Source organism: Myxine glutinosa, chromosome 3, assembly GCF_964187855.1.
Source record: "Myxine glutinosa chromosome 3, kmMyxGlut1.1, whole genome shotgun sequence".
In the NCBI taxonomy this organism is placed as follows: Eukaryota; Metazoa; Chordata; class Myxini; order Myxiniformes; family Myxinidae; genus Myxine; species Myxine glutinosa.
This window is the reverse complement of record NC_136263.1, coordinates 205,681,446-205,753,534: the sequence shown is the minus strand read 5'-3', so window position 1 is coordinate 205,753,534 and position 72,089 is coordinate 205,681,446.

Genomic DNA, 72,089 nt, shown 5'->3' with positions numbered 1-72,089 from the left:
GCAGCCATTCTATTTTCCACCCCCGTTAACCCATTCTTTACCTCTTTTATCCCGTTGTCTAACCCCTCAAATTTATTGTCTAACTTCCCAAATTTTTTTTCTAATCCCTCACCTGTACCCCTCGCTTCGTCCCTCATGACCCCCAATTGCTCACCCTGAGCATCCATTCGGTTCCCCATTTCGCCCCCCAATCGCTCACTATCAGCCCTCGATTCGTCCCTCATTGCCCCCATTTTGCCCTCCAATCGCTCACTCTGAGCCCTCATTCTGTTTTCCATTCGTTCCATACTGTCGTTTTCTTTCTGCATTTCCACCATGAATTGGGCCATGAAGGCTTGCATTTGGGCCACCGTTGGTAGTACAAAGGGTGCGGCCACAGCCGCCCCAACCTCGTGCGCGAGAGCGCCATTTTGTGCGCCTGATACCCCCTCAACCACACCTTCTTTACTCTCCTCCACCATTTTCCCCACTTCTTCCCTGGGGTCCTGGGTCGATTCTACCCCGTCTATCTCTCCCACCGACATCCCGTCGCCTTGACCAGCCATGGCACGATTTCAAAATTCGGGTTTTGCTTTAAAACAACACAAATTTCCAGCAGCTTGTAATTTTGAGTGCGTTAAGCGCGCTTCAGGTCCGATCCCACACTTCTGACACCAATTGTTACGGTCCGCGGATAAGGATGTTGTTTGCCGAGCGAAGGCACCGCGACCGAACAGTTGTTCCCCGACTAAACCCGATTCACCCAAACGTTGGCCGTATCGCGCCACCGCTATTCAATCGGGAAAAGACTAAGACGACGAATGCAAAGAGGAAGAAGAAGACGTACAGAAGAGTAACGGGGTTTATTATTATTTACACACATAAGCAAAAAGAGCAGTCATGGGTATTTACAGCGGACATGAAAACGCAGGTGACACAGTGAAAATTACTAGCTTATACAGACTTAGTTTACTACCCAGGACAGCACGATCAAAACAAACTCACGTACGCAAATGGATGGAAGGGTAGGAATCGTTTGGAGGGATGAGCAGGTGGGATCACAGGGCACAGCGAGCAGGTCCACTCCGGGCGGGAGGCAAGGAGCCGGCAGCTCCTTGTATTCGGCTTTACAGCGCACGCCGGCAGGGTCACTCGCTGCCCCGTCAGGGCTTCACGCGGCTGGTTGAAACGGGGCTGGTTGAAGCGGCTCTTTGTCAAAGGCTTTTCGTATCTCTCACGCAACTCCGGTGCAACTCTGAACTCTCTCCCGGTGGACTGCCAACCCTCTTACGCACCTGGACTCATCTGCCGTATCTCTCGTGTAGCTTGTCCCAGCGATCGTCGCACCCTTCTCGTCCAAACCTTCAGTGCGGGTCTGACATGCCCTCCTCGGTTTCGGTACCGCCCTCCCCCCCGTGCTCTGTTTCGTGACCTTGTATGGTAATCCCACGGGCTTGTCTCCTTATTTGGGCATGGCGCCGACGGCACGCCCCTCGTGGCGAGCCACGGGCTTGTTTCCTTATTTGGGCATGGGGCTGAACAGCCCCGCCCTTCGTGGCACGCCCTGGGCTTGCCTCTCCCTGGCGACCCCGCCCCTCCTGTTCAAACAGAGCATGGAGCACATATTCACTATAGCAGCGAAATGAGAGGGCGAGCACCCCACGCTTGTGAACTGCTTTACCCGCAGATGGAGAGTTTGGCTGGGAAATGGAAGTATTGAAGGGGAGCTATTCTTAATTGATTCGGTGCAATGGAGTGTCATTCTAATGGAAGACAAGGCCTTACCCTAAAACACATAATAAGATATAAGCTACTGAACAAGGGTTTTATCGGGTCCTTCAATGTGGTGTTTCATGGAATTAACTACCGGGATGCCCTTTTTACCTTTACACAACTCTGGAGGCAGGAGGGGCCATATTCAACAATGTTCATCACCATTTCCAATATAATACAACACAATCAAAAAAATGCAATCCTCATATCCGCAACAATATATAGAGATAGGTCACGTGGTATGGGAACCATCTTGGAAAAAAACCTTAAACTTTGCCATTCTCTATCTCTGAATCTGCTCAATGGAAATCTTTAATCATGGCTCATTCTAAAGAACTGCATAGGGACCAAAAATATGTTTATTTAATATATTAAAAGTGCTGACGCTATGAGGTTAGAATTCGACGAATAACCCTTGATGCCACAAATATTATATTTTTTGTGCATGACCTAAATGAAAAAAAATTCAGAATCCAAAATATTTAGACATCATAGGTCACATGGTTCGGCGGCCATATTGTTTTTTGGAAAAAAAGCAACACTAAAAACCCTTTTTCTTTGAAACGGCTGAACAGGTCACATGGTACGGTCCTTCCGTCTGTCCATGATAGGTTTTCGTTACCGCAATAACTTGAGAACGGCTAAATGGATCTTAGTCAAACTTCGCACAGGTATGTATAATAAGGTAAAGATGAACCGATTCGATTTTGGGGTCACGAGGTGAAGGGGCAAAGGTCAGAGGTCATGTTAGGTAAAAAATACTATTGCTGCGATAACTTGTGAACCACTGATGGGATCTTGACCAAATTTGGTACACTTATGTAGAATACTGGAAAGAATAACTGATTCGATTTGGGGGTCAAGAGGTCAAAGGTCAAAGTCTGTATTAGGTCTATAACTTGAGGATAGCTGAAGTTATCTCATTCAAAGTTATTACAGGCATGTATAATTATATAAACATTAAGTGATTAGATTTTAGGGTCAAAGTTCAAATCTATAATAGGTCTACAACTTCAGAATGGCTGAAGTGATCAAATTCAAACTTGGTACAGGTATGTTTAAAGATGTAAAGATTAAGTGATTTGATTTTGGGGTCAAAGGTCAAATCTGCAATATGTCTATAACTTGAGAATGGCGAAAGAGAACTAATTCAAACTTGGTACAGAAATGTATAATGACGTAAAAATTAACCGATTAGATTTTGGGGGTCCCAAGATCAAAGGCCAAAGGTCAGAGGTCATGTCAGGGAAAAATGTGAGAACTTGGCACAGCTGAATGGATTTAAATCAAACTTGATACAAGTATTATAATGATGTAATAATGTGGGCGGAGGCATATCAGTGGACGTCGTGATGTTGAAGAGTGCCGTTGTAGTTAACATAGCCTTTGAGTCCATCACCAAGTCAGTAGAACATGGCATCACCTACAAACTGTGCTAACTGTGGAGGAATATGGAAACAAAGTAGAGGTTTCAGTTGTATCTCCTATCACCGACAAGGCCCAAGCAGCTTCATATCTGCTGAGTGATACAATATGCTCTTGTAGGAGCAAACAACACCACTTACTTACATCATGCTGCTGTGTCAAGAAAGGCATTGCTTGCACAATATGGAAACAGTTCACACACAGTTTATATCATAGAAATGGATGAAGCAGAACATTTTAAGATGTTTCTGAAATATTACCAATATGACTGTATTCAAAATCACTGGGCACATGCCCAGTATTCTTTTTGATATAATAGAATATTTTGAGGAGTTATGCATTAATTAAATGACATATGTGGAGAAAATGACATGCCCAGACTGGGAATCAAACTCAGGTCCTCTGGTAAACCATTCCAGTGCTCTGCCATCTGAGCTATCTGGGCGACCCTGACTGAGCATGCAACTTTCCCACACATATGATTGCCACTCTTTCCGTCAATGCTTCTGGGAGACTCACTGCCAACCATAGGAGCACCAACGGCCTGAACAGGAGATGGTTGAATTCAGTAAGCTGATATGTAAATCATATTCAAATTTCAAGTCAATCGGATGAAAATTGAGGATTTTAGAAATTCCAAAAAATTGGTTGACCTTTGGCCTATGTTGACCTTTTTGGCCAAAGCTGATCTCAAAAATAGTTAGTGGTTGAATTCAGTGTGCTGATATGTAAATGCTATTCAAATTTCAAGTCAATCAGATTAAAATTGAGAATTTTAGAAATTTGAAAAAAAAGTCGTTGACCTTTGGCCTATGTTGACCTTTTTATCTTTTGACCTCAAAAATATATAAGATTTTGTCAGACCACGAACTCTACCATTTGGTGGAATTTCATGAAGATCGGTTTAAACAGGTGACCTGTAGGCAAGCATAAGTGAGAGGACAGACAAACACAAACACAAACAAACAAACAGAAAAACACACAAACCGGAGCGATCGACAAACTTGCAAAAAAAAAAATTCTTTTTTGCCAAGTAACAAACACACACACCGGTTGCAAATGATGAAGGATTTCTCACCTATACAATTTATTACTGAAGGACAATAAGTAAGTATAACTTGAAATAAACAAAAAACAAGGGTCAAACAAGTACAACTTTCTAAAGTTAGCTGAGTAGCTGGGCTTGTATCTGCTGAGTGGAGGACCTGCTGTCCCCCTGTCATGTGACCAGATCCTCAGCTCTGATTTGTGGAAATTTGTAAGAGACATACATACATACACCGAACAGACAGACAACCAATGTTCCATACAGCATTGCCCTGCAGGCTACGCTGTAAAAATATGGATGCCGAACCACGTGACTGATGACGTTATCAATTTTTTCCTCGACCATTTTATTACTTGATCACGCTCAATAAATTGTCATACTTATCGATCAAGTCTTCTCCTTGTCGATTTATGACGTCATAAGGAAGGCACCAATGACATCATCATTAACATATGTTATTCCCCATGGGGAGTACTTTACAATGAGCCATCTTTAAATTTCTTTCCATGGAGCGGTTTCATACATGTAGTAGTGTAACGTTTTTCAGGTTTTTCCAAGATGGCGCTCGTATCACGTATCCTATGATGTCATAATTATCATTAAGAATTATACATGAGGAGCCGCTACTATGGTGAAAATTTAGTGTTAATCGGACCAAAGATTGCAGAGAAAACGAATTTTAAAGGGAATTAAACCCACAAAATGCCAGTGGAGGGGACATAACACATACATACATACATACATACATACATACATACACACACACCGGATGGACAGACAAATGCTGCTCCAGACGGCACTGCTCTACGGGCGATGCTGTAAAAAGTGAATAAAGTCAGAAAACTTGTTTTACTTCTCTAAATCTTTGGTTCGGCAGTTTTAGTATAATTTTCCAACTAATTATCGTATGACTTTTTTCACATTTCCACTTCAGTTCTTCTGTCTCCACTCTCCAAACCTCCCAGATATATACTCAAGGACACATATTATGCTCCATTAACTTCCAAAACTCACCGTACAGACCGATGCTCACAATGTCTCAAAGGAACCAGGAGGATGGTTGCCCCATCTTTGCTTGTGAAATTTCCCTGCAGATAATCCCTCACACATGTCTTTAATGATGTTCAAAAATGTTATAAACCACGTGAACACAAATGGTGCAAATTGTAACTTGTGTCTCCAATTGCATAAATCTAACAGAATAAAAGAATTAAGAAATACCCTAATCATTGGAATGATGATTAGCAAAGAAAGAATTTGATATAATGTTCGAGAATAGACAAACAAATGAAGGCATCATGAAAAAGAGGTGAATTATATTAAACTAGAAAAGGTGGCAACGCAGGGTCGCCTTGCTGACGGAAATATTAAGAGAGGAGGGGGGGGGGTGGGAGAAAGGAGGGGAGAGGGGAAGGGAGAAGGTGTGGAGGAGAGCGAGAATAGGTAAGAGGTAGAATAGGACAGGGAGAGAGAGAGAGAGACAGAGAGAAGAGAGAGACAGAGAGAAGAGAGAGAGAGAGAGAGAGAGAGACTTGACTTTTATGTGCTTTTATTATAAAAGTATTAAACACACACGGAAAAATACCGCAAATTTTTTTACAAGAAAAGAAAGTTGTACAAGCAAAAAGGATGTATATACATGTATATGTGGACATTGAGCGTCAGTAAAATTTACAAAAACAAACTGAATATCTCATCTGTAAAAAAAATCGTCGTTCACACTGTCGAAACTTATCCGAGCCGACACTATTCCTTTAAAGCAAAAGAGCACATTTTCATCTCTGCCACTCAATTTGATCTTCCTCGTTTTATAAATTGCAAGTTTAGCAATTCCGCACAGAAAATTCAAGAAAGGGACCGCTGTCTTGCTCTTGGTGCTCCTTTCAATGCCATACACAAAAATTGCAACAGAAAAAACAAACTTAAATTTATAAAAGAACTGTTGGAGGAAACAAAAAAGGGGTACCAATCTCCTACATTTCACGAAAGCATGGCTCACATTTTCAGCCTCTTCACAAAAAGGACAAACATTCTGTACAGAAGGATCAAACTTATTAAGTAAGTATTTGGTGACCAGGTCCTGATGAACTAGTCTCCAATTTAAGTCTCTGGTTCGACCTAAAGTTGGAGACCTATACATCTCTTTCCACACTGGAGATAGGAACGAACTCGCCAGAATAATGTCCTCCCACCGATTTTTTAAAGGTTTTGTGAAACCCGGTATAAGCACCTCTTGGCATATCCCATAAATAACTTTTTTCCCCATCACATGGAACACACCGCAACCATCTGACTTTGAGAAGACACACTGTTGTTTTTTTTTAGGTGATTTGGAGCTCGGGGAAATAGAGACGAGAGTCCACCACTTCATCTGCCTCAGTCCACCCGATATTTAATTCCCCGAAAGTTTTAATCACAACTCTCAAAACGTTGTCCACCATTCTAGATGACCGAACCCCCACTTTTGATGTGAGAGAGCCGGTGGATAACCATCCATTTAGGGAAGGCTTCATCAGGTCTCACACTCTGTTTATTCCGTTACAGGTGAAGCAATGCATAAATGACCTGAGGTTGAAATTTCAGGGAATAAAGGATTCAGAACCAATGGCTCATGCATATATTTTTTGGCATCGTAGGACACCTCTAATCGTTGTATTCCAAGGACTTTCCAGGCCTTCAGAAGGGGTACAGAAGGGGTACAGAAGGGGAAGAAACTCGGGGAGCAGAGTCGTGTTGACATGCTGCATGTCCATGAGGAAGAGCTCTCGGTCATACTTCAACCCATCTGCTTCCTGCAGCCAAGCATTTGTGAGAGGCCGCCACGGGACACACTCACCATACAATAAACGCTTTATCGTCAACATGCTGAAAGCCATTATCCGACTCGGAACATGTATCAAGCTTTGGCCACCTGCATTTCGGGGTCTGCAAACCATGTCTGGTCCAAGCCAATGGTGGCCTCCCCAGAAAAACTGAGTTAGAACCCTCTGAATGCCTGTGACCAAGTATCTCGGAGGTTGGAGGGGGATAACTTATGCCAAATAAATGGAACCACCAGGTTATTTATTATTGTCACCCTTGCCTTAAGCGATAGAAGGTGGTGCAACCGTTTCCATCTAGCCAGTTTCTGCTTAATTCTTTCCAAGAAACCCTCCCAATTTTTTTGTTCATATGCTTGGACTCCTAGAAATAACCCTAAATATTTAAACCCCTCTTTGTTCCACTGCATTCCTCCTGGTAACACAGGCAGAGCTGAGGAAGGTGGACTGGGGCCCACCCATAAGGCAACACTTTTGTTCCAATTTACTTTTTCCGTGGAAGTGAGCTCAAACTGAGACAGACATCGAGAGACCTCGCCCACATCATTTTGGCTGGAAACAGCAACACAAATGTCATCCGCATAAGCTGAAGTAATCATTTTGTAGTTTTTTGTTAAGGAGACTCCTTCCACTGAGTTTCGGAGCAAAGCTAGTGAAGGTTCGACCGAGAGACTGTAGAGCATACCTGAAAGCGGGCAGCCCTGACGAATGCCTCGCTGAAAGGGAAAAGGGCGACATAAGCTGTTGTTTACCTTCAACAGACAGGATGCATTTTCATACAACAACTTAACATAGGAAACAAAATTTTGTCCAAAACCAGCTCTCCTTAGTACAGCAAACAAAAAAGAACGGTCAGCACTGTCAAAAGCTTTTTCTTGATCTGAAAGAACCAAACCAAAACCATGAGATGTAGTACGACCGAGACTGATCAAATCTCTCACCAAAAAAATGTTATCATAAATAGAACGCTCAGGAACACAATAAGACTGATCAATATCAATCAAAATGGGGATGACTTCCTTTAAACGTATCGCGAGCGCCTTCGACAATATTTTATAATCCGTATTTAGGAGTGACACAGGCCGCCAATTTGTGACGTCTTGCAAGTTCCCTTTTTTTGGAAGGTTGATACAAAACTGACCTCTGGCAACTTAATGGCAATTCACCTTGTTCAAGGCTATCATGAAAGATGTCAAGTAGAGTAGGGCCTAGAATGTCCCAAAAGGCCTTGTAAAATTCAACTGGGAGGCCGTCAAGTCCAGGGGCTTTCCCATCTTGGATTCCTTTAAGAGCAGCAGTAAGTTCTCCGAGAGAGATGCCAGGATCCAGTTGTTGTTGCTGGTCTTCAGACAGAGATGGGAACAGTTCAAACATCCCGTTTCTGTTTTCCTGGTTCACCGTTCTCAAGGCAAACAGCTTTGAATAAAAGTTTCGTAATTCATTCTTGATGTCACTTTGAGAAGACAGAAGCGCACCGGCAGAAGAGCATAAAGCGTGAATTTGTTGAGGGAGCTTGGCTGTCTTTTCCAAGTTGAAAAAGTCTTTGTTTGGTTTGTCAAGTTGGATATTGTCCATTCGCAGTCGGACGAAAGCACCAGATGCATGCTCTCTCACCATTTCAGCCAGTAGTGTTCTTTTCTCTGACAACTGCTGGACATTTTCGTTGGACATTCCAGATTTCTGCTCACAATAAAGTATATCGTTTTTTAAGGCAGTTATCACACCGAGTGTGTTACAGGTATTATAACGACAGTATTGCTGGCAAAAACACTTAATTTTGGATTTTGTGCAATCCCACCATTGCCTTAAATTTAGGTAGGAAAACTTTTGCATTTCACATTCCTTCCATACCATTCTGAATGCTTCTTTGAAATGCTCACTTTGTAAAAGTTTGACATTGAAAGTCCAATATGCACTTCTACACACGTGATGAGGTAAGCCACGTACAACAACAACCATGTGATGATCAGAAAAACCAGATGGCCTTATATAAGAATTCTTGACAAGATTTACCTTATCATGGTTAACATAAATTCTATCCAAACGATCCATTTTCAAAATATTTATTGTGGCACAAACCCACGTGTACTGCCGGATGTTAAGGTTCTGTACCCGCCACACATACACAAGTTGAAATTTTTTAATGAGCTGTGCCAAAGGCCTTGCACTCGGTGGATGAGGCTCAGGAGTGTTTCTATAAAGTTGTGGGTTGAGGGTACAGTTGTAGTCTCCCCCCAGACAAACCAACATGGACAGGTCAATAGTGCTTTAAAAACCCACTAACTTGTGAAGAAAAGCACTTCTGGCAGAGTTATCACTAGGGCAGTATACATTAGTCGTGCAAATCTTTTGGTTACCGCTGACAAACTCCACAGATAGTAAATGGCCCTTGCAAATTTCCCTACATCTGATCTCCAACGGCTGGAGTCTAGGATGTAAGACTACTGCCACACCAGCCTTGGCATCAACGAAAGCACTGGAGAAAAAGTGACAACCTTTAAAGATTTTACGCCACTCAACCTCAGAAGACTGATTTGCATGCGTCTCTTGTAACATCAGCACATCAATTTTTTCATTCTGAAACATTTGAAACACCTGGAGGTGACGCACACAACTGCGTTGATGTTTAAGGATGCTACTTTCATCTCCATTCTGTTAACTATTCATACAGTTCCTTACCCGCTCGATTAACACATTTTCTTAGCCTCTGGAATTGAGGATCTGACATGTTAACCTGATAAGGTTCACGAATCATGTTCTTTGCAGTCAAAATAAAATCATGCAGATTCGGAAAGTAGTCTTTGATTTTTACATGTCTTTTCCTGAACATTTCTTCAAGGAACTTAATAACATTTTCTTGAGAAACCATGGTGATGGTGTTGTCATCACCCGCCTCACTCTCTTGAGCACTTAAAGCACTAAAGAGTGGAGTAGAAGAGGTTTCATCAGAATCAAGTGCTTCATCTTGATCTGCACCTTTTCCTACTATTTATTGAACACTTAGTTTTGGAAACAGCAATTCTACAGGGTCAAGGACCTCCGCACTCTTTGCAGACCCTTCCAAATTTACCATATCCCCTGTGGCTATAAGTATGTCCCCCAGCTCATCATCCCTTTCATTTTTATCTGTCAGGGAAGGGTTAACGTTATCCTCACAGTCACAAGGCCTTTCCCCTTTATCTATTTTTTCCTCACTAGCAGATCCAGCTGCTAACTCGTCTGAGTGAGTTTGGTTATCAGGACAAGGACTTACCACATCCTGAGAGGATCGACTATTTTCCGGGTCATACTGAATCTCGGCAAGTTGTGCAAGCGATTAGCGAATCTTCCTCACGTACATACATTCCGGTACCATCTCCATTACCGCCAAGGAGTTTCCGGTGTAGGCCTCACCCTGGAGGTCCTGCGAGCCTGACACGATCTGAATCTTATTTTGTTTTTCTTAGGAATCACAGGATTCATCACTTGAATGCTTCTGACCTTTTTTCCTGGTGTCCACTACGGATACTTCCATGTTATCGTCCGCACGGCCGTGTACCATGGACGAAATGGGAGAGGGTTCAACCACTTTAATTCCCACCTTAGGTTGGGGGGGGTGGGGTTAGTCACCTCATGTTCTAAATCTATCACTTCCCCCCCGGTCGGAGTGGTCGGGTCTGGCGCTTCGCTCACCGCAGTTGGTGCGGTGGGTGGATTAACCACTCGATCCACCTCCTGGCTCCTCCCCTTCAGTGTGCGGTGAAGAGGAGTCGCTCCTCACCAATCCTCCGCTTTCCTGCGGTGTAACCGCATTGGGACAGGCACTCCTCACCAATCCTCTGCGTTCCTGCGGTGTAACCGCATTGGGGCAGGCACTCTTCACATGCCCGTAAGCCCCACACTCGAAACACGTCATAGCCTCCGAGGAGGCATACATTTTGTATTCAAAGCTGTTGATTTTCACACTCAACACGACATTGAGCGTTTTTACATGTGCAGGCAGTATCATGTACACCACTCTCTTGAAGGACATGACATGTTTGAATCGATCGCAAACATTTCGCATCGGCACCATCGAAATCCTCGATACGACCTTACCGAACTTGTTTAATTGTTCCCGTAAATCCTCATTTCTAATAAATGGCGGGATATTACTGATGTTAATCTTTACCGTCGGGGCTTGTAAAGCGAACACAGAGAGGAACGTGGTCGGTTCAATGAACAAGCCTTGTTCGACTACACTCGCTACCATGTGCTCCTCGGACAAAAATACGACGAATTTCTTATTCATACGAGAGGCAGCACGAATACTGTGTGCACCAACGATGTTTCCAATGGCGGAAAGCACATCGTTAATTCCCACCTCGTTGGGAGGAACACAAGCTAGCCCGTGTTTACGAGTTAGCGATTCGTACGTATCAATGCGGAAACGTTCGCCCGCCATTCTAACTCGACAAAGATGCGTTCGTAACCGAGAACTGAGAAAACCCAATGTTTGTCGAACACCAACAAACAGATCAGCTATAGCCTAAAGCCATTAAACACAACCACAAAGTGAAGAAAAGACCTCCCCCGGGCGGCCATGCCAGACCGCCGGCTTAGGACCCTCTCAACACCGAACTGTGCTCTCTGTCTCTGTCTGTCTGTCTGTCTGTCTGTCTGTCTGTCTGTCTCTCTCTCTCTCTCTCTCTCTCTCTCTCTCTCTCTCTCTCTCTCTCTCTCTCTCTCTCTCTCTCTCTCTCTCTCTCTCTCTCTCTCTCTCCCTCTCTCTCTCTCTCTCTCTCTCGCTCTCTCTCGCTCTCTCTCTCGCGCCCCCTGCTGGTCGTTGGTGAGTCGTGCGTGGGTGTGGCAATCATGGCTGCAGTGTGTGAGGAGCTGTGAGTACTGTGTTGTGTTGTTGCCTTTCCCATCCCCCTTTTCACTCCCTCTGTGTCTTTGTACGTGTTTGTGAAGTTTTCCCCGTGTTTTCCTTCTTCGTTGAGACAAGAGAGAGAAAGAGAGCGCGCACGGTGAGTTTGGTGCGAGTCCTAAAGAACCTTGTGTTCTTCGGGCCTGTGCTCTGCTTGTCGTGTTTTCATTATCGTCGTTTATCGGCTCCCTTATTCTATTTCTTTTCATTTTACCTTCGCCTGCAGGCTTTGCTTGCGAGAGGTTCTATTTTGTTTTGCTTTTTCAAATCTTTTCTTAGTTTTGGTTCATTTATCGCTATGGCAAACAGTCGTTTGCAGAAAAGCATTTACGAGTCACTTACTCGTAAAAATGGGGTAATAGTTAGTCCACCCGACGGGGTTCGGGTCGATGACGTCGTGATGGGCTTGGGTGAACTCGTTGGTTTTGAAAATGTGTTAGCAGCTTCAAAGATGAACCAACGAGTTGTTGTTTTTCTTTCCGAGGAGCGCTATGTCGCTCAGGCGGTTGAAACTGGTTTGTCCTTACCGCCAGATATTTTCGTTAACGTTAGTATGTTGGACTCACCCGCGGTGAAAATCACTTTATCTAATTTACCGCCTTTTGTTAAAAACGAACAGATTTTGTCCGTTTTAACACAGTTTGGCACCGTGGTGTCAAAAATCTCCATGATTCCCTTCCGTTTGCGTTCGGATTCTACAGTCCGCCATATCATGTCCTTCCGGCGGCACTGTTACATGGTGTTAAAAAACAATGCTCAATCGCTCAATGCCTCAGCTACGTTGGTCGTTGAAAATCGAAATTATCGAATGTACATCGCAACAGAGACAATGACGTGTTTCACGTGTGGTGCCTTCGGACATTTAAAAGGTGCTTGTCCGAAGTGTGTATCCGGCGGCACATCTAGACAGTCAGGAACAAATGCCGATCCTAGTGGCACATCTAGACGAACAGAACCAAATGTCGATCTTCGCAATGACAATGGCGCGTCTGGGACGGCAGATCAGCCTTCACATTCGAGCGCGGAAATCGATAATTCACCGGCTGATGACGCGGGTTTTACTACCGTGTCCTCCAGGAGGAGTTATAAAAGAGGAAGCGGTAATGAGGACATACAGGCGAGCGTTTCGAAAAAGATAGCGCCGTCGAATGAACGTAATGTTTCTCTTTTAGAAACAGAAGCTCCTGCAGCTGGTCTTCTGCTGCAGAATAGGTTCAGTGTGTTTGCTGAAATGGAAGAAGACGTTTCTGTTCATTCCTCTCATGAACAAGGACCAAGCGCAATGCCCCAAGATGTTGTGGTAACCACCCCGGTTACTGAAACTAAAGTCAAGAACCACAAACCTGCTCTCGTCCCGCGCCCTGCTGACGATGAAGTGTCTGAGGTAATGGAGGAAGAAGAAGCAGCAGCTCCAGAAGGAGAGTGCAAAGCCTCTGATATAAAAGCGTTAATCCCTGTTACGGTTTTTAAAACTCCCGCTGTGGAAACAGCTGCACCTTTAGTAGAAGACGATATTCCCGTTATGAGAGCATCGGTTTCGGTGTGTGGGGGAAAAAATGAAGACTTTCCAGATTACGACTCAGATGGGGCCTCGTCGCTTGCCTCTAGTGCTAGTAGCGAGGTCTGGAATGACCCAGCAATAGCCAAGGAACTGGAGGGTGATGATGATTTATCACCCACGGAAATTCTAAAGTTTCTTCAGGACACCTTTCGAAAGAAAAAGGTTAAAATTGTAACCTTCTTCCCGAACCTGTCTGGCTTTATAAACTCCTCAAGACGTCTCCTCCTTAAGGCTGAACAACTTGGTGTGACTGAGTCACAAGTTTTTCGCCTTAGAAAGTGTGTATTGAAAGCTCGGAAAGAGCTACAAGCACACCCTAACTTCCCTTTACATGATAAACCTTCCCTGCCTACACCATGACCTTCTCTGTTGTAACTTTAAATATAAATGGGGGACGTTCACCCCTGCGTAAAGCTCAGGTAAAGTTGCTTGTCGAGCAAAAACATTTCGATGTTGTTCTTTTGCAAGAAACAAGATGTAGCTCTTCGTGCATGAGCGAATGGACTCGCATCATGAAAGGACAGTGGTTCTTTAGTAGCTTGACCTGTCCTAGTGCTGGAGTGGCTATTTATTTAAATCCTTCTTTCTGTCCTGAAAATGTCACTTTTAAGGAGATTACTAAAGGGCATTTAGTTTCAGTTAATTTCTTTTATAATGGTTATAAACACACTTTCATAAATGTATATTCACCCAGTACGAGCACAGAAAGATTAGCTTTTTTCACACAGTTAGAAATGTCCCTCACACACCTTGATTTTGATGGCCTTGTTTGTCTGTGTGGGGACTTTAATTGCACACTGTATCCCACCCTTGATCGTAATGGAGAAGAGCCCCACCCATCAAGTACAACACCCTTAAAGAGAGCATTGTCCAAATTCTCCCTTATGGATGTATGGAGACTCCAGAACCCATCTGCACGGCAATACACGTGGTGCCGATGTGCAAATGGCCGGCTATCTCTTGCAAGGCTAGACAGATTTTACATCAATAATGACTCTTTAAACGTCATAGACCATGTCGACGCCACCCCAAGTGGTTTTTCGGACCATCACATGGTTGTTCTTCATATACTCTCCCCGGCTCGAAATCGTGGCACTGCCCATTGGACCTTCAATGTGAGTCTTCTGCAAGATGACGCTTTTCCGGTCGCCTTCCGAGCCTTTTGGGAAGCTTTACTACTACGGAAGCCTTCCTACTCCTGCCTCATACAATGGTGGGACAATGCGAAAACCCATATTAGGACCTTTTGCCAGCAATATAGCTCCTTTTGTACAAAGAACGAATCTGCGCTGCAATCTCTAATTGCCAAAGAAATATTGTCTCTCCAGTCAAGCCTCCCAGCTCCCAGTGCCGAAAGGACTAGTTCTTTAATAGCAACGAAGAAAGCACTCCTTGCTCAACTCTGTGCAAAACAAGCCAGAGGGGCTCTAATAAGGCTACGAATGGAGAACTACAGCTTTATTGATACTCCTTCCAAGTTTTTCTTTGCTTTGGAAGCACGAAAAAAGAGAAACCAGCAAATAACTTCGCTGCAGGCACCAGGAGGCCGAACAACGCACGATCCAAAAGACATTAGAAGCTTGACAAAACAATACTTCTCTGACTTGTATTGCGCCAGAAACACTAAAGAAGACATGATTCGTTCCTTAACCACTTCTTTGCCCACCTTGTCCGAACCTGCATGTCAACAACTTGACAAGGAAGTGACTCTTGACGAACTCTTTACTGCGTTGCAAACTTTGCCCACAGGTAAAGCTTCTGGACTTGATGGAATCCCTGCAGAGTTCTACAAAACCTTCTGGGATTTGTTGGGACCTGAGTTGCTTGACCTCTTAGTTGATAGCCTACGAACAGGCTTGTTACCAATCAGCTGTCGCAGGGCTATACTTGCTCTCATACCTAAGAAAGGAGACCTCCAGCAGCTTAAAAATTGGCGTCCCATTTCGCTTCTCTGCACGGACTACAAGATTTTTTCAAAAGTTCTTGCCAACCGCCTCAAACCTCTGATTGGGGAGATTGTACACCCCGATCAATCCTATTGCATCCCTAAAAGGACAATACACGATAGCATTTTTATTGTACGTGACATGATTGACATTTGTATTGCTGAACATAGAAATGTTGGTCTGGTGTTTTTAGACCAAGAAAAAGCTTTCGACACGATTGATCACTCTTATCTCTTTGCAGTTTTACGGGGGTTTGGTTTTAAGGAAAATTTTATTTGTTATATCAAAATATTGTATAATAATATTTTTAGCTTGCTCAAAGTTAATAACATCTTAAGTCAGCCTTTCCCTGTTACCAGGGGTATTCGTCAAGGGTGCCCCCTGTCTGGCCTTCTATACTCCCTATCAATTGAACCTTTACTACATCGTTTACGCACACGGCTACAAGGGTTTTATCCTCTGCCGTTAGAAAATCCCGTAAAGACCATTGCTTATGCGGATGACCTCTGTGCAATTGTGTACTCCGATGACGATGTTCGCGCTCTGGTTGAGTCTGTCGAGGAATTTAGCCTGGCAAGCTCGACTAAAGTTAATTGGGAAAAGAGCAAAGCTTTTTACTTAGGTCCACGGAATGAAACTCCCCCTCCAACCCTACCAGGGCACCTTGTATGGACCAATGAAGGAATACACTACCTCGGTGTCTTTCTTGGAACTCAAGATTTTATTTCAAAAAACTGGGAGTCGCTGATTACCAAAACCGAGCAGCGGTTGATAAAATGGAGGGGACTATTGAGGCAGCTTTCCTTCCGGGGTCGTACTCTGGTCATTAATAATCTCGCGGCATCAATGCTCTGGCATGTTTTTAAAGCACTGCAGGCCCCAGGTTTTATCCTTAAAAAACTTCAAAGCTCTTTTGTAGATTTTTTCTGGGGGGGAAAGCACTGGCTCCGGCCAGGAATACTAAGCCTGCCGACTGCAGAAGGTGGACAGGGGCTAATAGATGTGACGAGCAAAGTGATGGCTTTTCGCCTCCTTTCAGTACGAAGGCTTCTATACTCCGACGTCCCATGGAAAGCCTTTGCCCATTGTTTGCTTAGGCAAGCTGGGAAACTTGGCTATGGTGACGAGCTTTTTCTTCTCGACGCGAAGCGCGTGGATATGACATCGGTCCCGTTGTTCTACCGAAGCATGCTGGAAGCGTGGCAGGCTGTTTCTTTTCGCCGCGACACCAGTGCTTACTCCCTTCAGATGTTTTTAAATGAACCAATATTTTTAAATTCTTTTTTTGATGGGGTCTGTAGTGACAGATCTTTCATGCAAAAGTTTATTGATGTCGGCGTTACCAGAGTAAAACACCTCAGGAACCCCCTTGTACATAGATGGAAGCCAGCTGCTGACATTGCCGTGGCCACCAGTGTGAGGTCCATCAGAGTCATTGGCAGAATTTTCTCTGTGATTTTACGGACCTTTAAGCAAACCGGGTTAAAATGGGACCCAGACATAGAAGATGCCCTCCATCGATCCCAATGTCCTTTCCCAAATCTTTTAATTTTATTTCAAAGTTTTAGGCTCTTTAACCAGATGGAGAAATCCTCAGTGTACAATCTATGTGTTCTCACTCTTTTTCCTGGCAAACCTGCAGAGCCACAAGCTCATTGGCGAGCGCTGCTCCAAGCTAACCGTTTCACAACAATAAACTGGCAGGTGATGTACAAAGAACCTACTGTCAAGCGCTCGGGTGATCTACAATGGCGGTTAGCGCACCATATCCTGCCTTGCAACATCCTGTCCCACCGTATATGTCCTGAAAACTCGGAATTGTGCCCCTTTTGCGACACCCCAGAGACCATTTTTCACATTTTCATTGAATGTTCAAGGTTGGCCTCGTTTTTTAAAATCCTGTCACGTGTGATCCGGGGGCTCGGTTTGACTTTTACACATTGTGTTTTCATATTTGGTTTTAATGTTTTGTATCAATGTAAAAATGAATGTCTTTTAGCAAACTTTCTGTGTTCTGAGGCAAAACTTGCCATTTATTTATCGAGGAAACGAAAACTGCAGAACACTGACGTTTTAGCTGATGACGTTTTAACTGTTTTTAAAGCATTGGTTACATCGCGTGTTCTTTTTGAGTTTGAAACTCAAGATCCTGCTTTATTTAAAAATCGGTGGTGTGTGAAACAATCCTTATGTGGTATGGTTGGTGGTGTTTTAACAATCAATTTATAAATCTAAAGTATTGCTTCTCTGTTACCCCTTTCCTTCCTGGTTATTTCTTTTTGATGCCTGTACAAACATCTTTCACCATGTAAAACTTGTTTTCCTTGTAATAAAGGGGAAGAAAAGTCTCTCTCTCTCTCTCTCTCTCTCTCTCTCTCTCTCTCTCTCTCTCTCTCGCGCCCCCTGCTGGTCGTTTGCATGCTGGTTGTACTGTCATGGCGTCTGCTTGTGGAGGCCTGTGAGTGCTCTGTGTTGTTGCTCCATCCCCCCCCCCCGTTTTCCCCCCTCTGTGTCCTTGTACCTGTTCGTGGAGTCTTCCTGGTGATTCCCATATACGTTGAGACGGGAGAGAGAGCCGGAGAGCACAGGGTGATCGCTGGTAAGGGTTCGCCGTTTTTGGGCGTCGCCAGATCGGTGGTTGCTCCTTCATCTTAAACCTCTATTTCCTTTTTTTCCTTTCGTTTATCCTTCCTTCAGTTTGTTTTGTTGCCTCCCTTTTCCGAAGTTAAGGAAATCGGAGAGGTCTTATTGCTTCCCATTCCCGGAGTTCGGGTAGGGAAGATTGTATTATATATTCACCCTCCCCGAGTTGGGGAGGGGTTGTAAGTGCAGCTGTTCCAGCGTGGCAGCTGCACTATCTCGATTTACGGCCTTTCAGAGCCTGACCCGTAAGCACGGGTTCTTTTGTGTACCTCCGGAACGTGAGGTTAGTGTCGAGGACGTTGTCCTCGCAACCGGTCATGTTGTCGGGATCGACAAGGTTGTTGCCGCTTCGCGGATGAACAAGCGGATCGTTATTTTTTTGTCCGACGTGGATTGTGTCCCACAAAATGTCGAACAGGGTTTGACAATCGATCCAGATTTATTTGTAATGATTTCCCCACTAGATAGCCCAGCGATAAAAGTCGTGATATCAAATTGCCCCCCATTTGTATCCGACGATGTACTAATTAAAGAGTTGTCCCGATACGGTACCATCGTGTCTCGTATCTCCATGATTCCCTTTGGGTCACGAAACAACGATTTAAGGCACGTGGTTTCATTCCGGCGGCAAGTGTTTATGATTTTAAAAAATTCCCAGAAGGATTTAAACCTTATAATAAAATTAAAACATCAACAGAACGAATATACAGTGTACGTGTCCACCAACGTTCTAAAATGTTTTGGCTGCGGACAATTTGGGCATGTTAAGCATGACTGCCCCCGAAAAGAGAATTCTCCACAAGTGCAACCTCCCCTCCGAACCGGGAATAAGCAACCCCCCCACCTTCCCACCACCGGTCCAAACCCTCCCACCACTGACCCAAGCCCTCCCACCACCGACCCAAGCCTTCCCACCACCGAACCAAACCTTCCCACCACCGAACCAAGCCCTCCCGCCGCCGAACCAAGCCCTCCCACCACCGACCCGAACCTTCCCACCATCGACCCAAGCCTTACCACCACTGATCCCAATCTGTCCACCACCGACCCAAGCCCTCTTACCACCAATCCAAACCCCCCCCCGCCGTACCCCCCTCCCCTCCCCTTGAAACAGGGGCCCCTCCCTCTACTGAAGGATCTAATTGCAGCCATCTCCTGTTAACTATAGATCTCACCCCCCAGGCGACATCGTCCAATCACAGCTTGTTGCCTGCTATAACTGATCCTACCTCTCCCGCCGTGGTAGCCGATGGGACCCCCCTCCCGATGATCACGTCCTCCCTCCCCCCCCCCCCCCTCCCCCCAAACCCTTGCAATCTCTTTCCACTAACCAGGACGAGTTTCAATTAGTCTGCCCAAAAGGAAAAAGACATCTGCAAACAACAGATGAAAACGGTCACCTCTTTAAAAAACCTACAACTGAAAACCGACAGGCCCTCCTCTCTGGCCTAGATTTGTCCCTCGTCACAGAAAATCGTTTCTCGGTATTGGAGGACATAGATGTGGATGAATCCTCGCCCTTGTCTACTGACCTAGAAACTGATATGGTTGAACCACAAAAATTAGTTCCCCCCCCCCCTCCCCTGAAGATGGCTCATTTCTCTCCCTCCCCGTCCCCCCCCTCTATGGACTATGCCCCATCCGATAACGTGGAGGGATGTGATGACGGTGAGGAGATAAATGATGAAAACCAGTGTGACACACCATCTGAGCCATCTGATATAGATGACTCTGTTAGTGAATGTGGTAGCCTTAAGGAAGAAGAAATCCCTCCAATCCCTCCCTCCGAGATAAAAAGGTTTCTTAAGGACACATTCCGAAAAAGGAATGTTGTAATAGAAACCTTTTTTCCGGAGCTACCTGATTTTATACATTCCGCTAGAAGGATGGTAAAACGGCCCCACGTTTTTAATTTCAATTCCTCCCAACGTCACCGTTTAAAGAAGTGGTTGCAAAAAGCTAAGAATGAACTGCTATCAAAAAATTGAGTGGTGGTCACTCCTCCTTATAGCTGTAATGAGTTTTTCCATTTGTAGCCTGAATATTAACGGAGGATGTAGCTCTGTCCGTAAAGTTCAAGTAAGGGATTTTTTATTGCAGAAGAAAGTTGACATTGCCCTCTTACAAGAGACCCATGCCAACGACTGCTGTGTCGCAGAGTGGTGTAGGCTCTTCCCCGGCCTGTCCTTCTTTAGTAACGGTGACTCCCGCAAAGGCGGTGTCGCAATAATTCTTAGCCCCTCCTTTTCGCCTTCATCGCTTAAATTCGACGAAATACACAAGGGATCCCTAGCATCCCTAGAATTCCACTACTATGGAAAATTCTATACTATTTTTAATATCTATGCCCCAAGTACGCCTGTAGCTCGGCGAGTTTTTTTTAATGACCTTGGGACACACCTAACGTCCCTCGACAGTCAAAACGCCCTAAAAAACCAAGACAATCATGTTTGTATTGGTGGAGATTTTAACTGCACCCTCCAACCCCAACTCGACAGGAACAGTGCAGAGCCCCATCCTGCCTCCACAATCCCTCTCACCAAATTTTTAAAACAAATGAATTTGACAGATATATGGCGGGTACAGCACCCATCAATCAGGCAATACACATGGTGTCGATGTATACAGGGTAATATTGTACTTGCTCGCTTGGACAAGTTTTATATTAATCCTCCACTTGAACGCCTCGTTCTGTCATCCAAAATTTGCCCATCAGGATTCTCGGACCACAGCGCAACATTTCTCAAAATTTCTGCCCCCTGCCCGAAACACAAGAGTGCTTTTTGGAAATTTAATAACAACTTACTTGATGATAGTACCTTTAAGGACATTTTTCTGGAAATTTGGAATATTCTGGTTGCCTCCCAAGGGAATTTCTCAAACCTCAGACAATGGTGGGATAATGCCAAAACGCACATCAGACTGTTCTGCCAACAATATCGTGCGTATGGTGTTCAAGAGGAAAGAAAAACCACAACCTTACTTGAAGATGAAATCCTGGAATTACAGGAACAGCTTCAGGGAACCGCAAGTGTGAGCTACCAGGGAATGAGGCAACAAATCCATGGAAAAACGGCCTTACTGAATTCCATATCCGAAAGGCGAGCACAAAATGCTTTATTGCGCCTGAAGATGAGGTACATACACGACCTTGATGCTCCAACCAAATTCTTCTTCAGCCTTAAAAGGGGGGCCTCTTCGTCAATGATTACACGCTTGCTCCATGATGGGGAACTCCTTTATGAAGATGGCAGAATCAGGGAATGTGCCCGGAAACATTTTAAACAACGGTTTATGCGGCATGACATTAACCAGGATGCAATATCGGAACTTGTTTCTAACCTTCCAACATTGGCGGAGGATCAGAAGCAGCAGTTGGAGGATCCTCTTAGGTTACCTGAGCTCACCGCTGCCTTGAAGGCCTTGGAACCTGATAAAGCCCCTGGACTGGATGGGCTGACAAGTGAATTTTTCCAGTTTTTTGGGGACACCATTGGACCTCACCTACTGCGGGTATTGAATGAATGTTTAGAGGATGGACAACTGCCGTGGAGTTGCCGGAGAGCAGTCACCACCTTAATTCCTAAGAAAGCGGACACTCAACTTATAGAGAACTGGCGTCCTATTTCTGTTTTATGTACGGATTATAAAATTTTAGCCAAAGCCTTGTCTAATCGAATGAAACCTTTTATGAATGTACTAATAGGAGAACATCAATCCTTTTGTATTCCTGGACGTACTATTTTTAATAATATCTTTCTTATCCGTGATACCATTCGGTTTTGTAACAATTTTAATATGAATGTTGGTCTGTTTTTTATTGACCAAGGAAAAGCCTTTGACTGTATTGACCACATGTACCTTTTTAGAGTTTTAGAGAATTTTGGGTTTGGACCTATTTTTATCTCGTACGTTAAACTTTTGTATTGTAATATATCCAGTGTTCTTAAAATTAATCAAGTATTGTGTAGCCCCATTGCTGTACAACGGGGAGTACGGCAAGGTTGCCCGCTATCTGGACTTTTATACTCTCTTGCCATCGAACCTCTTCTGCTCCAATTACGTACGCACATTTCTGGCTTCACTGGATCAATTCTTACCACACCGCTAAAAGTCTCTGCCTATGCAGATGATGTCTGTATTTATATAAAAAATAGTACTGACGTCACTGCGGTGGCTCAGGCACTAAAAACATATTGTCAGGCTTGTTCAGGCCAGGTAAACTGGAAGAAGAGTGAAGCCCTTTGGATAGGACCTGGAGACTGCCCGCCAATTGTCCTACCAGGAGGAGTGAACTGGCAGAAAAGTGGCATTAAATACCTCGGTATTTTCCTCGGAGACAACACCTTTGAGCAGCAGAACTGGGTGGGATTACCAGACAAGGTAATGGCAAAACTGGCCCGCTGGAAAGGACTTCTTTTCCAACTTTCGTACCGCGGAAGAACTCTCGTCATTAACAATCTTGTCGCCTCTATGCTATGGCATAAGATGATATGCCTACAACCGCCTGGGAGCCTTCTTATTACACTGCAAAAGAGCATTGTCGACTTTTTCTGGAGCGGGAAACACTGGCTCCAACCCCCCGTGGCATACTTGCCACTCGCTGAAGGTGGCCAAGGTCTTATTGATATCCGCAGCCGGATTATGGTCTTCCGGCTTCATATCGTGCGCCAACTTGTATATGGAGATGAAGCCCTACTCTGGAGGCCTCTGGCTAACTGCATATTACAGCTCACATGCAAGCTGGGTTACGACCGAGAACTTTTCTTGATGAACCCTCATCAAATCGATTCATCCTTGCTGCCCACCTTTTACCAAGGGGTGATGAACGCCTGGCAAGCCCTGTCCTTTTCCCGTGAAATGGCAACATACAACATGGAAATGTTGTTGAACGAGCCCCTATGCTACAACCCCTTCCTGTAAAACAGCTTGAATAATAGGGGACTCGTTCAACGTTTTGTTGATGCCAAGCTGCTGCGAGTGAAAGACCTCATGACAGAGTCTGGGAGCTGCCGGCTGAGTGCTGCCGCTGTGGCACAAAAAACCGGAATAAAATCTGTCAGGATCATCTCTCGGTTCCTTCAAGGGATATCCACAACGTATCGTAATACCCGCGAGGAACTTGGCCCTTCCCCCGAGGAAACAGCGGGTGACTTCCCCAAACTCCTAGTCTTCAGCCCGCCACTTAATCTGTCCCCTGGCCTGAACAGCCCTGATGATACTGCATTATCCCTTCCCGCCTTTCCAAAGAAAACTCTGTACAACGCGTACGTTAAAATTTTATACGCAAAAACATTTTCTGAGCACCCGAGGCTTCGATGGCGGGATATTTTACCCCCAATACCACCCAATTGCCCCAATTGGCGAAGTTTTTATCTCTTGCCTACTCCAAAGTATGTTGGAGATATTCAATGGAAACTTGTACACTGGATTTTACCTTATAATGTTTTACTGAACCGGTTTTCTACTGCTAACTCTAATCTATGCCCTTTCTGTGCATCCATTGAAACCCTACCGCATATATACCTGGAGTGTGAACGATTGCAACCTCTTTTTACATTCCTTCAGGAACGCTTTGTGAAGCTCGGTTCCCTCTTCAATCACAATGTTTTTATTTATGGTGTTTTAGGACCGTCTTCCCTCAGGAATGTGGTTTTAATGAATTTTTTAATTGGCCAGGCCAAGTTTGCAATTTATAAATCCAGGAAGAAAAAAATGGGAAACGCTTCTGACTCGTCATGTGATGTACTGCTCACCCTTAAGGCTCTTGTAAATGCAAGACTAAAGCTAGAGTACCGGTTTTTTTAAATGAACAAGAATTTAACATGTTTTAAAGAAAAGTGGGTTTTTAATGATGTCATATGCACACTTGATGATGATGATTTGAAAATAACCTTTCCTTGAGACCATTTTATTGTGTTTTGTTTCTTTGTGACTGAACATAACTGATTTTTTGTACTCTTGTAATAAAAGGAAGAAACAGTCAGTCTCTCTCTCTCTCTCTCTCTCTCCCTTTCTCTCTCTCTCTCTCTCTCAGACAAAGGTACAGAAAAGATGAAAACAAAACGCCAAAGCACACAGGATGGAAAAGGAGAGGGAGGGGTAGGGCAGGAGAAAAACACACAAAGGACTCACCACAACACAGAGCAGTTGCTCACAGCTGCCATGACACCACACCCAAAACGCAACAGCCAGCAGGGGGCGAGAGAGAGAGAGAGAAAAAGAAAGAGAGAGAGGAGGGGGGGGGGGTGATAGGAGGGAAGCGGGAGAGAGGAGGGAGATTTGGAAAGCGAAGGAAGGGATTTGCCCTTTTTTGAAGGCAAAATTTGAAACTTTGAATTTGCCTTTTTGAAGGAAGGGAACGTTTTCCTCCAATGCCAGTCGCTGACTGTGCATCCTCCATCGTGTGAAGTCCTTCCTTGGCACACCTGAGCTCCTCACCACATACAAGGCTTTCATCCACAGCTCAATGGAATACTGCTCTCCCATATGGGCTGGTGCTCCTGCCTCACACCTCGCTCGTCTTCACGCTGTTGAAACCAAAGCTTTCAGAATCATTGGAATCTCCCGTGATGAAGCTAACTCCGAGGGCCTTTCACTCACTCACCGCAGACAGGTTGGTGGTCTTTCTTTCTTCTTCCGACTCTTCTCCGGCCTTGCTCCTCCAGCTCTATCTGTGCTCTGTCCACCAAATATTCCTACAGGCTGCACAAGATGAAAATAATCTTAAAATACATTCATTTGCCAGCAACCCTCTTCCGGTAAAACTGCCAAAATCAAGACTCTCTGCTCACCTTCACTCTTTGTAATATAAGCCCTGCAGGTGGAGCGTCATGTTGCTTGTATGTGCATGCATCATATTTGCCTGCAGAGCACACAGCACGACGTGATTTCATTTTAAAACATCCGTTTTTCACCAGATTTGTTTTAATTCCACATGGAGCACCTCGAGGGACTTTTAAAATGTGAATACGAGTCAAGTAGATCCCACGAATAACCGTCCCTGAAGAATACAGGCCAAGTGGGAGAATGCTTAGCATATAGTACCCCTTTAAAAGTGATTCACTGACCCGTGGCAGTTATTTAAAAAAAAAAAATCGAATTGTTCCCAAATTTCACAGAATTTGTTTTCATCAAGTCTTAATCTTCGTGCTTTCATGACAACCAGAAATAAAAACATATCGCATTGGACTTAAAATGATGGTTTGAGGCCATTAGGAAGCGTACATAAAAAGGAGAGCTGTCCACTGTATCGCGATGACTTGCAATAGCAGCCTGAAAAATGCACTCCTGTTAATTATGTTCAAAACATGGTGACGTAATTCCAGTTTTATTGATGCCTCACTTCCTGTGTCCACTTCCTGTGTACCTCACTTCCTGTGTTCTCACTTCCTGTGTACCATACTTCCTGTGTACCTCACTTCCTTTGTTCCCTCACTTCCTGTGTCCTCACTTCCTGTGTACCTCACTTTCTGTGTACATCACTTCCTGTGTACCTCACTTCCTGTGTACCTCACTTCCTGTGTTCTGGGATCATTACTGTACTAGTACCCGACTGCAAAGCCGCAATGAGCCGGCGAAGCCAAAGCCTCTTGCCACTATTTTACCCATCACTATGGCATCAGTAGGTTAGGTAGTTGGTAGTAGATAGGTGTAGTAGGTACCGTGCCTGGTAAGACTTGGTAAAAGAGAAGAGCAGACAGTCCTCCCCAATACCTACATACAATAAATGTCACAAGAAGCTTAAGGAAGTAACTATACGATGTGCTAGCTTAGGGCCTATTTTAAGAAATTTTAACTGGGTTTAATATACGTTTCCACAGTGTGTGTGTCGTCTTCTAACTTCAGTCGCTGTCAGGACTGGTTCTCTCCGGGCACTGCAGCTTCCTCCACCAGAAGAAGTTAGCTTGCAGTAAGATCAGTGCCGACAGATCAGATGATAGCGCCGTTTCAACGGCAATGTGTTACTGTCGTTAATCAAACCGTGTCGATGGCGCTGATTGGCTGACCTAAGCTGATCGCTGATTGGTCAGTTCACAAAATTTCGCAAATTCAGACCTAAAATGACACCATTTGCATTCTGGATGAGATTAAAATTGATAAAATTTACTTCTTGATTAATTCGGTGAATTCCGTCTCAACTTCGGATATTTCCGGCCGTGAAAAACTATCCCCTACGGCCGTGAGATTTCAAAAAAAAAAATTCTTCATCGATTTTAGAATATTTGACTGATGCCATCGTAAATATTTTTGAATATTTTAGAAACGCGTAATAAGCTTTTTTGAAATATTTTCAAATGCTCGAATCTCATTGGTTCCGGTGTTTGGTGACGAATTTCGTTGAAGATAACGAGGTTGGTCTTAAAGTATTTTAATTACAAATTAGAGGTGCATAGGATTGTGAATTAAACAAAGACAGATGAAACAAACTCCTATTGAACTTTTTTCAATTTGTTATGCATGCTTCCGCATCGGGAAGATGGCGGCCTCCATTGAGTGATTTGGTTTTTGAAATATTTTTTCAAATGCTCGAATCTCATTGGTTCCGGTGTTTGGTGACGATTTTCGTTGAAGATAACCAGGCCCGTGCGGGCCGAGGTTGGTCTTAAAGTATTTTAATTACAAATTAGAGGTGCATAGGATTGTGAATCAAACAAAGACGGGTGAAACAAACTCCTATTGAACTTTTTCGCAATTATTTTATGCATACTTCCGCATCCGGAAGATGGCGGCATCCATTGAGCGATTTGGTGCGTCAAAGCTTCGAAATTCTCAAGCCAAGGGATCCAGCATAATCTGTTTTTTCAACATAATACATACGCATTCATTGACTACACCGGCTTCGCCGGCTATAAAAGCGGGTCAGCCGACGGCATGTGGGTGCCTACCAGTACCCTACTGCAAAGCCGCAATGAGCCGGCGAAGCCAAAGCCTCTTGCCACTATTTTACCCATCACGATGGCATCAGTAGGTTAGGTAGTTGGTAGGAGGTAGATGTTGTAGATACCATACCTGGTAAGACTTGGTAAAAGAGAAGAGCAGACAGTCCTTCCCAATACCTACATACAATAAATGTCACAAGAAGCTTAAGGAAGTAACTATACGATGTGCTAGCTTAGGGCCTATTTTAAGAAATTTTAACTGGGCTTAACATAAGTTTTCACAGTATGTGTGCAGTCTTCTAACTTCAGTCGCTGTCAGGACTGGTTCTCTCCGGGCACTGCAGCTTCCTCCACCAGAAGACGTTAGCCTGCAATAAGATCACTGCCGACAGATCAGACGATAGCGCCGTTTCAACGGCAATGTGTGACTGTCGTTAATCAAACCGTGTCGATGGTGCTGATTGGCTGACCTTAGCTGATCGCTGATTGGTCAGCTCACAAAATTTCGCAAATTCAGACCGAAAATGACACCATTTGCATTCTGGATGAGATTAAAATTGATAAAATTTACTTCTTGATTAATTCGGTGAATTGCGTCTCAACTTCGGATATTTCCGGCCGTGAAAAATTATCAACTACGGCCGCGAGATTTCTAAAAAAGAATTCTTCGTCAATTTTAGAATATTTGACGCCGTTTTCACCCCCGGAAACGCATAATAAGCTCTTTTGAAATATTTTTTCAAATGCTCGAATCTCATTGGTTCCGGTGTTTGGTGACGATTTTCGTTGAAGATAACGAGGTTGGTCTTAAAGTATTTTAATTACAAATTAGAGGTGCATAAGATTGTGAATCAAACAAAGACGGGTGAAACAAACTCCTATTGAACTTTTTCGCAATTTTTTTATGCATACTTCCGCATCCGGAAGATGGCGGCCTCCAATGAGTGATTTGGTTTTTGAAATATTTTTTCAAATGCTCGAATCTCATTGGTTCCGGTGTTTGGTGACGATTTTCGTTGAAGATAACCAGGCCCTTGCGGGCCGAGGTTGGTCTTAAAGTATTTTAATTACAAATTAGAGGTGCATTAGATTGTGCATCAAACAAAGACGGGTGAAACAAACTCCTATTGAACTTTTTCAATTTGTTATGCATACTTCCGCATCCGCAAGATGGCGGCCTCCATTGAGCGATTTGGTGCGTCAAAGCTTCGAAATTCTCAAGCCAAGGGATCCAGCATAATCTGGTTTTTCAACATAATACGTACGCGTTCATTGACAACACCGGCTTCGCCGGCTACTAGTACCCGACTGCAAAGCCGCAATGAGCCGGCGAAGCCAAAGCCTGTTGCCACTATTTTACCCATCACTATGGCATCAGTAGGTTAGGTAATTGGTAGATGTAGTAGGTACCGTACCTGGTAAGACTTGGTAAAAGAGAAGAGCAGACAGTCCTCCCCAATAACTACATACAATAAATGTCACAAGAAGCTTAAGGAAGTAACTATACGATGTGCTCGCTTAGGGCCTATTTTAAGAAATTTTAACTGGGCTTAACATACGTTTTCACAGTATGTGTGTAGTCTTCTAACTTCAGTCGCTGTCAGGACTGGTTCTCTCCGGGCACTGCGGCTTCCTCCACCAGAAGAAGTTAGCTTGCAGTAAGATCAGTGCCGTCAGATCAGACGATAGCGCCGTTTCAATGGCAATGTGTGACTGTCGTTAATCAAACCGTGTCGATGGCGCTGATTGGCTGACCTTAGCTGATCGCTGATTGGTCAGCTCACAAAATTTCGCAAATTCAGACCTAAAATGACACCATTTGCATTCTGGATGAGATTAAAATTGATAAAATTTACTTCTTGATTAATTCGTTGAATTCCGTCTCAACTTCGGATATTTCCGGCCGTGAAAAACTATCCCCTATTTCGTCTAAAACTATCCCCTATCCGCGAGATTTCTAAAAAATAATTCTTCGTCAATTTTAGAATATTTGACGCCGTTTTCACCCTCCGAAACGCGTAATAAGCTTTTTTGAAATATTTTTTCAAATGCTCGAATCTCATTGGTTCCGGTGTTTGGTGACGATTTTCGTTGAAAATAATGAGGTTGGTCTTAAAGTATTTTAATTACAAATTAGAGGTGCATAAGATTGTGAATGAAATAAAGATGGGTGAAACAAACTCCTATTGAACTTTTTCGCAATTTTTTTTATGCATACTTCCGCATTCGGAAGATGCCGGCCTCCATTGAGTGATTTGGTTTTTGAAATATTTTTTCAAATGCTCGAATCTCATTGGTTCCGGTGTTTGGTGACGATTTTCGTTGAAAATAACCAGGCCCGTGCGGGCCGAGGTTGGTCTTAAAGTATTTTAATTACAAATTAGAGGTGCATAAGATTGTGAATCACACAAAGACGGGTGAAACAAACTCCTATTGAACTTTGTTCAATTTGTTATGCATACTTCCGCATCCGCAAGATGGCGGCCTCCATTGAGCGATTTGGTGCGTCAAAGCTTCGAAATTCTCAAGCCAAGGGATCCAGCAAAATCTGGCTTTTCAACATAATACGTACGCGTTCATTGACAACACCGGCTTCGCCGGCTATGATTCGCTCCATGCTACGTTCCCGCTTAAGGACTGCAAGCCCTGCTTAGGCCTCTTCATGTGCACCTGGCCACCATTGTGTTGATTAATGCCGAACTAAAGGCCTACTTGTCTTTTCTGCTCCACTTTGCCACAACACATGGGTGTTAACATTTACCTAAACATCCAGTTTTCATTCATGCACTGTTTCAGAGTTCCCCTGGTGTGCATGCAAACTTTGGGTCCGCTAGGTTTCATGGTTTTGGAATTATGGAGGAGGTGAGGGCACGCACACACACACACACACACACACACACACACACACACACACACACACACACATGTGAAGAATCAGCTCTTCGTTTGCAAAAGAAGTCCACAATAGCCTGGAATGGCGCAGCTTTATTAATAACCAACTTATACAGATCCGGAGGAGGCCAAGACATCTATAGCAAGAGCCAGTCTCATGCCACGTCAAGCCTTCCTGAAAACGCATTGATTCTCATTCACTTATATACGAATACGATTTATCAGAAAATCTCCGAGAGAACGAAGCGACTGGCGAGAGTCCCTCCCACCGTTATCATTCGGGGGAGTCATCCTTTCCTTATCATTTGGACCAATTGTTTCTCTGGGCTCCGAGAAAACAGAACTGTAACTCACAAAGAGAAGAGTGTATGCTTAGCCAAACAAACCCATATATTTTATGGGTTTGTGTACATGAGTAATCCAAAGCATGTTTATACAGAGTCATGCGTTGCTGAGATTAAAACAAAATATATATGGTTAACGATCATGTCATTCTACTAGCATTACGCAAAAACAAGCGCATGTGGGCGTGGTTTTACGACCAGCCTCGAAAAAAGCACACGTATACAATTTGTTCAGCATGACCTCATTTTAAGCCTTTCCTCATCCAAAACTAAAACGAAGCAAAAACCCTTTATTTACTTTATGAAATAGCATTTTTAGACATCATATAAATCATAACACATTAGCACCCAACGTCTATAACTGAACTTTAGGCAATAACAAATCTACTACTTGACATTCCTTCCTCTTGTCTCGTCGAGACAAAGTATCTTAAGAGACAACGTGCCACATCGGGCTTTATTGAAAAATAATTGCGTAATGCGGGTATTAAAAAAATAATTGTGTAATGCGGGTATCTCCCAAGGGCATATCGTGCGCCCAAAGCGCCTCGCCCGTGCATTTGGCGAACGTGTCGTGTGGTGCGTGCTCGGAGCCTGAGGGCTCAGAACATGAAAGTCCATTAACGTTTCGGATCCACAACGAAGAGGTCTGGTCCAGATGAGGTTCTGCTCCGCCAGAGGGCCCATCACCTCCCCTGCGGAACTTGCTCCCCCCACCCTTTGCAGACCCAGTCCTTGCAGATCTTCGAAGTTAATCAACGATCATGCCCATGAGGTCCCTCACGTGCTGCTGTTCTGGGGAATACATAATATTGTCAGTATCTCGTGTCTCAATTTCCTGGTCAGGGTACAGAGCGTAAAAATCCGAATCCGAATCCGAATCACTTGAAGCAAAGAGATCCGAAACATGTGGGTCAAAGAGATCCGAAACATTTGGATCAAAGAGATCCGAAACATTTGAAGAAAAGAGAGGGACTTCCTTTATGTCAAAGTCTCCCATGGGCGCCTGGTCGGCTTGCGGGTCTAGGATATCCACGTCGGGTCCCTCGACCGCCAGACCCAGCGTCGCAATCAGATCCATAGTTGGGTTTAAAGGGGGCGTGCAGCTGTCAGCTTGTAATACATAAGCAGCGTTAGCCAGTACACGCAAGGGGTTTATAGCACAAGTATCACAGTCATCACATACACCGTTACAGGCAGCAGCCAGTTCCCACATGGGATCCACACAAGTATCACAGTTGCCACAAAATTCAATGCAATTTTCTGGAGCGCCGGTCGCAACTGCCTTGTTGAAGGACCCGTTCAGGTCGACGGCCTCTGTGGTCAGAGCCATAGTTGTTGTCGGCGGCTTCTTCACTTTCCATCCTGTAAAATACTTTCTCATACAGAGGAGGACTAGAGATTTCATTAGTGCCCCCCAAATTACTACCCCGATTATCACAGCCAGTGCGGTCAATAACCACTTCACTATGGTGCCCGTCCATCCCTGGAACCAGTCAGTGAGCCAGCTAAATGTATAAGAATTTTCGCGCGCGATCCGATCGATCCAATAGTATGTCATGAGCCGTAGCGGTGTCGTTTGCCACCTTTTCTAGGGCCAAAGCCAATTTATCTATCCGGAAACTATCCATGACTGTGCCCGCTCCTGGGAAGAAGAAACCAAACACCTTTTCCCATAGACTCCCGTGTAGTTTAGTGGTTCCATCTTCGTTCATGACTGACCTCTTATAACGCCTGTCCAAGGACTTTGGGTCTAGCTCATCCAGTATCTCAACGTCAGGAAGGACTGAACCCAGATAACATGTGCCCCCCCAATTATTTGGTAAATAGGGGTAAGCCTTGTCGCCGCATATAAACATTGTCCCATGGGGTGGGACCAGGTGGGTGGATAAGCACTGGAGTCCCTTTACCACCCCATTAATCCTACTAACCCCCCTAGAGAATGTTATAGCCGTTATGTTGTGGTTGCGTTTATCTTGCAGTACTATTCGTAATGTAATCCCCGAGCTCCCTTGTCCCAGCTTCCCGGGGAGAGTGTAGGCGCATTCTGATTCTCCCATACGCAAGTGGCCGGAACCCTGGAGGCAGACCGTCCCTTTCTGTGGTTTGACCCAGACGGGGGCAGGCCTCTCGGCCACATGGGCAATCATTGACGGGCGATAATTAAATTGTCGATTGCAACTCTTGCCGTTGTCAACCCCTTCTCTTTCCAGCGTGGTGACTAAACATGGGGAATCGATAGGTTGTGAGCAGAGGTCATTGAGGGACAGAGGTAGCACTATCATGTGTATTCCTGTGGTGCCTGCTTGGGGAAAGCGCATGCACGACCAGCAGTGTGTCCTATTTTGAATTGTTGCCACCTCCCTGGCCACTTTCCAATATGTGTTTTCACCCTTCTTTGGGGCCTTATTCTGGGGTTGTGGCGTGAGTATGTATTCGATGCATGGTATGTAGTTCCTTTCGCCACCGGCCGCGCCAGGGGTCCAGACGCTGCACCGGACCTGCATAGTCATGCCTTTCTCTAGGCGCGTGCGTGTTTGTAGCTTAAAATCAGGGGTTCCCCATTTGTATCCTGGTTGGGCCAAGGTCTCAATGCTAGCTCGCCCGTTTTCCCGGAACTCTCGTACCTTTTGTATTACAATGCCAACGCGTCCAGGCCCTGCCGACAGTGCTAGCCAATTTATGTTCACCCAATTTGTGTGCAGGGCTTTCTGTTCGAAACATGGTAGTGATACTCTTTGTCCCCATGTTACGGTGAGGTGTCGGGTTTCGTTTTCGCATCTATTGGAATCGGAGTTTCCCCTAGCTGCTGTCGCTATCAATAGTATTGTACCTATGATTAGGCCCATCCTTACTGTGTTCTGGGGGTGTGGTGTCTGGTGCTTGTATGGCCAACTTACAGTGCGTGGCGTGGATCCACGAAGTCTTGCCCTCGCAAAAGACTGCCGTTGGTGTAGTCAGCAACACCTGGACTGGTCCCTTCCACCTTGGTTCCAAGGCGTTCTTGCAGGTGAAGTGCTCCACGAACACCTGGTCTTTTTTCCTCTGGTGGAACACCTGGTCCACAAGTCTCCTGGGAGCGCCTGGTCTACAGGTCTCCAATTTCCTAATCCACTTTTTTCAAGTGGATCCAATTTTATCCAATATTCAATTTTTTTAAATTCAATCCCATTTAATCCAGTCCAATTCAAATTAAATTCAATCCTTCTCTCAGCATCCCATTACCTGTTTCCAACATCAATAAAAATAAAATTATAAAATTAAACGGAAATTATTTCAGCTAGAGTTTCAACTAGAATTACCACAAACCAACCACCATTAACCTCCATTAACACAAACAAACCACCATTAACCTCCATTAACACAAACAAACCACCATTAACCTCCATTAACCTCCCCCTATTATTTATTTATTTTCACGAATAAACAAATAATAGAAATAACCTGGTCTACTTCCAATTTCAATTCTGGTCAGTTCTGGTGTCTGGTCACACACAATGTTTTCCTCACCCACTGTGATTCGCTCACAATAGATTCTCACTGTTATGTCTGAAATTAAGCTACCCTACTGGGTATTCGTGAAGGGGGTCCATCTTTCCCAACCCCTTCCTTCACACCAGCCACTTCACGTTGTCCACCATACTCACTGAATTGTCATCAATTCTGAAATTCGTCTCATGAAAACACATCCCAGAGTCTAGTGTAACAGCCAGACAAACACATAGACACGCTGAAGACCCCAGGGTACCCATCAAACTAGCTTGTCCCCAGATCAACAACACAGCGAAACATGTAATTTTACTAAAATAATCACTTACTCATAACTAGCTGGATAACTAGCATAACTAGCTCAACACCTGGAACTCATAACTAATACTCATACCACTAATTACTCATAATAACTCATAATTACTTCTGTAATTACTCATGCCAATACTTACTCAAAATAATGTAATATCCCAATCTTCACCCCTTATGCAAATCGAAGCACCCCGGACAACCCACAACCAATATCAACCACTGTAGCCGCCTTCCCCTCCAGGCAGCCACACACAGCCACATACATCTCCACCCACGTCACACAAGACAACAGCCAACGAGTGTGTCCACCACACAGAAACCTTTGGCAATGCAACAACCGAACTCCCAGACAACCAACAACAAAACCCAATCCATCTCCATGGCTCATCCAGTAGTTCCAACTTAATCCAGCTTCACATACCGATTTCCCCAAAAACTCGTGAAACTTCACCCCCATTCTGGAAAAACCCTGGACTAAACCCTGACACCCTAAATAACTTCAGACCCATCTCCAATCTACCCTTTCTGTCAAAAGTTTTGGAACGTGCTGTGGCCACTCAACTCAAACATCACCACTCTGCCAATAACCTGTATGAAACATTCCAATCCGGATTCTGCTCCAGCCACAGTACTGAAACTGCTCTCCTCAAAATCACCAGCGACCTTTTCTCTCCTCTGATGCCGGCAACCTCAACATTTTCATCCTCCTCACCTCAACGCCTCCTTTGACATCATCAATCACACCATCCTCCTCACCCTGTTTAGACCAGCTTGTGCCTATTAAACCCAAATCAGTTCACTCCCAAGCCCCACAAGGACCACCTACAGCACTGCAAAGATGTCCTCTACTCCACCTACTACCCTCAAATTATCCACTCTGGCTCCGGAATCCCAAAAGCACTCTTCTCTACAATAAACAAACTAAATAAACAAACTTTACAACGTGAACAAACTCCTCAGCGCCCTGGATACCGCCACCTGTCATTCAGAGTAGACAACAGCATCTCCTTTCTGGCTTTCAGCATCTCCTTTCTCCTTTCTGGCATCCAAATGAAATTCTGGCTTCAAATCAACTTCCTCGAACTTAACTATGATAAATCTAAATTAATCTTCGTTTGCCCACAACCACTCATAACTTTGCCCCCCAAAAAACAAGTCACATTCTTTGTATATTGCCAACATTGTTCATCGTTTAAGTATCATCCAGAACTAAATTTTTTATAAACCATCAACTTGTAGATGCATTTATTTATATCCCATTAACCCAAGAACTCTCAATTGCTTGGTTATATTTTAGTAATGTCATATATCCATATTTCTTTTCCAAATTGTTCCTGATATACACATTAATCCCATCTGTCTTTGTTTCCAGATCAACTCAAATCAGGAAATCAACACAAATCCTTATTACCTCCAATCAATTCAAAATTAAATCAACAATTCAAAACCAGATCGGATCAGCGATCAGAAATCACTTTTCCAATCAACACATTCCAAGCAACAATTCATTCAAAGACCAAGCTTAAAAACACAACTCTCATCTTACTGTGACAAGTAAGCAACCAACCTACTTCACACTAAACAAATAACTTTTCATCACCCCTTTCTTCTCCACCGCCTCTTACACTTAAACAGATCATAATTACTCACTCATACACTGTTGCCCATCACCCAGTTGCCCCAGACCCAAACACAGGTTTGAAATCCCAGTAGGTTGTTCTTCAATCCCAACCATCATGTGATCCCAACATCTCTCCATTTATTTCGTTCCTCATGGGGTTGGTGTTTTATGGCCTTTACCTCTTACCCAATCACACTGCACATTATTCCCCGTCCTTGATGGATAATTTTACATCCAGATGGGCACAGCATCCCATTTTTGGCGACCCAGCCCTAAAACAAGCCCCTGGACTCCTTGCAGGCTGGACCAAAACCCCCGGACCTGCCTCCATTTAACGTGACTCAAATCCATCTCAAATCCCCACAGCTCGATCGAACACGTCACTGTACTCGACCCGGTTAAATTAAATTCCAAGCGTACTGTACCTGACTGACGCTTCCACAACAACAAAAAACTCGATATTCTCTGTCCACTAATTATGTACATGATTTTGGTTTTACCCACAATATAATGTCCCGATATTCTCCAGATTTAAGTCCTATATATCCTGTCGTTAAAGCAACACCCTGTAGACTGACTCCGCCTGTCGTTCTTCCAAGGTTAGTGAATTACCTCTGACCTTTCTCCCTTACAAATCTCGAACAAAGGTCAACTAAACTTTAAAAAGTCAAACTTCGAATTGGGGTAACCAGCGTTTTATTTTTCCGCAAATAATACAAGTCCGGCGTCATTCCCTGCAAGAACCACATCCAGATAGACAAATGACCCTTATTGAGGCTCTACATCGCAAAATGCTAGCTCCTACGAATCCAACAACCGTCACAATCCGTTCAGGGACTTCCGTACGTGCTCTACAATGCAGCACCTCTCTACCTGGTGCACACCTTTCGCACATCCTTCCTCGTTCGCACAACGCTTCATCAACACACCTCCTCGCGCCCACACCTTGGCACAAGCCACACCACATACCGACAGTTGAAACCTCAACCGTCCTCCTTCCTCGGATCAGCGTTCTGTTGAAAACGTGACATTTCTGTTCAAATTATTGAATTTCCAAATACTCTCCCTGCAGCGCCCGTGAGGCAGCTTGTCCCACATTATCTGCCTCCAGACCCATATGCGTTTTAATAACTTAACCTTATCACTTATCAGCATACTAAATCTGTGTCCGCATCGATCAACACAAATGCATCGATGCATCTTCCAGCCGCCACTCCGCACTGTACCTTACTGTACGAACAAGACTTCCTGTTGGAACTTGGCTCCGGAAATTAATTACTCTGTCTTGAAATCGTTTATTTTAGCCATCTTAAATAAATCCATCCATCTATCCATCTTATAAATCCATCTTAAATAAAAATCCATCTTATAAGTAACGTATTCGTCCTGTGACATTGCCTGGCATATATGTCGCAGCCGGCCACTATTCCGACATGGCTCGTCTGACATGAACGTCCGACATCCAGCAAAGTCGAAATGACCCACAATGCATTTGGGCACACATCCTCCTCTGAGAGTGGGCGAGTTATCGCCAGCACTCTGAGCAAATCTCATACAGCACACCCGTGACTCGCGGCTCGCTCGGCTCCTGTCTGAACACACAATATCCCTCTACCCAAACTTCCACGGAGCCGCACGGCGGAAACACAGGTTTGTACCACACTTTAGTTAAACGACCATTGCCAGGATTCTCGGATAGACGTTTAATTTCACAACACACATGACAAAAATCCGATTTAAATTCAGAGATCGCCGATCGACCTGGCACAACCATCTCAACGCGACGACGCCACGCCGCCCCCCGTCTTGGCGCGCACCCTCGTGCCTCCACACGAATCCCAACACTCCCTGCACGCCGCTCTATTCGCGTTCGCGGCGGGGTTTACCTCGCGTTGGGACATGCAGTCGGCTGTCATAACAAAGTGCTGTCATAACAAATCTACGACCTGACATGTAGTGAGCTGTCAGAACATTGAGCTGTCAGAACTCATCCCTAGCTCGTGAACATCGCAAAAAAACAGGATCTCCGACGCTCCACCTCTCTGACCCAAAATGCACTATATGACACCAATTCCAAAGGTGAGCTGCCTCAGCGATACATCCCACACATACAATACACAATATCTGCCATTGAATGAACTCTTCAATTCAAGTAAAACACACATATTGATTCGAATTCTGCAACCATCTCCAAGAAACCGCTTCATATCAACAGTAGATCGACAAGGGCACTCCGGGTGCTTTCCTGACCCGATTTATATCAATTCGCTTCCCAAACAACTCCCAAACAGATGAAAATCCGGACTCAGTTCAGGACCTTGCCTGTTCTCTCGGATAGACGTTAAAATGGACATTCCCGGCCTGAATTTCCCCCAAGTCGAGCAGATCGCTTACAAAGTTTCACACCGAAACCCTCTGCTTTGCACATGACACACAGACAAACACATTGGCCAGACACACACGTCAATTAACATCCCAATATACATTCATTCCTCATTCATATACGAGTGAGTCTCCCATTCAAGGAAAAGGATTTTTGGGACTGGTTGGACGGGGGGTGGGTTGAGGTGAAAAAAAAGGGAAGGCAGGGCGGGGTGTTGGGGTGTTGCCTAGAGCCCTGGGACTGAGCTCAGGTCTTGGGGGGGTGGGGGGTGTTGCCTAGAGCCCCGGGACTGAGCTCAGGTCTTGGGGGGTTGGGGGGTCTTGGTCTGGTATCTGGTCCAGCGGCATCACTCGCTGTTTTACTTGTTTAACTACCTCCTTAATTGTTTTGTTCTGAACTTTGCTTCCTGAACTTGCTTCCTTTGGCTCTGAAGCTTCAAATTCCTACAATGCAGCTCCTGCTTCAATTTTCAATATTTCAAAACCTAACCTGTCCTTCTCACCCTGTGGCCACCTGGCCCATTTCCTGTGAGCTTATTTATTTTCTCTTGTCCACCAGATCCTGGCCTGCTTTATCTGGACCTCTTGTCTAGAACTTAGTCTAGAGCTTCCTGGCTTGACCTCGTAGTTGTCACTACCTTCTTGTCAAACCTACCTGGTACCTACGCATTTCACCCTTCCTGGCCATGTCCCTTTGGCCGTCTATGTTCCTATGGCTTTCTATCTAAGTTTAGCCACAGCCCTTCGTTCCCTGGCATGCAATGGCATACCCCATCTTGTCTCTGGGCTGTTCCTTCCTGGAAAAATCTTGGCCACCTGGTTTCAACCTATATGGCTGTCCGACCTCATTTTCCCCTCCTGGTGCTAACTGTAACTTTAAGCTTACTGTTAAGTCCTTACTTGTATCCTTACTTGTTTATCCTGGCTTTAACAAAGCTACGTCATTCTGAGGCCTAAATGAGCCTCTACTTACAATTTCTGTTCGAGTGCAGACAGCGCGGAAGACAAGGAGACTGAACCCGCTCGAAGGAGGAAGGTACGAATTTGGAATAATAGCCCTCTGATATAAAACAACTCCCACCTTTAATCAAATCAGCGTGCCGGCGCCGGCCTCAGGTCAGCCTTCCTCCTGTCCCTCGGGCTCCGTTTCCCGTCCTCCGCGTCTGTTGACATCCCACTCCTGACACCATCTGTGAAGAATCAGCTCTTCGTTTGCAAAAGAAGTCCACAATAGCCTGGAATGGCGCAGCTTTATTAATAACCAACTTATACAGATCCGGAGGAGGCCAAGACATCTATAGCAAGAGCCAGTCTCATGCCACGTCAAGCCTTCCTGAAAACGCATTGATTCTCATTCACTTATATACGAATACGATTTATCAGAAAATCTCCGAGAGAACGAAGCGACTGGCGAGAGTCCCTCCCACCGTTATCATTCGGGGGAGTCAGCCTTTCCTTATCATTTGGACCAATTGTTTCTCTGGGCTCCGAGAAAACAGAACTGTAACTCACAAAGAGAAGAGTGTATGCTTAGCCAAACAAACCCATATATTTTATGGGTTTGTGTACATGAGTAATCCAAAGCATGTTTATACAGAGTCATGCGTTGCTGAGATTAAAACAAAATATATATGGTTAACGATCATGTCATTCTACTAGCATTACGCAAAAACAAGCGCATGTGGGCGTGGTTTTACGACCAGCCTCGAAAAAAGCACACGTATACAATTTGTTCAGCATGACCTCATTTTAAGCCTTTCCTCATCCAAAACTAAAACGAAGCAAAAACCCTTTATTTACTTTATGAAATAGCATTTTTAGACATCATATAAATCATAACACATTAGCACCCAACGTCTATAACTGAACTTTAGGCAATAACAAATCTACTACTTGACACACACACACACACAAACACGTGCACACATACACACACACACTGCACTTTATTATTATTAGGAGTTATAGATATCCAGAGGAAGCAAATGGTGCGAAGGATTTAATGTAAGCTTGAATTTTAAAGGAATAAGCACAATGAAGGAACTGCGCTCCAACGCGAGTCGAAAGAATTGACGCGACCAAAGACGGAATTCGTCCGAGTTGCTTTATTGAAACAAAACAGCTCAGGTATTCTGACAAGCCCGTTTTTCGGGCAACAATATATATACACATTTATGTCGGGAAGTTTGCCCGGCAAAAGCTATACCGGGCATGCCCGGGTATCAAGGGCGAGCCTTGGAAAGGCGAGTCTGGACCTGCCCGGGCGTGTTTGGCTGCGGCCTGGCAAGTCGAGGCTGGGCGTGCCCGGGCGCTCTGGGCGAGCACTGGAAAGGCGATAGCGGGCATGCCCGGACGCTCTGGGCAAGCCCTGGAAAGGCGATAGCGGGCATGCCCGGACGCTCTGGGCATGCCCTGGAAAGGCGATAGCGGGCATGCCCGCACGCTCTGGGCGAGCCCTGGAAAGGCGATAGCGGGCATGCCCGGACGCTCTGGGCGAGCACTGGAAAGGCGAGAGCGGGCATGCCCAGGAAAGACGAGACCGGGCGTGCCCGGGAGGTTCGGGCGTGCCCGGGAACAGTGAGTCCGGGCATGCCCGGGAGAGGCGCGTCTGGCCGTGTTCTGGCCGGTGCAAGGCGATTATGTACATCCAGCGGTAACCGCTACACACGCCCCTCCAGAATCGACCTGCACCGGCAGGGTCAATTTAAGGGGGGTCCGGATGACCCGGCCGAAGCGACCCCTGGAGGGTCGTGGGGAGGGGTCTGACGTGGTGGTGGGTGGTCGAGCGGGGGGAACTGTGGACGGGGGGCGGCCTCGCCGCGGAGGAAGGGCCAACCGTGGTGGTCGGTCGACGTCCATGTGCGCCGGTTTGAGGCGGTCCACAGAAATCCGGTCCGGCTGGCCGCCGAAGTCGACGATGAAAGACTTGTCGCCCCGTCGCAGGACCCGGAAGGGCCCGTCGTACGGCGGCCGGAGTGGCCCCCGGTGCGCGTCATGACGCACAAAGACGTACTCCGCTGTGCGAAGCGCCGGAGGGATGTAGGACTGGGGGCCACCGTGGCGGGACGTCGGCACGGGGGCAAATCGTCGGGCGGCCTCCTGGAGGTCCGAGCGCTGGCGAGCGGCGGACCAGGGACTGGTAGCGTCAGGCACGAATTCGCCCGGGACGCGGAGTGGCTGGCCGTAGACGAGCTCGGCGGCGGACGCCTGGAGGTCTTCCTTGGGGGCCGTGCGAAGGCCCAAAAGGACCCACGGCAGCCGGTCGGCCCAACCGTCGTCCTGAAGGCCGGCCATGAGTGCGGCCTTCATGGAGCGGTGAAACCGCTCGCACAACCCATTGGCTTGGGGGTGGTAGGCCGTGGTGCGGTGCAGCGTGACCCCCAACGAATGGGCGACCGCGCCCCAAAGCTCAGACGTGAACTGTGGGCCGCGGTCGGATGAGATGTCCGCTGGTGCGCCAAAGCGCGCGACCCAGGTGGCGATGAACGCCTGCGCCACGTCGGCGGTGGTGGTGGAGGTGAGGGGCACGGCCTCCGGCCACCTGGTGGTCCTGTCCACCATGGTGAGCAGGTGGGTGAACCCCCGCGAGGGGGGCAGGGGACCCACCAGGTCCACGTGGACGTGGTCGAAACGCCGTTCAGGCACAGCGAAAGGTGCCAGCGGGGCCTGGGTGTGGCGGTGGACCTTGGCTCGCTGGCAGGCCGTGCAGGCGTTGGCCCAGTCGCGGATGTTTCGTCGAAGGCCGTGCCAGACGAAACGCGCCGACACCAGCTTCTGAGAAGCTTTCCGGCCCGGGTGAGAAAGGCCGTGGATGGAGGCGAAGATGCGGCGCTGCCAGGAAACGGGCACGATGGGGCGAGGCTGGCCCTGGGAGACGTCGCAGAGCAGGACGGTGCCCGCGAAGGGGATGTCGGCCAGGCGGAGGCCCGTGTCCGCTACGCGGAGTGCCTGCACCGAGGCGTCGGTGGTCTGGTCGGCCGCCATGAGCGTGAAGTCCACGCCGAGGTGGACCGTGTTCGCGCTGGCCCGCGAAAGGCAGTCGGCCACGGCGTTGTCTTTGCCGGCGACGTGCTGGATGTCCGTGGTGAACTCCGACACGGCGGAGAGGTGGCGCTGCTGGCGGGCCGACCACGGCTCCGTGACCTTAGCCATTGCGTAGACCAACGGCTTGTGGTCGACGAAAGCCGTGAACGGGCGGCCCTCCAGGAGGTGTCGGAAATGGCGAACGGCCAGGAATAGCCCGAGCAGCTCGCGGTCGAACGTGCTGTAGTTTAACTCGTTCGGCCGGAGTTGCCGGCTGAAAAAAGCGAGTGGCTGCCAAACCCCGTCCACCCATTGCTCATGGACGGCGCCCACCGCGTAGTTGGAGGCGTCCGTAGTGAGGGCGATGGGCGCGTTGAGCACCGGGTGAGCCAGCAGCGTTGCGTCGGCGAGGGCCCGTTTGGCACTGGCGAAGGCCGCGTCCATGGCCGCGGACCAAACAATGTCATGCTTGGCCGGCTTGCCCCGGAGGGCCTCGTAAAGGGGCCGCATGAGCTGAGCAGTGCGGGGCACGAATCGGTGATAAAAATTCACCATGCCGAGGAACTCTTGGAGGGCCTTGATGGAACGGGGATGCGGGAATGTGGTGATGGCCTCGACCTTGGTCGGCAGTGGCACGGCCCCGGTCTTGGTGATGCGGTGGCCCAAAAAGTCAACGGTCGTCGCGCCGAAGTGGCATTTGACCGGGTTGACAATTAAGCCGTGCTCGCTGAGGCGACCGAACAGTGTTCGGAGGTGGAGGAGGTGCTCGGCGTGGGACATGCTGGCGACGAGGATGTCGTCCAGATAGACGAAAAGAAATGGCAGGTCGCGCAGCACGCCATCCATCAAGCGCTGGAACGCCTGGGCCGCATTCTTGAGGCCAAACGGTATCCGCAAAAATTCGAACAGGCCGAACGGCGTGATGACGGCCGTCTTCGGGACGTCGGCCGCCCGGACAGGTACCTGGTGGTAGCCCCGTATCAGGTCAATTTTCGAAAAGATGACCCGTCCCGCCAAACGGGCGGAAAAGTCCTGAATATGCGGGATCGGGTACCTGTCGAGGGTGGTAGCATCATTGAGACGGCGGTAGTCGCCACACGGGCGCCATCCACCCCCCGGCTTTGGCATGATGTGCAGTGGCGAGGCCCACGCGCTATCGGAGCGCCGCACGATGCCGAGGTGCTCCAACGCGTCGAATTCAGCCTTTGCCACGGCGAGCTTGGCTGGGTCGAGGCGGCGGGCCCTGGCGTAGACCGGCGGGCCCGTAGTGGGTATGTGGTGCTCGATCCCGTGCCGCACCGCGACGGCCGAAAACGTCGGCCGCGTGAGGGCCGGGAATTCCACGAGCAGGCGAGCGAACTCGTTCGTTGCCGGGAGGGCGCACGCCAGTTTGGTCGGCGCGGAGCTGCTCATTGTGCACGCCAGGGAGCTGAAGGTCTCGGCATGGACAAGGCGACGTCGTTTGACGTCGACCAGCAGCCCGTGCGCGCAGAGGAAGTCGGCGCCCAGCAAAGCCACGGGGACGCTGGCGGTAACAAAAGTCCATTGAAAGCGCTGGCTGCCGAAGCAGAGGGTGACGACGCGTGGGCCGAAAGTGCGTATGGCCGAGCCATTAGCAGCGACCAAAGAGGGGCCGCAAACTGCGTCCAGCCTGTCCTGCTCGGAGGCAGGTATGACGCTCAGTTGGGCGCCGGTGTCGCACAGGAAACGCCGTCCAGACGCTTTGTCCCGAATAAACAGCAAGTTGCCCGAGTGGCCGGCGCTCATGGCTGGGAATGAACGCCGGCCCGGCCGTTTCCCGACCTGCCGAAAGTGCACGGGGGCCGGCACGTCCGAGCCTTGTGTCCGAACCTGGCGTGGTAATAACACCACGCCCGGTCAGGTGGAGGCCCCGGCCGTCGTGTCGGAAGCGGGCGGTGCGGCGTGGCGGCCGCCAGTTGCACCGGCAGTTCGGCCTCCAACCGCGCAGGGCGCTCGGGCGTCGTGGGCGTCGCCTCGGACGGCGGCGGGCTCCAGGTAACCGCGCCGATGTGCTGGCCCACCGAGGAGATCTTATCGGCTTCCCTGGCGAGGGCGCGGGAATCCGTGATCAACGTGCCAGCCAGGGCGAGGCGTACCGGGTTAGGCAGCTGACGGAGGAACAGCTCCCGGAACAGGAATGCCGGAGAGTGCTCGTCGAGCAACGAGAGCATATAGTCCATGCGCTCGGACGGGCGCGTGTCGCCGAGCTCGGGCAGGTCAAGCAGGCGCCGTGCGCGTGCTGCCGGTGAGAGGGCGAAAGCGCCGAGGAGGAGCGTCTTCAGCGCGTCGTATTTGTCAGCAGCCGGCGGGTGCTGGAGGAGGCTCAAGGCGCGGGCCGCTGTGGTGGAACCGAGCGCCGCCATAACATGGTGGAAGCGGGTGTCGTCCGCGGTGATGCCTCGCAGGGCGAACTGGGAGTCCGCCTGGGCGAACCAAACAGCCGCGTGAGTCTACCAGAAGGTAGGCAGTTTAAGCGTCACTGCCGTATCCATGTCGGTAGGTCACCAATGAAGGAACTGCGCTCCAACGCGAGTCGAAAGAATTGACGCGACCAAAGACGGAATTCGTCCGAGTTGCTTTATTGAAACAAAACAGCTCAGGTATTCTGACAAGCCCGTTTTTCGGGCAACAATATATATACACATTTATGTGGGGAAGTTTGCCCGGCAAAAGCTATACCGGGCATGCCCGGGTATCAAGGGCGAGCCTTGGAAAGGCGAGTCTGGACCTGCCCGGGCGTGTTTGGCTGCGGCCTGGCAAGTCGAGGCTGGGCGTGCCCGGGCGCTCTGGGCGAGCACTGGAAAGGCGATTGCGGGCATGCCCGGAAGCTCTGGGCGAGCCCTGGAAAGGCGATAGCGGGCATGCCCGGACGCTCTGGGCGTGCCCTGGAAAGGCGATAGCGGGCATGCCCGGACGCTCTGGGCGAGCCCTGGAAAGGCGATAGCGGGCATGCCCGGACGCTCTGGGCGAGCCCTGGAAAGGCGAGAGCGGGCATGCCCGGGAAAGACGAGACCGGGCGTGCCCGGGAGGTTCGGGCGTGCCCGGGAACAGTGAGTCCGGGCATGACCGGGAGAGGCGCGTCTGGCCGTGTTCTGGCCGGTGCAAGGCGATTATGTACATCCAGCGGTAACCGCTACAACAACATCAAAAATTGTAGCAAATCAAGATCAAAAGGATGAAGACCTGTGGTTCGGGCATCATGATGCATAGCAGCAGAATGATAAAGACACGAACTACCTTTATTTTCTTCAATAACCAACAATAATGCAGAAATGACTTTTTTTTTTTTTTTTTTTTTTCTTTTTTTTTTTTTTTTTTTTTTTTTTTTTTTTTTTTTTTTTTTTTTTTTTTTTTTTTTTTTTTTTTTTTTTTTTTTTTTTTTTTTTTTTTTTTTTGTATACAATATCGAGGCTCGTGAAAGAGCGAACATTAATCACATGAACACACAGAAAGACAAACCGACACATAAAACATATAACATAGGGAGCGGTAGACAAGATGGGGAGAGAGGGGGAAGGACACAAACACAACATTTGAGAGCAGGGACCGAGAGACATGGAGACATCGAGAGATCTGAGAGAGGGCGAGGGCTTTGGGGGGGGGGGGCGTGGGAAGGGGGCAGTGGGAGAGGTATAAAACATATGGACACTGCCAGGACTTCCAGGAAAGAAGTTGGAATTTCAAACAAGGTGGATCTGACAAGATCTTGTCAGATCCAAGATCGGATCTGACAAGATCCCACCCAACCACTCTATTTACAGATAATAATATAAGAAATATTGCATTTTCAACAAAGTGCAAGCTATATTTGAATGAGAATATTTGAGCTGTTCTCAAAATCTCAAGATAGTGATGCAACCAACACTGTGAAAACAATGAAAATACACCAGTGTAAATTTTGGAATGAAAATCTGTTTTTGCCTCAACTTTAGGACTTTAAATATAACAAATAAGGCTTAAAAACAACACAAGTCATGTTCATGTATGCTGGAATGTAAATGTTTTCTACTTATTGTTTTTCCATAGTTTGAATGCATAATAGCATTTTGGGACAAAAATACAGCTCAGAATCCCAAAGGCAGAACCAAGAAGAGCAAATATTTCAGAGGCAGTGGAATATTTTCCCTGTGTACTTGCATAGGCTGGAACAAAGGCCAAACATATGAGAGAGCAGACAAGCATACTGAAGGTAACAAATCTTATCTCACTGAATGTCGGGGAAAGTTGAGAGATTTTCACAGAAAATAATAAACATATTAAAATCAAGAATCCCAGGTAAGAAAAAGCACTGATTGGCCAAACAGGTGATGAATCTCGACACTCCAATATGACGGTTCCTGGATTTGCTGATGTATTTGTCATTGACTTTGTGGGGTTCCATAAGACCCACGAAATACACAGTAACAGTTGAGGGCTCACTCCGAGCAACACAAAAACTCGTGGATTTACTCTTCTCAACATCATCCAGAAGCCGATGTCTGGAAGGGGATCTGGAAAAATGTTTCTGTTTTGTCATTTCTGATAAGATAAAATATGTTTCCTTAAAGGAGAAAATTGTAAATTGTATAATTTCATCATATTCTTTTAAAAGAGAGACAGGTCGAAAATATAAAATTACAATTATCAAGGTGATTGCACTCAGTGTCGGTGTTTTCAGTAGAAATTTGCGGAGAAAAAATATAATGATGAATATTTTGTCAGTCACCAACTTGCATCAGTCTACATCCTCTTTTTTGTACACTTTGTAAAGGCTCATATAAGAGCTAACCCACAGATCATATAATAAAGGGACCAAGGGATAAGAGGGAAGAGAGGGAAGCACAACAACAGTAGGGAACAGGGACATTGGGAGATCTGTGGAATGGAGAGGGTTTGGGCAGGGTACACAGGACACATCAGTGACTTTCAGGAAAGAAAACAGGTAATTTGAAGAAGGTGATAAGTGAGACTTCATTGGGAATGTCGACAAAGGGGTGCATATTAATAATGAAATGATTAATAATTGTTTTATTTTAAAGCAGCAGTATGAAAACTTACCTCTTGTTTGCAAAAGTATTTCACAGGTTCTGCTTATAATACAAGAAATGACAAACACAAGGAAAGTGGAGGCAATTGTTTGCCGTATTGAGCAGGTAGCATCTGTTGGCTCACCTACAAAATTAACAACACAAACAAAGCAACCTGTGAGTGCCAAAAGTAAAAGTCCCATTCCCATTCGCATCTCATGAAGCAGATACATCATCACGCCGATGAGCATTGTGAACACAAGTCCCAGTGCAGTACAAGCCAGCAGAATAACACTGAGGGGATCTGAATAGTCCAAAAACTCAATGGGCATCCGCACACAACCATTCCTTCCCTTCGTCGACAAGAACATCTCTGGGCAGGACATGCAGTTGGGGGAATCTGTGCACAATTCAACACAACATCTCCTTCAGTCTGCTGGAAAGATATTTAATGAACTTGTCTTGTATATATTTGTATATATGAGCCACATAAATGTAATTCCATTTTATACATGGGTGGGTGTGGGGAAGAGAGGGAAGGGAAAGCTAATAAATGATCATTGCATCCCCCAATGAGCAAAAGTGCGAAGTAAGTTGATGTAGGTTAACATTTGCTATGATGTTCGTTCTCTGAGCTTTTATAAAATCTACTCGAGCTGCTTCAGCCTTGATTCACAACTATGAGATTTGTCTGTCTCTTGTCTCTCTCATGATCTTCCTCAGTCCTCCCACCCAACCACCTCTTCCTCCCCCCATCAGTCGCTCTCCCTAAGTCTCCCTCTCCCCATCTGTCACTCTCCACATCTGTCGCTCTCCACATCTGTCGCTCTCCCCATCTGTCGCTCTCCACATCTGTCGCTCTCCACATCTGTCGCTCTCCACATCTGTCACTCTCCACATCTGTCGCTCTCCCCATTTCCCCATCTGTCACTCCACATCTGTCGCTCTCCCCATCTCCCCATCTGTCACTCCACATCTGTCGCTCTCCCCATCTCCCCATCTGTCACTCCACATCTGTCGCTCTCCCCATCTCCCCATCTGCCACTCCACATCTGTCGCTCTCCCCATCTCCCCATCTGTCACTCCACATCTGTCGCTCTCCCCATCTCTCCATCTCTCCCTCTCCCCATCTCTCCCTCTCCCCATCTCTCCCTCTCCCCATCTCTCCATCTCTCCAACTCTCCCTCACTCTCCCTCAACTCTCCCTCTCCCCCAACTCTCCCTCTCCCCCAACTCTCCCTCTCCCCAACTCTCCCTCTCCCCAACTCTCCCTCTCCCCAACTCTCCCCAACTCTCCCTCTCCCCAACTCTCCCTCTCCCCAACTCTCCCTCTCCCCAACTCTCCCTCTCCCCAACTCTCCCTCTCCCCAACTCTCCCTCTCCCCAACTCTCCCTCTCCCCAACTCTCCCTCTCCCCAACTCTCCCTCTCCCCAACTCTCCCTCTCCCCAACTCTCCCTCTCCCCAACTCTCCCTCTCCCCAACTCTCCCTCTCCCCAACTCTCCCTCTCCCCAACTTTCCCTCTCCCCAACTCTCCCTCTCCCCATCTCTCCCTCTCCCCAACTCTCCCTCTCCCCAACTCTCCCTCTCCCCAACTCTCCCTCTCCCCAACTCTCCCTCTCCCCAACTCTCCCTCTCCCCAACTCTCCCTCTCCTCATCCCTGCATGAGTAATTAATATTAGTACGGAACCACGCACTAAAGGACGGGGCACGAAGAAAGCCGGCTGCACCCCAGTTAATCAAGTCGCGCCAGTGAGGGACGAGAACGTCCAGCCGAGCCGGTCCGGGAGGGATTCTTTAGCACATAGTAGGAATTGGCCCATCCCATTTGTGAGAGCGGACTCCCATCACAATCGGGAAAGTGAGGAAATTGTGAGAGCGGACACCCACCACATTGTGAGAGCGGACACCCACCACAATGTGAGAGCGGACACCCACCACATTGTGAGAGCGGACTCCCATCACAATCGGGACTCGGGGTAGAGATTCCCTCTGAGAGAACTTCCTGGCTGGTGATACAACAACAACACAACATGCATTTTAAAGGCCATTTTCCCTGATACAGCTGGGTCAGCCTTGCCGTCCCCATGACAATCTTCTCCATTTTGCCCTATTTTCTGTATCTCTCCTTGTTAACCCCCTTGCCCACATTTATTCTTCCACTACCTTTAGCCAAGTCTTTCTCGGTCTTCCCCGTCCTCTACTTCCTTCTACATTCATTTCCATCACTCTTCTCAACCAGTCACTTTAATCCTTCCTCAACACATGACCAAACCATCTCAACCTGTTCCTCTTCACAGCATCAATCACAGGCTCTATTCCCATCATCGTTCGCAATTCATCATTTGTCTTCCTCTCTCTCAACGATACTCCGCACATCCACCGAACCATTCGCATTTCCACCCTTTCCAGCCTTCGTTGCTGCTCTAAGTTCATTACCCATGACTCGCTCCCATAAATCATAACACTTCTCACACATGCAGCATACACCTTTCCCTTCAGCTTCAACGACACTCCCCTCCTCATCAGCATGCCACTCAGTTCCCGAAACTTCTTCCATGCACATCTCACTCTTGCAACCATTGCCGAGTCTGATCCACCTTCTCCATTTGGGATGTCTCCGAGGCAGCAAAATGTTTTCACACCTTCCAGCTCCATGCCGTCTCCAAGATCCAACTCAACATTTCCTCCATCTGCAGCTCCCTCTGTGCACACCTTACATTTGAATGTCGCTGCCACACTGGTTCATGACCCTCTCAGACCACTACATTTTTGATGAACGCACTCAGCGCACATTGTACACTGAATGGAGTTCACTCCGACACCCTTCCTGCACACAGCACAGGGCCACTTCCCAATTCTTTCCACCTCACCACATGCTTTACCACTTGCCATCACCTTCGTCTTTCCGATATTCACCTTCAGACCTTTTGTCTCCATACATTCCTTCCACTTGTTCATCTTTTCCTTCAGTCCATCCATACTTTCCACAATCAACACCAGATCATCTGCATACAACAACTCCCATGGTAAACCCTCCTTCACATTCTGAGCCAGCACCTCCATCACAACTACAAATAGTAGTGGACTTAGTACCGACCCCTGATGCACTCCCACATTCACCGCAAACTCACCACTGTTCCCGTCCTTCATCTTTACAGCTGTGCGCGCTCTTTTGTACATTGCCATCACTACTCTGATCAACCATTCCTCCACTCCTAACTTCCTCAATGCCCATGTCAATACTTTGCGTGGACCCTATCGAATGCTTTCTCCAGATCAACAAACCCTAGAAACAACTTCTTCCTCTTCTCCATGTACTTCTCTTGCAACTGCCTCACAATGAAAAGCGTGTCTGTCGTTCCTCTTCCTGGCATAAATCCAAACTGCATTTCGTCGATCTTCACTTTCTTCCTTATCCTCCTCTCCAACACCCTTTCCAATACCTTCATTCCATGCTCCAATAACTTTATCGCTCGGTATAAGCCACACTCCAGAGGGTCACCTTTCCCCTTTTTTAGAGGGACGAGGGTACTCAGTTCCCAATCCACTGGAATGCGGCCTTCTTTCACTACCAGATTACAGATCTCTGTCATTCTCTTCACACCCCAACTTCCTGCTGCCTTCAACATTGCTCCCACAACTCCCGTCGGCCCTCCCACTTTTCTACTCTTCATTGCTTTTATCGCTTCCTCAACTTCCTCCTCAGTTATCTTCTCTGCCGGTCCTATAACTGGGTTACTCTCTATGTTGCCATCCCATTCATTCTCTGTATTCAACAGCATTTCCATATATCTTTTCCATTTTCCTTTAATTCCATCTGGGTCCACAACGATTTGTCCCACTTCATCCTTCAAGCAACTCACCCCCATCACATCACACCTCTCTTTCGCTATCTCCTTTGCAATCCTGAATACTGCTCTCTGACCCTCTTCCGAATCCAAGCGTTCTCTGAACATTTTCCTCCATGCCTCCTGCGCCTTTGCTACCTCTTTTTTTGCAGCCTTCTTGGCTGCCTCATAAATTTCATGCTCTGCTGTTTCTGCTCCCGTACCCTTCGCCTTCTGCCACTCCTTGAACTTCTTCCTCTTCTCGTCAATCCTCTTTCCAACTTCAGCATCCCACCACCATGTTTCCAAGTGCCTCGGTGGTCCTTTTGTCCATCCACATACCTCACCAACGGCTCCCAACAGACTAGCTTTCATTGACATCCAACCACTTTCGAGCTCAACCACATCACCCTCTACCTTACTCAGCCTCCTTTTTAATGCCTCCCTTACCGTCACCTCTTTCAACCTTCACACCTTCATTCTCGGTTGGTATTTCACCCGCCGAGCTCTCCTTGCACCTTTCACCCTTATGTCGCAGACAACCAAGTGGTGCTGTGAAACAGCCTCCTCCCCCGGGATCACCTTTGTGTCCCGGAGGTGCCCCCTATCTCGCCTACGCACCATCAGGTAGTCAACGGTTGTCGTCGACCCACCTGACGTGTATGTAACAAGCTTATTATCCTCTTTCTGGAACTGAGTATTGCAAATCAACAAATCAGATCCATCAGCAAACTCTAAAATCCTTTCACCTTCTCCATTTCTCACACGATATCCGTAACCCCGATGAACTCCCTCAAAACCATCCATACTCCTTCCCACATGTCCGTTTAGGTCTCCTGCTACCACAACAACTTCCTCATCTTTCACGTTTTCCATCAGCTTCACGATTGCACACCAGAACTTGTCCTTCTCTTCATCGCTCCGACCAACCTGCGGAGAATATCCCGAGATGACGTTCACCAAGAGCTTTCCAATCATCATTTTCACCCTCATCAACCTATCACTCACTCTCGTCACACTCACCCCACTGTCTACAAACTCCTCAGAAAACAGGACACTAACACCATTCACGCCCTCCAGGCACCCTTGCCACACAAACTTGTATTTCTGGCTTGTATTCTTGTATTCTTGTATTCAAACTTGTATTCCCAGACAAATTAAAGAACACAATATTACAGCAGGTGCATGGTACCCGCCCCAGCGGCCATTTGGGCAGGACAAAGACAACATCTCGGGTCCGCCGGAGGTTCTATTGGGTAAATATGGGGCGCGATATACAGGACTGGTGTCGAAGATGCGACGCCTATACTGCTAAAAATGGACCAGCACAGAGGATGAGGGCCCCCCTTCAATTACACCAGGTGGGGGCCCCCCTTGAGCGGGTGGCTATGTATATTCTAGGACCACTACCCCGCACCCACCAAGGTAACAAGTACATCCTCGTTGTAATGGATTTATTTCACCAAGTGGCCGGAGGCCTATGCCCTCCCCAACCAAGAAGCCGGGGTGGTAGCACAGGCCTTCGTGGAAGGATTTGTATGTCGGCATGGGATTCCAGAGGAGCTGCACACCGACCAGTGTCGAAATTTTGAAAGTCAATTGTTAAAAGATGTGTGCAGGCTCCTGTCAATGAGGAAGACACAGACAACGCCCTTAAGACCTCAATCTGACGGGATGGTGGAAAGATTCAACCGAACCTTGGTTCAACAATTGGCATTGTTTACCACCACCCGTCAGGACGACTGGGACGAACATCTCCCATATTTGATAATGGCCTCCCGAACTAGCCAGCATGGGGCCACTGCATGTAGTCCAGCATTGCTTATGCACGGGCGGGAGTTGCGGGCTCCCGCCGACCTGCTATGCGGTCCCGTGCCAGAGACCACTGATAAGCCGCCAGGGGAGGGCTATGCACGTCACCTGGAGGAAGGCATGGAGAGGGTGCATGCCTTCGCACGCCGCCAGCTTCAGCTGGCGGGTGCCAAGATGAAGTGCAGGTACGAACACCAGAGCCAGGGGAGTCAGTACGCTCTGGGGATGAAGATTTGGTTCTTCAATCCCCGGAGGTGGAAGGGTAGGTGTCCCAAACTCACCTCACCCTGGCAAGGCCCAGCGGTCGTCATGGCGCAAATTTGTGACGTGGTCATTAAGATCAAAATGGGGCCACGAGCCCTCCCTCGGTTCGTCCACGCCGACCGGGTAAGACCCTACACTGGCGAGCAGGCGCCCTCATGGATCGCCTCGGCTTTAGAGGCCGAGGCAGGACCCAGTACCTCCAATGACGGGGGCAAATAGTGCGAGAGGACTGGGGGGTGATGGTATTGGGAGTAGTGCCCGGTGTGGAGGGATGGTCGCCTGACCATTCCTCACAATATTTAGGGCACATGAGCTCTAGATTAGGGGGTGGCAGTGAAAACTAGCCGAAGGCGGGCTAGGATATTGTTAGGGATTTAGAGATGACAATAGGGACAAGATTTAAGTTTAGCAATTTGTACAAGTAGAGGGGACATAGTCAGATTAGATGGATGATAATGACGAGGGAAGTGCTTAGTGTAAGGGAAGACGGGAAAGCACGAGTATTAGAGGGAAGTAGTTAGTTAGATGATGCTGTGTGTATGAGTGTGAGATGAGAATCTTTGTGATGAGCTTGAGCAAATGAGGAATTGAATGGGAATCTTTGTGGTGAGCGTGATCAAATGAGGAATTTGTCGGGGATGACCAGAGAAAGTGTATGAGTGGGGTATTGATGATATATGGAGTTGTGTTGAGTGAATGGACTTGCATGGGGTGCAAGTGGATAAATGGAGAAGATACTCGTGGTGTGGAGTAAGTGGTGTGGAATGAGTGGTGTGGAGTGCATGGTGCGAAGGAGTGGATGGGGGAAGATGGAACCCTTCACGAATACCCAGGGAGGGTTGTTTAACGTTAGGTAGAGGGTTTAGGTAAATTGTTTGGATATTGACATCTGTGGTGCAGATAGTGGCAAGGTATTGATTTGATTGGTGCATGAGTGAGTGGAATGGCTGGGCGTGTGGGCCTGTAGGTGAGTGTAGTTATGGGGGCACTCCGCCACTGGTAGTTTGTCGGCCATTTGAGGCCGCAGTTAGGCTCTGGGAGCCAGTCAGGTAGAGTTCGGAGTAGTGTTCAGTGGGGCCCAAGGATCCTAGGAGAGGACCCGGGTATCCCAATGCCAGAGAAGGCATCAGAGGGGTGAGAGAGCCAGGAGGGGCCTTCCCCTATTTAGGGTAGTTGTAAGGAGCATGGTAAGCTCGGGTGGCGACTTCAGTGGCGGAGGTGCGCAGGTCAGTAGACCTGCTAGTAGAGCCACACGACCCAGCCCCGAAATTGTGCGAAGGCACAGATTGAAAACTTGGGGAGTGAGACCCAAATTCGTAGGGCACCACAGGGTGGGTCAATGGGAATTGGTTTTTAGAACCAGATAGTTTAAAGATGCCAATTGGCAGGGCATGACCCCAGGTAGATTAACTGAGTTAATGTCATTAGAGTATTGTTAGGATGAGAATCTCTTCGCACCATCCACATACACTCACCAAGGGCAACGGAACTCCACACCGGGTTTGGCAAATGTTTGGAAGGTAAAGACGCATCATGACGGAATGAGACATTGTGTTTATTCCATCTCTTCCTTCTTGGGAGGGATTGGATGACGAATTCGGAGTAGATGGGGGGTTAGAAAAGACAGGACATAGAGAAGGATTTGTCAATTGTAAATACAGGGAAGGGCAAGGGTAGTGTAGGCTGACATGGGGGGGTTACGAACGGCTAGGGATGAGCTTTCTCCGCCCGCTCTCCCGTGCCCCTCATGTTGCATTGCCTTGCATTGTGTGTACCTTTGCGCCCTTTCCTCCGCTGACTCTCTGCTTTGCCTTTCCTTCCCACCCATGGACCCATTATTTTTGTTGAGGGGAGTGTGCAGGAACCCTGAGCTGTGCAGCTGCACTTTTGCACTGAAGTCTGCTACCTCTTGCTGCACCAGTACACCTATGGACCACACGTTCTGTGCCCTGGCACCTTTTGCTGGGGCAGACAATTGCTGCAAGCGTCATCTTGCCCTGCGGACCACTGATTCTAAATGGCGTAAAAGTCACGCAGATGGACCATAAGATGGTCCTGCAAATAAAAAACGGACACGGTTTGTGCAATTTTTATTTATTCCAGTGTGCCAGGAAAGAAGATCTCCAAGTTTAATTATGGCACACCGAAGACGAAGCAGGAAGACGCAAGACGCAGCCAAGCAGCAGCCCAGCAGCAGCCAAGCAGCAAATGTGCCATTTATTATGACATGTGAATTAATGTGCATTTTTTGATGATTGTGCACGATTGTGCATTTTGGTGCATTTATTATGGTGTATTGGTGCATTGCATTCCGTGTTTCTCTCTCAAATTTCTCTCCCACAAAAGAACAGGTCCTGGGTTGTAGAACTGTAAATAATTAGATTAGTCTTGTAAATAACATGCCCCCCACCGGCTTTATGTATAGTTTGATAATTCTTTCCGTAATTCGGTTAGTTGTGGGTGTGAATCTGTTAGTTAGTACACAACGCAGTAGGTGGGACATATTTAGTTGTAAAACTGTCACACACAGGGTGTTAGATTAAATGTAGAGGAGAACCACACCTAAGTGTCACACAGAATTTAAAGAGTAGTCCTGACCCTTGCTCAAAGCCGGTCGTGCTCACTTATGTGGGTTCGGCTCGGAGATGAGCCTGGCAAAGGAGGGGGGCAGTGTTGCGGTTTTGAGATTGTAAATATGACATCATTAAAGGTTAAAGGTTTGCCCCCCAAAGTTAGTCCACAAGCAACACGTAGGCCCATTAGAATTAGTTATGTCATAGTATGTGTAAGAGTAGGCCACTGTCCCTAGTGACATCTGCGTTGTGTAAAGAATTGAGTTTAGGTCCTTTCATTTTACGGCCACCCTTCATTTTCATCAATGGGCAAACTCAATCCAGTGCCCTATTTTGGCTGATCCCTCCGTGTGTGGTGCTTTGGCTGCCAGCAGCATTAGCTGCCCTTTGCTCGCTCAAACTAGTCGGGTAACCACGTGGGCAGCCTTAAAAGAGGGAGGAGCGTGTGGGTCGAGGTGTGGCCGCGTCAAGCAGCGCATCAGAAGGCGGAGACGGTAAGAGCAACAGCCAACCAGGGCTCGGAGGGCATGGCATGACAGGGCGTGGCAAGAAACGTCTGATGAGTTCCAGAGGGTTCCAAGGGCGTGGCAATAAAACCCTTTGCGTGAGGACCCCACCTGGATTGAGAGATGAGAAGGGATGTGCAGTTCAGAGTTGAGCTATGAGAAGGGAGAGGCACTTACAAAGGACTTGTGGGGAAAGGGCATGCTGAGAGGACTGCAACGAAAGCCGCTTTGTAAAAGGATTGTATGAGGACCGAGCGACCTGGCTGATACGAGAGAACTGATCCGGAGCACTCGTGTGAGAACAGCACTGAGAGGACTGGCGTGCACATGACAGTTTTGAGGCATTGATTGATAAGCGCATTGAGAAGCGCGTATTGAACTGTCCATTTATTACGTACACAGCCCCGTGAGTGTAACCGCTGAATCCAGCCTACCATTCGCCCTGTGATAAGCCCATGCGCGCCAAACGACGCGTGGAGAGCTCCTGGCCGCTGTGTTCATCTGCTTCACGGTGCGAGTTGGGGACCGGAGAGCGAGCTGCCTGGACGCCATCCCTGGACCATCAACCTGTTCGTCTGCAACTCCGTGTGAGTGTGTCTGAGTGTGACGGGCCCATTTGTCCAGGGATAAGTTAAGACTGTTTAAGGCTGCACTGTGTATTCTTTTCCTTCTTATTGTACAAAGTGTAAATAAATCTGTTATTCCTTTTCTTCCCAAATTCGACCGTTTCAGTTATTTCCTCCATTGGGTAAGCGTGGCACGATTACGGACTGCTTGGATCGGGTTTAGTCCTTGGTAACGGCTCAGGTCACGGGTTCGCTATTGCTCGGCGTTTCCACCAACACCCGTGATTCCGGCGGGGCTTATTTCCTCGTTTCTGGGCGGCGCGAGTACTTAGGTATTAGTGATTAGTCCTACGACCCTACTTCGCGCTGTCCAGGAGTGACGTCAAAGGTCCCGGGTCCCGTTGGCTAGTAAAAGACAAGGGGACTAATCCCCCCTTGGTAAGGGGAAAGGCTGACGCTGAGATCCGCAACAATATATCTATATATATATATATATATATATATATATATATGTGTATGTATGTATGTATGTATGTATGTATGTATGTATATATACATATATCATTACTTGATATATGTATATATATATATATATATATATATATATATATATATATATATATATATATCAACCGAACTTGGGGCCGTTGAACTTGGGGCCGACTCAGAAGAAGACCTTTGTTGGTCGAAAGCTTGTCGAATTAAAGATTGAAGCCCTGAAGCTACGTCCGCGCCTTATTCAATCTCCCGATTATTTATTCAATGCAAATGAGACGCCCTGCTCGTACTGTGGAGTTTCTACTATTTCTCACAGTTATATATATATATATATATATATATATATATATATATATATATATATATATATATTCTCTATAAAGTTAGACTACATATGTGAGTTAAAATAACATTATAATAATCAAATAAATGTAAAGGGCCTACAGTGTCTTCAAGAGAGAAAGAGTAATGTCAGACCAGGACACCACAACACAATGATCAAAGCCATTTGTGCTGGCAGAGGGTAAACGACCTCTGGCCCAGTGGACAATTCGTATGGAGTGAACTGGGTGTAAGACAGCATGAATCAAGGATTGTCCGGGGTTCAGACAACACCCCTCCGCTCTCTTTGACATCTTGCATCACACACAGGTCCGCTTTAATGCAAGACATCACCTTGAGTAGATAGGCTGGCTTATACCCTATTTCCCTCACCCCACATCTATATCCTATACCATTGTGCGACAATCCTATAAAGGCTGAACTCCAGAAACATTCATTCAGAGATCATCAGAGAGTTCTGTCGTACTGATCGTTGTATTATTGTGCTGTTTCTTTTATAACTGTGTTACTCTTGTAATTGATGTGGGTTTGTCATAATTGCTTTGATCTCTGATAGCCTCTCCAATGAAACATTTTCAACTCATCCCAGAGTGGACATTGAATAAGTTCCATGTCTGTTTGCGTTTGGCTGTCCACTCAATTATACTTGCTTACATGTCACAATTTTAAACCGATCTTCACAAAACTTCACCAAATGGTAGAGTTTGTGGTCCGACAGAATCCTAATTATTTTTTAGGTCAAAGGTTGGACATAGGCCAAAGGTCAACCACTTTTTTTCAAATTCCTAAAATCCTCAATTTTTTTCATATGATTGACATGCATTTGAACAGGATTTGCATATTGAGTCACTAAATTGGGAAACAATCTATGTTTGAGGTCAAAACATCAAAGGTCAACTTTAGGTCAAACTTCCAAAATCATCAATTTTCATCTGAAAAATCATAAATTTTCATCCTATTAACTTGAAAAGTAAACAGAAATTGCATAGTGCCTCACTGAATTGGGAAATCATATATATTTTTAAGGTCAAAAGTTCAAAGGTTTCAACGTCAAACTTTTTAAATCATCAATTTTCATCTGAAAAATCAGCAATTTTCATCCGATTGACTTGAAATATAAACAGCAATGACATAGTGCATCACTGAATTGGGAAACCAACTATTTTTGAGGTCAAAGGTAAACACAAGGTCAAACTTCTAATATCATCAATTTTCATCTTAAAACTTAATCCGAATGCCCCAAGCTTTGATTAAGATCGTCAATTATAATCTTAATGAAATGAACAATTTGATGTATCCATGGCAACTTTTTATTTTGGGGAGGGATGGATTTTGTAACTATCATGCTGCACATGACGTCTTCTTGTTTGTTACTTTGTTTGTTTGTCTGTCTGTTTGTCTGTCTGTTTGTCCGCACAGAACATGAGTATTCTTTTCTCTGCAACCTTTGGTCCGATTGCGAATAAATTCTCACCACAGGACTGCCTCCCCCTTTAGAATTTTAAATGATAATTATGACGTCATAGGTCACGTGATAAGGCGCTATCTTGGAAAAACAGAAAAACTTTGCACCTCTGTGAACTGTTTGTTCTTCTGAGCACCGATGAAAGTGCTCCATGGAAAAAATTGATACATGTCTCATTGTCAAGTACTCCCCATGGGGAACAACATATATTCATGACGATGTCATCGTTGTCTTCATTACGACGTCATAATTAGACAAGTGGAACGATTGATCTGATCAGTTTGAAATTTCTTGAGCATGATCTACACAAACATTGTATGGGGGAATTCAAATATTTACGTCGTCGGTCACATGGTTCAGCAGCCATATTGTATTGAACATTAATCGACGTCATCAATAAACCACACAAACATAGCAGCTAATAAACACCACACAAAATACAGCACACAAACACGTACTGGCGAGGGTCTGCAATCTCTGAATGCTCTTGCTCGATTTAACACTAGAACCCCCGGAGCTGTCAATTTGTCCGCAAGCACATGTTTGGTAGCTGACTATGAGTGTAATTTTATATGACCATATAAAGGGAGGGGTGCTTTTCCCCCTTGAGGCGCATTATTTTGTTGAGCGATGCAATCAAAGATGGCCGACTGGTGGCCATTTTAGTTGTAAAAAATCTGATGTTGAACACTGGCCTCAATCATTTCTCGGACATGCATTTACCAATGTCGTTCAAACTTGGTACACAGATAAATGAATGATGGCTTACATATGTTTCGAGATCAGATGCAAGATGCCCCACTGGCGGCCATTTTGTAACTTTAACGTGCCCCCAACCATTTCTTGAACATGCATGGTCCGATTTTGTTCAAATTTGGCACAAGCAGAGTACACGACAGCATACAAAAATACCTTACTTTATTTTGCGATCTGATCAAATATGGCCGACCAAACGCCCTTTATATCCCCCCAAAATTACCCTTTGTAACCATGAAGAATTACCCTTTACTAGCAACGGTACCCGCCCTATGGGCGGGGCTCCAATTGGGAAGCCCAAATGAAAAGGCAAAATATCAGAAATTGATGGTTTGTTTTAAACGATTCATATAAACATACGTTGAATCATATCACATGCAAATCATCAAAATCTAAACAGTATCTTTAGAATTTCAATAAAAGCAACATCACTGTTCATATCGGTAAATATTATTCCATCGTGTTTCAAACCGTGATCGATACACTATGATCGTGATGATCGTGATCGTGAATCGTGATCGATAATAGTGTTCACAATCGCAATGTCGTATGTACTCCTGATACGTGTACCAAATTCCCGATATGTGTAACTGCACCAAATTAACAGTTGAAAGGATTTTGAGCCGATAGCTGTTACGGCCTTGGCAAGATCGATGGAGACAGCGTTTATTATACTTTTAATGAAGGACACTGTCTCAAGCCCCAGTCCCCATCACGGATGGGGCTCAGCGGTTTACCCGAGCCTGATGGCGAAAGGCAAGGTACACGCTGGCCCGTCCAGTCTAGCGTGCGTGTGGCACCGGACATCGAAGGGCATTAAACGTTCATTAAACATTAAACGTTCATTAAAGGATTACGAAACGAAAAGCATTACGAAATTACGTTCACACCGTCACGTCAAACACTACCGTGAACACATACATCGTCGCAATGTGAAGATAGTCACAATGAACGTTATGTGAACACGAATGTTATGCGGGAATCCAAACCTGAGAATACTGGAGACCAAAGCTGAAATTGGGAAAACTAAATAGCCTATTTAACTCCTGGAGATCCCAGGATAATCCACCCAAAATATCGTTTCGATCGGTTCAGCAGTTTTTTCGGTACCTTTGGACAGACCGACAGACATTTGGTGAATCATCGTAAGATATCCCTCTAGATTCTAGAATCACCCTTTGTAACCCTTTATAATTAAATACGGTGTTAGGTTTCTTCTTCCTCATTTTGACGGACGGATGGAATGGTGGAAGAAAGGACATTGCCAAATATTGAATTGGCTTCACCACTTAAAAATAATAATAATTCCAAAAACATACCAGTTGTATTGGAGTATGTTCTGTCACCACAGGGAATGCAGTCAAAACAACAGAAAGGTTCTCCTTTCTGCCTGACTTTTCGTGTACTTGGTTTGCAAGGATCACTGCATACAGATCTTGGAACCTGTGAAATAAAATTCATGATTTCATGAACATGAAAACTAAAAACATCATTTTTACTTTTCAACATGATCAACATTATTTGCAGAGATAAAACTATAAACCAAATTTGCTTTGAAACTCATCTACCTGCAGACTCTATCTTCACTCTTTCCTTATTTGGGTTCCTTCTGCCGACTCCAATGCAGTACAGTATTTGGTTTTTCATTTCATTATGTTTGTGCCATATCCTAATGCTGTGCCAATTAGCCTTCCCTACTGATGGATCACTAGTCAATTATATCTGTTGCTGCCTTTGATCCTTGGGGAGTAACTGCTGAAATCCATCTATCCAGGTTCTTCCCGACATCTTTCATCTTTCTTCCTTTCATACTTATTTCTACTTTTTCTCGTTACTCTTTGTTCATTCTAATTCATGTTTTTGTTTTTTTAATATAATTTTTCCCTCTTGTATCTCTCCTCCACTCTTAGTTTCTCTCTTACTTTATATTTGTATACGTTGTGTATAGGTTAATTGAAGCAAATTGTTCTTCTAAAGGTTCACTTGGCTGTGCCTGAATAAATTTGAGGTTCCAGGAGTAACAGCTGAAACCCGAATCCTATCCAGTTTCCTGTATTTCACCTTTGCTTATTCAAGTTCCAACTGATGACTCCAACGCACTATTTTGTCTTCCAGTTTATACAGTGACTGGTCATTTCGGCAAACATACATATAAATACATATCACAGTCTACTGAAGATCTACTTTCCTTGTGTTTTCCATCATTCCATAAGATCGTTTTGTTGAAGATGTGGAGTTGCTTATCTGGATGAGCGGAAGACTTAAATTCACCAACAACTTTAAACTGGACTTGACCACTCTCATCTAGTTGCCAGTTAATCAATTCATAAGAGTTTCCAGATGGATCTCCATTTTTGTCAAACTTCACCAAATCACCGAGGTTGTTGATAAATTCGACATTCCTGAGATAAAACAAAAGCTAAAACATGTGTGAAAGCAATCATTGGTGAAGAAATACTCTTTATCAGGCATATAATACAAGCTGTACGAGTATATGATATCATTTTGACAAAGTTTAAATCAACACAGGTCTTTCAAAGAAAAAACTAAATAATACAAGGAAAGAAAACCAAAGACAAAAGGAAGAACAACTTTGTATCTATAACTCTGTTAAGGGAAAAATATGAATAATCATGAAGAGTAAGGTATTCTATGAACTTTCTTGGAATTCTTATTCACGAGCAAATACCACCTATCGCTTCGCTGACAGGAATACGAAGAGATGTGGGGAGAGTTTGGAGAGAGGTGGGGAAAGAGAGAGAGGAGGGGGGGAGGAGAAAGAGCGAGGTTGGAGAGAGAAAAAGTGGGGAGAGGGAGAAGGGGGAGAGAGAGAGAGGAAGAGGGGAGAAGTGGAGGGGTGTGGGAGCGAGGACGTGGAAAGGGAGAGTCAGGAGGGGTAGAGCGGAGGGATGGGGAGAGAGGAGGGATGGAGAGCGAGGAGGAGTTGGGGAGTGCAGGGGCAGGGGGCAGGATGGGGGAGGGAGAAGCGAGGAAGGGATGGAGGAAGGAGGTTAGAGTGAGGAGAGGGGAGAGAACAATGCCTCACTACACTTCGTTATGCACTCCAGGTGGGAGGGGTGTGAGGAGGGGTGTGAGGAGGGGTGTGAGGAGGGGTGTGAGGAAGGGTGTGAGGAGGGGTGGAATGTAATGTCAAAGTGGATTAGTACTTTTTCTATTTTTTGAAAAATAATAAAACATTAAATACAGCTTCGAGTCTTCTTGGGTGTGTGTTACGGATTCGTCACTTCTGTTGTGGTGGCTTTCATCCACTTGAGACATTTCTGGTTCCATGTATCTGGATTTGTATCTCCCATTCGTCCTTGCATGTTTGCAAAAGCTCTGTCAAGATGGATGGGAAGCGTCGGTGAACATCAATCTTCAAGTCTTTCCACAGATTCGCGATGGGATTCAAGTCTGGCCTTTGAGCTGTCTTCGGTTTCCGTCAGACGTTTCCACTTTGCTTTCAGGCCTGAGTTCAATTTTCATTTCAACAGACCGCAGAATGTTTTGACTCATGCTCTGAGTCTTTCATGTGCCTTTTCACAAACTCCAGACATGCTGTCATGTGCCTTTTTCTCAGGAGTGGCTTCCATCTGGCCACTCTCCCACAAAGCCTAGATTTGTGATATGCTGCGGAGACTGTCTTTACGGCAGTTTCTTCCATGTCAGCCAAGAAACACTGTAGTTCTGTCAGAGTGGTCATTGGGTACTTGGTCACCTCCCTGTCTGATTGCTCAGTTTGGTCGGAAGGCCAGCTCAAGGAAGAGTCTTGCTAGTTCCATATTCTTTCCATTTCGTAATGATGGAGCTCACTGTGCTCTTGGGAACTTTCAACACTCTAGAAATTGTTTTATACCATTCCCCCGTTCGATGCCTCCTCACAATTGTATCCTCCTCCAGGAACAGTTTCTTAAACTTTTTGGTGGAGATTCTGCTCTGACATGCACTGTCAACTGTGCGACCTTCCACTACAAATAGATGAGTTGTGTGTGTGCATATGTGTGTGAGGCATACTTTTTGTGTCTATAAATTACGTACTATTGAAATGTACCTTTTAAGCCTTTAGACTGCTGAGACCCCTTCAGCATTGGAAGACCCTTCAACACTTGAGACCCAAAAGACTCTAAGGATCCAAAAGATCCAGAGGACCCAAAAGTCCCAGATGACCAAATGTACCCGAGGACCCAAAAGACCCAGAAGTCCCCAAGGACCCAAATCACCCAAAAGTCCCGGAACATCCAAAAGTTGCCAAGGAACCAAAAAGTTCTTGATAACCCAAAAGTCCCCAAGGAACGAAATCACCCCAAATCCCTGAGGACCTAAAAGTCCCCAAGGACCCAAAAAGTCCTTAATGACCCAAAAGTCCACAAAGACAAAAATGTCCTTGATGACCCAAAAGTCCCTGAGGACCCAAATCACCCAAAAGTCCCCAAGGACTCAAATCATCCAAAAGCCTCTGAGGATCCAAAAGTCCCCAAGGACCCAAAAGTCCCCAAGGACACAAATCATCAAAAATCCACGAGTACCCAAAAGTCCCTGAAGGCACAAAAGGTCCTTGATGACCCAAAAGACACAGATGACCCAAAAGTCCCAAAAAGTTGCTGAGGATCCCAATGTCCCCAAGGACCGAATTCGTCCTTGATGACCCAAAAGTACATGAGGACCCAAAACACCCAAAAATCCCCAAGGACCTAAAAAAGTCCTTGATGACCAAAAAAACCCAGATGATCCAAAAGTCCCGAGGACCCAAATCACCCAAAAGTCCTTAATGACCCAAAATACCCCAAGGACCCAAAAGACCCAGAGGACCAAAATGTCCTTGATGACCCAAGAGTCCATGAGGACCCAAGAGTCCCCGATGATCCTAAAGACCCAGAAGATCCAAAAGACCCCCCTGAGTCTGGCAGGCAGGTATAAGGCCCATGAAGGCCAATGAAAATTTGGTACAACGGACCAACTAGTTTATAGAAAGATGTGATTCTTTCTAAATAATTTCCAGTCTATTGAATTGGCCTAAGGTTGAGTCCAATAAAGTTGAAGAGACATCTCAAGGATGATCAAAGAAAATTTGATGCACCTGAGCTCAATTTGAAGTGTCATAGTAAAAGTCGTTGAATACAGTGCCTATAGAAAGTCTATATGCCCTTTCCAAATTTTCACCTTTTGATTCCTAATATCCTGGAATTAAAATGCATTAAATCGGACTTTTTCCACCTTCATTTACACATTGTAACCCACAACTTCCAAGTTAAAAACAAATTCTATACATTTTTAGAAAATTAATTCAAAATACAAAACTAGCATATCTTGGTTGGATAAGTGTCCACCCCCATTATAACAACAATAGTAATAACAATGGTCCACCCCCATTATAATAACAAAACAGAAAAATCCAAGAAAAAAAAAACATGCTGCCTTCTGCAAGAAAGCTAAAATTGGGACGGAAGTTCACCTTTCAGCATGACAATGACCCGAAACACACAGCCAAAGATAACTGGAGTGGCTGAGGAACAAAAAGGTAAATGTCCCAAAGTAGTCCAGTTAGAGCCCTGACGTCAAGTCAGATCCAATCGAAATTCTGAGGCATGACTTGAAGATTGCTGTCGATCAACGCTCCCCACGCAACTTGACTGAGGTTTAGCAGTTTTGATGAGAAGATTGGGCAAATATTGCCCAATCAAGGTGTGCAAGTTGGTAAAGAACTATCCAAACAGATTCACAGCTGTAATTGCTGTCAAAGGTGCCCTTTACCAAGTATTGACTCAGGGGGCTGGACACTTATCCAACCAACATATTCTAGTTTTCTATTTTTAATTCGTTTTCTGAACTTTGTAGAATTTGTTTTTCACCTGGAAGTTCTGGGTTACGAAGTGCAAATAAAGGTGGAAAAAGTTTGATTTATGTGCAATTTTATTCCAGGCTACAAGGCAGCAAAACGTGAAAATTTTGAAATGGGGTGTAGACTTTCTATAGGCACTGTACTTTTTTGACTCGACATATCACCTTTTCATTTTTAATTGTTTTGTAAATTAAATTCTAAATAAACAAATTGCACTTTGACATTATTGGGTACGTGTGGATCATTGACAAAAATACCTTTAAAAAATCCATTTTTAATTCAGGCTGCAAAACAACAAAATGGTAAAAAGGTAAAGGGGTTTGAATACTTTCTGAAGGCACTGTGCAAGGATGTGTGGTTAAAATACGATAATGAGCAGCATTAATAATTTTCACTTCTTCCTAAATTAAACAACATTGATAAAAAATTACAAAATGAAGGGGCAGAATTTAAGGAAGAAAATACATTCTTATAAATACAGCAAAATAAAACACAACCTCACAGCATTCTCACCTGCCAGGGCTCAAAGCTCCGAATATCCCCACAGGTAATATTGAATAAAATGCCTTTCATTTGCAAACAGTATTGCAGATTATGCAAAGCCTTTGCGATCGCATACACAGCCATGTACGTATTGTAACTGACTCGGAGACGAGATACATCAGTGAGTGATGTGTCAGATGTTTCCAAATTTTCATTTCCTGTGCACAGTTGTGAAGTCTCATCGTTTGGACTCCACGTGCAACCGAACGTCTGCTCCCAAAATTCGAACAGAAAGGTGTTCACTGATGACTTTTCCTTCTCATACATCGGCTTTGTTTTGGGATGAAGCATATCAGAATAATGCAGATTCATAATAACAGAAATCGTCTTGTTAAGAATAAACTTTTCGTTTTGTTGTTTTTTGTTTAAAATTTGATTTTTTATCTGCTTAATTGATTCAGATTGTAAATAATATTCTCTCAACAAATTTATTTCAAACATATGAGCAACACTAGTATTTTCATTGGTGATCATTTCATTGGAAGCTCTATTAGACTTTCTCAAAAATATTTTGGAGGTATTGTAAATCGTTGAAATATTCTTCACATCCAGATGAATGAAACAATTGTTCGTGTTCATAATATCACCATTTCTGCAAGAAAGTTCATTCAATTGTACTTCAATCGTTTCAAATTTATTCACATTAAGAAGCCTTGGTTGTAAATGAATGAGGAATTCATGGAAACCTGGAATGGATCCCCGGCTTAAAGCAAAACCAATTGTGCCTTCAAACATATTGATCGTATCCTGGGCTGAAATTACAGAGGAATCGATCCAACCTTCACTTGCGATCCATTGCTTCTTTGTGATATTTCGCCGTAACATTCCTGCTATTATTGGCATAAAATCTGATACAGAAGTAAAAGCCAAGATGACTTTTGCTTTCGTGTTTGCAATCTCCTCTCCTGATTGATTAAAATACAAACTATTCATTTTCATATAATTATATTCAGTACAATTGATCCATTAGTTATTAGATGCATTGTACATACATTAATTGATTATGCCTGGAACAATAAAAATAATTTTAATTGTTTCTATTCACATCTTTGTAATTGATATGCTCTTGTAATTTGTAATTGATATTGATATGATATGAATGGAAAAATATACAAGTATATGATCTGCACCAATTAGCGAATGTGCTGAAAATTCTACTTTAGAGATGCAAATACACAGTGCATTCAGAAAGTATTCAGACCCCTTCACTTTTTTCACATTTTATGTTGCAGCCTTCTGCTGAAATCGTTTAAATTCATTTTTTCCCTCATCAATCTACACTCAATACCTCAAAATGACAAAGAGAAAACAGGATTTTAGAAAGTTTTGCAAATTTATTAAAAATAAAAAACTGAAATATCGCATTAACATAAGTATTCAGACCCTTTATGATCACACTTGAAATTTAGCTCAGGTGCCTCCCATTTCTCTTGATCATCTTTGAGATGTTTCTTCACCTTGATTGGAGCCCACCTGTGGTAAATTCAATTGATTGGACATGATTTGGAAAGGCACACACCTGTCTACATAAAGTCTCACTGCTGACAATGCATATCAGAGCAAAAACCAAGCCATGAGGTCGAAGGAACTGCCTGCAGAGCTCAGAGACAGGAATGTGTCGAGGCACAGATCTGGGGAAGCCGATCAAAAAATTTCTGCTGCATTGAAGGTTCCCAAGAGCACAGTGGCCTCCACAATTCTTAAATGGAAGAAGTTTGGAACAACCAGGACTCTTCCTAGAGCTGGCCGCCCGGCTAAACTGAGCAATCGGGGGAGAACGGCCTTGGTAATAGAGGTGACCAAGAAACCGATGGTCAGTCTGGCTGAGCTCTAGAGATCCTGTGTGGAGATGGTTGTCCTCCTGGAAGTTTCTCCCATCACTGCAACGCTCCATCGATCTGGGCTTTATGGCAGAGTGGCCAGACGGAAGCCTCTCCTCAGTGAAAGACACATTAAAGCCCGCTTGGAATTTGTTTTTCACAGCCTGAGAGTCCTTTAAGTGCTTTTTTGCAAACTTCAAGTGGGCTTTCATGTATCTTTCACTGAGGAGAGGCTTCCGTCTGGCCACTCTGCCATAAAGCCCAGATCGATGGAGCGTTGCAGTGATGGTTCTCCTTCTGGAAGTTTCTCCCATCTCCACACAGGATCTCTGGAGCTCAGCCAGACTGACCATCGGGTTCTTGGTCACCTCTATTACCAAGGCTGTTCTCCCCTGATTGCTCAGTTTAGCCGGGCGTCCAGCTCTAGGAAGAGTCCTGGTTGTTCCAAACTTCTTCCATTTAAGAATTATGGAGGCCACTGTGCTCTTGGGAACCTTCAATGAAGCAGAATTTTTTTTGTAGGCTTCCCCAGATCTGTGCCTCGACACAATCCTGTCTCTGAGCTCTGCAGGCAGTTCCTTCGACTTCATGGCTTGGTTTTTGCTCTGATATGCATTGTCAGCTGTGGGACCTTCGGTAGACAGGTGTGTGCCTTTCCAAATCATGTCCAATCAATTGAATTAACCACAGGTGGACACCAAACAAGGTGTAGAAACATCTCAAAGATGATCAAGAGAAATGGGAGGCACCTGAGCTAAATTTCAAGTGTCATAGCAAAGGGTATGAATAGTTATGTAAATGTGATATTTCAGTTTTTTCTTTTTAATAAATTTGCAAAACTTTCTAAAATCCTGTTTTCTCTTTGTCATTATGGGGTATTGAGTGTAGATTGATGAGGTAAAAAATGAATTTAAACGATTTCAGCAGAAGGCTGCAACATAACAAAATGTGAAAAAAGTGAAGGGGTCTGAATACTTTCTGAATGCACTGTATTTAACTCCTATGTCAATTTACTTTTTTCTTTTTACAATAACACAAGGAAATTCCCTGATTACAATATCTTTCAAAATCGGTGAGATCATATGTGCATTTACCAAGCCGTTTGATTTCAATTTCGTCCTCTTTCTTGGGCAGAACTTCTTGAAAGGCAAAACATAATCCATAATCTTCTGATTCAGCAATAAATTGTGCAATACCTTCTCTCCCATAGTCATCGTTATTCTGAATCGTACCAATGTAAATCCAGCCAAAGTGTCGAACCGTCCTTGCTATGGCGATTGACTGAAACATATCACTTGGCATTGTTCGCAAAAATGAAGGAAATTGTTGTTTGTCACTCAAGCACCGACATGAGGCAAAGTAGCTTATCTGAATCAAAATTAAACAGCACTTGGTAAGATGCTTTAAATTCCCAAAACTCTATAATACTGTTGAATTAAACATAAATCAAAATGGATGTAAAATGAAAGAATTTTGTTCAAATAAATAAAATATTACTTGTGGAATTAAAAAGAGAGCGAAGAATCGAGCAATTGTCAATGAATTTTGTGAACCAGCCTCTCCAACAATAGCATGAATTGGACAAACGTCTTTAAGATTTTTACTGAACTTCTGCCCAAGGAAGTTGAGTGCAGCGGTTAGAGTCTTATGCATGTTAAAACAAGAATCATAAATCATGTATCCAAGTGATGTATTAGGAAGAATGGAGGAGATTCTGTTGATTTCATCGACTGCATAAATCATCGCCAACATACAGCGAAAAATATAGATGTTTAATCTTTAATATGAGAAAAAAAAAATGTTCATCATAAACACAAGGCAAAACCAATGAGATTTTATGCATCATTCAATGAATTTATGAATATATTTCATTTATCGTGCTTTACATTTTCAATAAAAGATCAAAGCACTGAACAAAGATTTAAGAAGAACAAAACATAAAACAGAGGAAGGAATTCTAAATAACCCTAATAACAGTTGTGCAGCACAAATGAATAATTATTGATAACAAAAATTATTCAACTCATGGGGGAAAACCAGGAATTTAACTTGCTGGACTGTCGCTTTAATCCAGCAGGAGGATAGGTGGCGACGGATGCGGATTGTGGGAGATGGGTGAGGTGAAATAAAGACAGATACAAAAAACAAAGCAACTAATTTAGTGAGGTGTAATAAAGCAACCAATTTATTTATAGGAGCAAAGGTGATAATCTGAAAAACTATACGTTGATATAGTGGAAGCCAATAAGGTGAATTTGATAATTAAATGCGATTTGTGATTGTGATTGATTAAATCAGCCGAACACATGTATTGTGCACAGCTTGCAAGGGTATAAGAGAAGACGTAGGCAATTCTGCCAGCAGGACATTACAATAATTCCAACATGACGATTTGAGAGCATGAAACAAATTTCAGTTGACTCATTATTCAAGCATGGATGTATTTGGTCAACATCACCGCGTAAGTAAAACATCAAAAAAGTAAGTACACCGCGACATTTATCACTACTTCAAATACCTTAAATTAGAATCAGGTGCACCAGCTCAGGTGCAAATGATTAGAACATCGTTAGAGAGGATCTTGGAGGAACCTGTCTAATTTAAATCTCAGACATTTAGTTTGGTTTGCTCTTTGTTGTTTAAGTGTGCGGCGCCACCATGCCTAGATCAAAAGAGCTCTCTGATGCCTTCAGAAAGAAGGTTATAGATGCCAACGAGTATGGGAAGGGATTTAAAAAGATCTCCAAACAATTTGAAATCAATCATTCGACTGTCCGGAAGATCATCTACAAGTGGAGAAGATTCCAAACAACTGCCAACTTGTTCAGGCCAGGCCACCCCAGCAAGTTCAGCCCGAGAGCAGACTGCAAGATGCTGAAAGAAGTCTCGAAGAACCCCAGGATGTCATCACGGGACCTACAGGTAGCTCTTGCCACTGTTGATGTCAAAGTGCACGTGTCTACCATTAGAAAGAAGCTGCACAAATTTGATCTTCATGGGAGGTGTACCAGGAGGAAACCTTTGCTGTCTAGAAAGAACATCAGGGCAAGACTAAAGTTTGCCATTGAACACCGAGGCAAAGACCAGCACTTCTGGAACAATGTGCTCTGGACAGCTGAGTCAAAGGTAGAGTTATTTGGCCACAGTACCAGAGACATGTTTGGCGAAAACTAAAGTCAGCATTTGACCACAAGAACCTGATACCAACTGTAAAGTATGGTGGTGGAAATATTATGGTTTGGGGCAGCTTTGCTGCATCAGGGCCTGGGCAGCTCACCATCATAGAATCCACTATGAATGATTCATTGTACCAGAGGGTGCTTGAGAATAATGTGAGGCCATCTGTCGGTAAGTTGAAGCTCAACCGAAGGTGGACCTTGCAATATGACAATGTCCATAAACATACCAGTAAATCCACCAAGGAATGGCTGAAAAGAAAGAAATGGAGGGTTCTGGAATGGCCAAGTCAAAGCCCGGATCTAAATCCCATCGAGATGTTGTGGGGGGTTTTGAAACGAGCTGTGCATGCAAGAAACCCCTCAAACTTCGCACAGCTGAAATAATTCTGCATGGAGGAGGGGGCAAAAATTTCTCACAGTCGATGTCAGAGACTGGGAGACAGTTATAAGAAACGCCTACTTGAGGTTGTTTCTGCCAAAGGGGGCAATACCACCTATTCGAGCCAAAGGTGCACTTACTTTTTCCACATGCAAAATTTGCATTTATGTTTATTTAAATTATACAATGGACTACAAAATGTAAATGTGTCATGATATTTGTTATATTATATCACCTTTATCTATCAATATTGTTGAAATGATCAAATAGCTGTATTTTGAAATGTGTTGAAAAAGTCAAAACTTTACATGGGGTGTACTTACTTTTTCACGTGACTGTATGTATATATATACAACAACAACAACAACATGCATTTTAAGGCCATGTTCCCTGCTAGAGCGGGGGTTAGCCTTGCGGTCCCCATGACAATCTTCTCCATTTTGCCCTATTTTCTGCATCTCTCCTTGTTAACCCCCTTGCCCGCATTTCTTCTTCCACCATCTTTAGCCAAGTCTTTCTCGGTCTTCCCCGTCCTCTACTTCCTTCTACATTAACTTCCATCACTCTTCTCAGCCAGTCACTTTCATCCTTCCTCAATACATGACCAAACCATCTCAACCAGTTCCTCTTCACAGCATCAATCACAGGCAATATTCCCATCA